Here is a 72,089-nt window from a genome sequence, read left to right as displayed (position 1 = left end):
GTTCAAGAGAAAAAAAGTAAATATAATTAAATTTTGGCAAAAACAATTTGTATCAAATACCGGGTGTGTATTTAAAAACTAGACATTTTGAATCTAGAATTTTGACGAGTTTAATTTTTGAGAACTAGACGAGCTATATTAATTAAATTAAAATTTGTACAGATGTTTCCACATGTATTGCCATTTCTAATCTTCAATGTATCCACAATCGACTTTAACAATGTCCTTGATACACCGCTGATACTTGGTAATAATGTAATTGGGTCTCATTGATTTCGAATGCTCATCAATGGAAACCTTAAGTGATTCGAGATTCGGTGCCCTTGTCTAGAAAGCCCCTTAACTCTACATGCAGTCAGAAGGAATAACGGAGAAAGTTGTCATGTGTGATGGCCACATCATTTCAGGTAATTTGGAAGGTTGTTCCTATAAAAGGAATGTTTGTGTAACCTATACTGTGTGTACCGGAGCACCATCTTGTTGAATATGACCTTGTTCTCAATGCCGTCATTAATGGCATTCTTGATGTTCTAAATAGTCTGCCTGCTTCCCTAAGTCAAGCTTCAGATTTTTGTTTGTCTGTGTTCCGCGCAAAGTAGAGCAGCAATCTTGATTATTTTGTCCCTTAGTGAAGCCATTTTTCGATTGATTGTGTTAACTTTTTTAAGAGGGGGTACCAATACAATCGGCCTGTCAGCTGATGGAAGGAATGATCCATTTATATGATGTTTTTTTCTTATTCCTCTCTTTTACAATTGTTTAGATTTCAATTACGCACCCGATAAATTGAAGCTAGAAGATGATATACATTCCCAAGGGAAGATACTTCTTACCTTCTAATAAATATAATTCATTTACCGTCTTTTTTTTATAGTAATAATGGTTCTGATCCATCAAAATAAGTTTTATAATGAAGCAGACGAAGATGGCATTACAATGTCTATTTAATTAAAAAAAATCCTAAGGGCAAAACTTTGTAAATATTTTTTAAAGATTTGAGTTTCTCGAGTGGATTGTAGAAGATTTTTGATAACGTTTTCACTCTGCAGAGAGTTTTATAATTGTTTTTTTTTTTGACCGATCACGTGATCGACTTAGACCGATAATGGACCGACCCAACACTATTTGTCATAGCATAACCTTTATGGTAAGTATCATTGAAAAATAATTGTTAGCAATGCTCCAAAGCTAACCAAGAACTAATTCGAATTCAACCAATCAACGTTCAAAACACAGGGAAAAGTAGCAGAAAGATTGACAGCTGACAACCACATACTGTGTAAATTTTTTGTAATAGTAAGGTATTGAGCTGCTGTATAGGGACTGTTTGATGTAAAAGAATAGCCACTAGGGCACTCTCTATCCAATCAAAACCTGAACGGATCTCAAGTTTTATTCACTAAGATAAAGTTGAATTTCTGTTGAAAAATTTCAAATTACTAAGTGGTATCATTTTTTTTTTTTTTTTTTTTTTGTGGTATAAACTTTGCAGTGAGCTTGGATTTTTCACATTTCATAATGTTTTCATTCATAGTTATCATTCAAAGTCCTATTGAGTTTTACCGAAATTCTATCACCGTGCATCTGTTAATATAAATTGTACTTTCTCTTAGTGTTTAAAATCAGGTTTGGACTAGATAGAGGCCGCCCTAGTATGTATTATTATACATCAAATAGTGCCTCTAGTCCAAAGGGAGAAAAAATTGAAAATATTAAGTTTTTTTGGTAGGAACTATAAGTTTTAACCTAGAAATAAAATGAAATAACCATGAATCTGATAACTTCAAGTAAGATGTCGTTCAAAAGATGAGGGAAAGGCTTGTGAGTCTCCTAAAGAAACATTTATAAAAATGGAACGTTTTGAAGAAGTTGATGGGTTTGATGATGTCTTAGAGGAGGTGATATAAGAGGTGATGTAATCGTATCACATAAATGGTGGATCGAAGTCCTCAAGGCTAAGAAATCCAACTTCTTTCACCATGGTATGTAGTTATGGTCGAACGTAGAGGATATGTGTAAAACAAAAAGACAAATATTCTCCAAAAATTCATATCTATTTTATATTATAAATGTTATTTTTTAGAATTTGTTTCCCCAAGAAATTGACATGTATGTATTGGAAAAAAAGATCAATCCGTAAAGGGGTTAACCCCTTGATTTCACAAAGTATATTAGTTAATTTATTATAAATTATATATTTATAGACGTAGAATATTTGGTTAATATTCTGTGATAAAAAAAAGTCATAAAAAATATTTGGACAAAATTTAATCACCTACACCTAAGACTACCATCATCACAAATCAATCCGTGAGTTCTTCAAAATTTGAAGGAGTAGCAAATATCAACTTGTAGGGAAAAAAATTAAAAAATAGTTTTTCGGCATTTCCTCAGCAGCTATTTCTGAAGTAATTAGAAGAGAGAAACTGTAAACCCCAACTTAGATGAGACAAGAAATAACACTACTCAAAAAATGAGTTAATAGAGAGAGGAAATTAGAACGATCATTTTGTGAGAAAGTCAAATTTCAGTTTTTTTTACCGGTAGGAACATATTATGAACATATGTATATTCCTCAAGACATAAAAAGAGGAGTCTTGGAAACGTCAATTTGCGTAACTACTTATCCCATTTTTACTTTTCTTTTATATGTCTAACATGATGAAAAAGAAAAACATTCCTGTTGTTACTCTTTTTTCTTCATCTCTCCTCTTTTGATACCTTAATAATATATAATTTTGATACAAATATTTTTGACCGTTGAAATAACATTACATTACCAGTAGCTTTATAATATGTACAACCTTTTTCTTATACTTGTTTTTTTTATTTCTTTTTCTCTTATGCCCGGTAGCTGATGGGCTTAAAAACCTTCCTTTGTTGTTATTGTAGTATGTAGAGATAGAGAGAAAATTAGTGGGTTGCTTGAAACTACACTTGTTCCTACATATACATACATGGCTATATAGTTAATCAAGAATAACAAATAACAAAATCCCTCTGACAAATGAATCTTGATCAAGGCCAACTTAAAGTCATCATTATAGAAATACCAAAAAATTATTAATGATAAAAACTTGTCTATTTATTCTATATAGGTGTGTGTAACTAATAGGCTTTCTATAATATTTATGCTACATAGGGAATTAGTCCTAAAATTCAAACGTCGTGGTCTAATATCTTATGGACGCATCTGAATCGGACACATCAGCCATCTTATAGAATAATCTTTGGTAAAAGACATAATCAGTAGTGTAACCAGCCATGTCTGCTTTTAGAGTAATCCCACATGGAATCCAAAATAGTCGACCAAATAAGTCTGAAAGATAGCAAGTAGGCATATAAAATAACCAAGCATGTTCCCATGATTTTTCTTTGCTTCTGAGGTCATTCAGAGGCTCTTTTTGACTGAAATAAAACCTCCTTTCCCTTTTTTCTTCTTATATCTTTCTCACCCTCTCTGTTTCTTCCATTTTCCTTTAACCTTCATTCTTTGTTTCTATTCCCCTCTATTCAGTCCTCCAACGCGGGCACCCTCTGCTAGTATATATATAAAATAAAACTATTGATATAAGGAATTATCTAACGGTGTGGATCATTTTGGGGCTAAGCCCTACCTCCTCCTAATGATAAAAGCTAGCAACGCCCCCTGGACATCATCAATCAATTTCTTATAAGAATAACAAATACTTTACTTAGGCCTAAATTATGAAAAAAACTATTATCGTGCATAAAAGATTCTTAAAGTTCTACTAAACTAATTCGATTGTTAAACTGAAGTAAGTTACAACTATTTAGATATACTACAAAAGAGGGAGTGCTCTAATCTTTTTTATCCCCCACGTATTAAGTTGCTAGATATAGGATCGAATGAACTGCAGATTTGTGTGGCAAATTGGAGTAAAAAATTATCCCTTTCAGTTGACAAATAAAATTTTTTTAAATACCTAAGGAAGCTTGAATATTTTCCTATTTATTAGCGAAAAAAATATAAAACTTGATTCACAGAATCATTTTTTTAGGAGATGAAGAAGTTTGTAGACCCTAATAAATTATGAAATGATTGTCATGTTTGGGTTATGCTCATTCTTTTCCAGTCACGGAACCTCATACAATTCCCATCTATGAAAGTGTATATTCGGGGATTACGACAGTCTTAAATGTAGAAGTCCACAATTTAAGTGAGATAATAATAACAAACTCCGTACGTCATATTTAATACACTAGTCTTAAGAAACCAGTTCTTAGTACGTGTAATTCAAGGAGAAGAAGAATTAAATTTTCGACCACGAATCTCCGGATTTCTCAGTGAATAACCAATAGATTTTAATAAATGAGGTATTTATGGAAACAAACACTCCATACACAACGTAAGAGTCCCTTTTCAAATTCATATTTTGACTTTGTTACATACCTATACTATTTATATTATTGAAAATGATACCCTTGCAGAAGGCGCTCTAAAATTTAAGAGAATGAAGCACCGATATTAAATACTTTCTGACTTTAATCCTTAAATCCTTTTTTTTTTTTGGAAAAAAATAATTTTATCAGTTAAAAAACGTTTCATAGAAGTAATTTAACGTGAAAAAAAAAGAATTTCCCGTGATTGCTAATTAACAATTACCTACTTAGCGTGTTAGGTGATGAAAAAATCATATTAATACCTACTCAAACTCACCAGCAGGATTGTTCTGATATTAAAAAAAAGATGCAGTTTGACACATTCTTGTTGAATATTATATGTTTAAAAAGGCGTTTTTTATTACGCTGCATATTTTCAACAAAAAGTATTTAAGGGTAGAGTATTTTATTAAGGGCCATTTAAGTTTTCAAACTGGGAGGAAGATACCTACTCAAAATTCAGATACTACCTATAAACCAAGGTGAAAAAAGAAAACGTTATTACAATTTGATTCTCAAGTCTTTTCTCTGATGTTTGAATATTTTCATCGAGTCCTTAGATAAGTTTTTAGGTCATTTCAAGTTCATAATTATAATATAGGGTCCATAGTGTCTTGAATTAAGTATAAAAGTTAAGTTTTGAGTCAAAGTCAAGTTTTGGGTTATAATATGGAATTATTCACAGGTTAACGATAAATAGTTCAAGTCTAACCAATTAGCGTTTAGAACATTAATAAATTAGCTACGTGCAAGAGTAGTAGAGAAATCAAACGCTGACAAAAAAAAAGGTGTAAGCTTTCATGTTTCCGATAAATGCAGGGTTTCTATGTTTTTTAGAGACTTTAAAGCCTCCAACTCTATCTCTCAAATGTGTATCTACTTTCCAATTAATAGACAACTGTATTAGGTTTTTTAATTTTAACCAACACCTACAAAACAAAATATTAGTGAAAAAATTATTCAAACCATATAAAAATGTATAATTTCACGTTATAAAATTTGGCTTTGTATGTAAATACTTAATTAAGGACTATTTAGGTTTGCTCAAGTTGTAGAACTATATCAATAGATATTTAATTAGTAGTAATCAACTTATATTGAAATTATTTTGCTCCATTGAAATCTAAAGTCTGGAGATTTGCTATACTATTACTTTGCTCCGTTGAAATCTAAAGTCTGGAGATTCGATATACCATATCTTCCGTTTAAAATCCTAGAATGATGTCCTCCTCCCTTTTTGTATCTATTTTTGACATTTTTGTAAGGAAAAAAGCAAAGTTTAAAAATAAAATAAGGAGAAACAGATGTTGTTTGTGCTTTTTCTTTTTTTTTGCTCATTATTTAATAGGTCGTTGGGGTCATAACTTCTTCCTCTGAACTAACCATTCTTGCCTATTTTTTGTATACTTTGTTTAAAAATGTATAATAAAATTAATATATATGAATTTAAATATAGTTATAGTATTTTCCCTAGACTAATCTAATGTAAAAGGTTCTCCTGTTTATAGTGATTCATTTTATCCCCTCCCCCCTACAAAAATCATAAATCATATAGCAGACAGCTGATATTAAAAAGGGTCTTAATTCAGTACTACCATATATCTTGCGCTCGCATTCTTCTCTCTCTCCTTTTTTCCTTAATCTGAAATATTAATAATTTTTATATTTGTAAATTTTGAATCATGAAAAAAAATATATTTCCTTATTTTTCATTTGACTTTTATTTTTAGTCAAATGACATCGAAAAATTTGAGATATTATACATACATAAAAAGTCGCCGTATGATCCTAAAAAGATATAAATAGAGAACATGCCCGGGGAAAAGAAAACGGTTGGTCACTCTATATTAAGCCTTTATTTAAGTTGTTTTATAACCTTTATATATGCATATTTATAAATAATATATGTAGAATAGATGAAGGGCGTGACAACACATCCCCTGATCTCCGTTGCATGATTCTAAAATATCTCTTTTTATCGGGATGATTACATTTTAATTAAAGTCTATTCTATTTATACTCTCCAAGATTTTAATTTTATTTATTTAAGACAATGATGTTAATTCCTCTGGAATGTCATGTCATGCTCCTTCTACCAAAAAATGCACACATGATAGGGGGCTATTGCAGTTTGCGTGATCTTAACGATTAAGTATAACACACACACACACATATATATACATATATATATAACCAAAAAAGGTTTGTTAAAGAAGTAGTTATGAAAAACAGTAAACAAATTCGGGAAACAGGGTTCGTTGAGATAGAAAGAATACAGGTTAAATATGTTGACAGTTTGTCCCAATCTATGAACAATGTAACTAGATAAATGGTGTTAATTTTACTTATAAAAAGGATCTGATTGAGTATTGTTGATCAACAAGTTTATTAAGGATAATCCATCATTTAATGATTCAAAGAGCTTTACAAAATACACTACATATGATTGAATTGAACATAAACAAATAATAAACTAATTGTATATGTATGTGTTGGGCTTCAGTTTAAAAATCCTAGACCGGTTTGAGACTATTATTGCTATAACTAATTTGTTCCAACTTCGGTCTGGACCGATTTTGTAGTAGAAAGTAAGTCTTGATCTGGTCCAACATTATTTTTTTAAAGAATAATCTATAAAAATAAAAATGTTCATTTATTTTTTTGAATACGAAATTTTGGTCTAAAAATTAGTTTTAGACCGAGTTTTAAAATTATTCGATATCCAGTATTTGAATATATATAATCAGGAATGTATCAGTCCAAAAAAAAAATGTCCAATCTAGAGATGTTAAATTATCAGAAAAAAATGCAATATGGTAAATTTTTAAATTTTGTCGAACGATAATCCAATAATTTTTTTTATTTTTTATTTTTAAATAACTAAAACACATTATTTTGGTCGCCTTTTCCTATTTTTAAATTCATATATATATTACTAATGACTTCTTTTTTTCAGAAATTCACATTTACTATTTGTATCTTCGATTATTCAAAATATTGAATTCCATATCTGTATATCGAAGTCTTAAGGACGCATAATAATTAGACACAAAAGATGGAAAAAATCTTGCTAAATCACGTCATCACTTATATAAGCCAGTGATGTCATCAAAAATATCGGCTATCTTGGATTTATTATCTTCCAATGCTTAAATATAATTTGTTGATAGAAATTGATTAAAATTTGGCGATGAAAACAGATGTTTTTAATAGAATCAATGTAGTTTTCAAGTTTTCTTTGATATTTTATCCTTTAATAATGTATTTTTTGTGCAAATAAATTATTCCTAAATATACTTAACTTCACTAAAAAAATAAAAGTTTTTTATAAAATATACACGTGTTATATTATAATACTATTATTCATGAATGCATAATTTTTTTTTTTTTTGCAAAAATATGTCCTTGTCTACATTTTTTTCTAATAAAGAAGACAAATTAGCTTTCAAAATATCCCCTGGCGTCGAAAAAATTATTTCGCTTGATACAGATGTACCTCTAGTTGTGAGGTATCGTGAAGCTAAATTGAAAATATTCAGAAATTTGTTAAAATTATCCGTTCGCCCTACCACTCGTCAACTCGGTTTTCGTCAACTGGAATGTATTTTATCATTTTGTATGTCATAATCTCGTTTTTGTATACATGAATTATTTCTTATATATAAGGATGCTTATGGATTTAAGTCTTACGTCACTATCTAAATCTATTAATTAAAAAATAATAACCATAATTTTATAATATCAAAATATTTAATATTAAATATATGCATACCGCACCGAGCATAAAAATGTACCAACCCGAACCAAGGTACAATCACATACTTTAGCAGCCCTAATACATGCTGTTAAATATCTTATAGATATAATTATCCACTTTTAGGCTTTGTATTCAAATTTCTGGAATGAATTGAGATACCCAATTAATTGGACTTTAATTGGACTATTCCCACCAAGAAAAAGGATTATATGTGCTTAATATGTGCTTTCCAATCAAATTTTAATTTATTACATTGTTGGATGAATATTTTATAATTTAACTGCAATTGTTAGCACCTCAAAGGAATTTTCAGGATAGTTTGTTTATGGAACTCGAAAATAATTCCTCGCTTAGTACAAATGTATTACATACTTAATTTTGAAGAAAAAACATTCTTGCTTACTTTGTGTTAATGGGCCACAAATCTTAAAGAATATGTCAAATGGCAATTACATTTATATATCTATAAATTATTATCTCACAATAATATGCAAAAATCAATTACAACTATAAATTAGATGTTTGTTATGAGCATAGTATCAAAGTAAAACTTTAACTTTTATTTTAGACTTTATTTTTATTCTTCTTCGATAAAAGCATTAAAGTAATCGTTACAATTCACATTTTATGACCTCGTTTAGTTTTCAAGGCACTATATTTTACTTACAATAAAATATATATCTAGATATTGTGCCAATCCTCCATTGTCTGGTTATGAATCACTGATAATAATTTATGAGCTAAAAGGAATAAGGTTTTTGTCCACTCTTGCAGATGATGAGATTACTCAGTGTACTTTGACGTAATTTGCAGAAATTGTAATTTGGAAGGAAATGCCATATCGTTCCAATCAAATTGTAGAATGACGTAAATATGACGAATATGTAAAAAACACACAAAATGAACATTGTAATTCTGAAGGGTGTTTTGCAGGAGAGAAGCTTACCCGTTGTGGATGTTTTATTAGATTAATAGGTACAAGAAGCTATGATAAGAAATAAATAAACACAAATACCATTCTGGTTCTAGAAATGAGATGTGCAGGAATTACTCAGTTGTTGCTCTTCAATTTCACAAAAGCTGGGCAGTGTACCATTTTTTATTCAGTATCCGTACCTCCGTTGTAAGAGTTCGCGTGGTTCCGTATCCATACCTCCGTATCATTTTTTCTAATAGTGGTTCTGTGTCGCGTGTATCTGCAGATCCGTATCATTTTTTAGATAGTAAGTCCTATTTATCATTGATGTATCGCGAGATAACTGCAGTGATTGAGCAACTCGACGAGATTTACTGAATAAATCATATACTAAAGCTCTATAAAACTGATGACACATCAATACTTTTAATTATTGGAGCTTCTGAGAGATTAAACTAATACATACAGATATAAAGAGGTTCAATTTGATACAGACTTAATTTCACTTTAGTCTGTTCCACTTTTTCAGATGGTTCAGTATCGATACTTAGCGACGGAGGAGCGCTTTTAATACTGAAATTGGATATGAATTTTACACAGAGTTCAACAAGACTTACTCTTATAATCCCCCTACAAATCATCAATGTTACTTTCCAGCATTCACGAAAACACAACTAGACTCTTTCTCAAGAATAGTAATAACAGCCTTGTAGAATAAAAAACACTGTTCTGATTGCCAACAGTCGAAAAGTTCACAGGCAAAAAAATGAGAAGACTTTACAACTCAGATATGGGAGTCACAAAGTCTTTTTATTTTCTAAACTCCCCCCCCCCCTTTGTTATTATAACATCTATGGTTGATATAGGTAAGAAATAATATTTATAGATTTTCAAGAGGTATCCAAACCCATTTCAAGAAAATAAAGTAGCATAGAAAGAGATAATCCTTCGATAAGGAATAAGAAGCCTACTACTACTACGACTGAGATAGGAGGAAAGGTATTTTTTCAAAAGATATATACAGACGTAATAAAAATTTGCCAGGTTTGAGGTTGTAAACAAGGTAATAGGAATATATAGTTTTGCTTCTTTTATTTCGTTTTGTGTTCTGTTAAAATTTGGTGTTAAAAAAGTCTCTGATAAAACAGGAGCCAAAATCATAAAAGTATTCTTTTTTGTATTTGTAGATATAGGTAGGTACATTAAAAAAGTTCACACAGTCCAACTAAACGCTTTCTTATAATATAGGTTTAGTATACCATATATCAAGAAGGGGAAAAAATCGTAATTCAGTGGCTGGACAAAATTATTAAAATATAAAGCCTTGTAATTTAAAAAATAAAGGAGAATAATGGGGGAAGGCTCTATAGGGGGCTTTATGAAGGAAAAGGAAAATAATAAAAAAACCTATTGGTTTGACACAATTTTCTTAGATTTTTTCCCACCAAGAAAAAGGATTAAATTTTAATTATAGTACACTGATGGAAGAAGAATACCCCTACGTACATATTAAGCATATATCATGGAAACGTTTTGCTATACGAACTTAACTTTTATATCATGTTTAATCCATATATGTATATACATCATATTGATGACCCCTTAAAGGGGTATATTGCCTTATAATTTGAAAGAAATTGACCTATAAATATCCAAGTTATATACATACACACACATTTATATATTTAATACGGGGTGAGGACTGTAAATCTGGAAATTTAAGGATAGTGTATATTACAATTTATTTCACAAAATTAATTCACAAAACTTTTTCTCTTACATGAAGGGGGTAAACAGTAAATTCAATCACTAAAACTAACCAGATTTGGATTCAACCCCTTCCCCAAACCTGGTCTTGAACCTTGCACAAGCCTTGTCCACGCTGGGCCTGCTTCGAGAATGGAAGCCCACAATGAGTCAACAGTGTTATATGTACGTTTATTGGACTCTCATATAGACACCCCTGTACATGGTAGTCCAAGGGGTCCAGATCCAAGTACCGAGGAGGCCACATTTCCTTTACACGAAGCATAAAAGTCTTTAAAATGTTGGTTTTTTCGGAATAAATCAAGTTCCAATTACCTGATTTTTGACAAAACTCATCAATTTAATATTTCTAGCATGTGACCAGTTATGCAATTATCAATTTAAGCTCTGAAATATCCTTCTCTATAGAGTTATTCGGAACCTTGTGCGTGCAACCAGTAAGGAGGCACACAATAATGGTGGTATAGCGATCATATTCGGAGACTTCTCAATGATTTTGTAGTTTAACTTGTACAATTTTGTTATTTAAATCGGATCAACACATGCTTATAAATATAGATCTTAGGGTTGCCAAGATATTGAGTTCTAAACTTGTTCCAGATTCAATATCCCATCCTGTATAAAAATGTGAATCCTTAAAAGTAGAGTTGATAATGTTTTTGAGACTCCCTTGAAGACTACATACTCGTACATATGTAGATGCATGGCTAAGAATGAAATATGTGACGAATCCTTCTTCTTTCCCACCCTCCACTGACATTGTTTGTCTGTATGTATATTATGAGAAAAGTCCCTAATGTCAAACTATCATCTTTGAAATTTTAATTTCTTGAATTGTCTAAATAACTATATATATTATGTTCTACTAGTTTTGGAATTCGGTCTGGAATTCCTAGACCGGTTGTTAATTTTTTTTTTTTTTTTTTTTTTTTTGGATCGATCAAAGTCCGTATTTTAAAGAAGTTTCCTCTGGATCTGTAATATACAAACAATTAGATATAGGACTTGAGCTCGAGACTTGTGACTCAAAAATTGACGTGGACTTTAAGGCTAAGGCTCATCACCAAGTCTCAACACTAATATTTATAAATATAAATATTTTGGTTTTTGTGTCCATATCATTATAATCATAGGTAAGATATTGACAAAAGTGAAATATAGTTGTGTCATTTATGTATACAAAATTTTTAAGGTAATAACAGTTTGTTATATCTTGCAAAACCCATAACAAAATCGTTAAAGAACCAGTCAAATTTATTTTAAGGACCCGTAATTTAAAAATAAAATGATTGGAGAAGGCAGTTATTGATGATGCAATTGATTAGAAAATGGGTTCAAAATGATTTCATAAGATTAATAAATACATAGTTGGTCGTATATATAGTTATCACATAAAAGAAAACCTCTCGTTCAAATATGGACACAAAACATATTTAAAATGTCGATATTTCTATTGAGCCTCACAAAAAGAAGTTTATTTCTTTGGTTTACATCTGTACACGTGTCAACCATAACATCAAAGTCATGATGCAATAACCTGTAAAAATAAATGTAAGTGCCTATCTGTATAACAAAAATTAGTGAGATTACTGTGCTCATACATTCCAAGACTGGGAAATTGAAAGAAAGTTTATAATTCCAGAGTCACTTTTAGTAGTTTTTTAGTTTTAAGGCCTTTTCATTATATGTAGAATAGGTATGGATTGTTCTTTACAATGTACGAGAAGAACGTGTTACTTTTCATTGGTCGTTATTTTCAATTCATTTTGTTCGACTATAGTGTTGTGATCAAGACCACCTTACACAATACCAATACTATATGGAGCCAAGAACAAGAGACAAGTATCATTCTAATCTAGTTTATTTTGTCCTGATCATTACACTGGACGTGTAATTAAGGGCTAAGATCTTCAAAATATGGTTTTCAGATTGGTCTTGAGAATCTTATCAATAGTATTGATCATATTTAGTTAAATGAGTGTCAGTGAATAAGTTTTTTTATTAGAAGAACAAAAAAAAAAAAAAAATAGACACTTAAATATTAAAGATGCAAAGTTCTTTGTGGCATTGTCAGGATACCAATATTATAATAACGGTTAAGTAAAAAAATCAGTATTGATATTTTTTATAACTTTTAAACTATTAGTATAAAACAAAAATGTCAGGGAGTGTTTCTGGATTTTTTTTTTTTTTTGTTAGGGCTACCTAATAAATTTTATAATTTTTTTATATTAATGCCCACTAGGTTTTATGGTTAAAAAAATGGAATTCTTGTCCTTTTCTAAAATCAAAAATGTTTTGTTAGTTTCAAATCGATCAAAATCCATATTTTTTAGTTTTTAATAAGAAATATAGATTTGTTTTATTCAAAATCTATTTAAGAAATGTATGATTTTATAAATTTAATATCTCTAAAATTAGATTAGTAATTTAAAAAAAATGGTTATAGCACTTTTTGAAGTTATTGCAATGATTTTGTAACACCGTAAAGCCATAAATAGAAAACTTTTTTATTTTCCTATTTAAAGGTCAATTTATTATAAATTTGCTATTCCATCCATGATGTTTTTGAAGTAAAAAATTGTCAAACTACTCAAATCGAGAATTCCAAAAAGCATGTTTCAAATATGACAAGTTTTTTTATGTGGTAAAATATGTATCTAAAAAATATGATGAACATTTTTCTATGGATCATTATTTGAATGGGTCTTGAGTATGATTACAGAACCAAGGGTTCAGTCATTTAACATATCTTTCTTTCCAGCTTTTTTTTTGTAAATTTCAGCCTTACAATAATTTGATTTTCATTCTTGCTTCCATTTTAAAAGAGCCTACATCATCCATTGGCCAATTTTTGATGGCATCTAATACAAATTTAGTATAGGAGTGTTTAAAATGTATTAGTACCTCCATATGTAGTTCCGGTCTACCAAACAACACTAGTTTTCTAATGAATTTGATCGAAGAACAACTAATGCAAAGATGATTTTTCAAACAAAATTCATATAAAGAAGAGTCTAACAAAATTCCACGAAAATAAAAACTCTCTTTAAAAAAAACATATAAATGATATTTTTATGATTGTTATGTATAATAAATCTTATCGGATGGTTTTTAGAACACAATTACATTAAAATTATGATGATGATTATTTTATAACCATTCCATGAGATTATAATTCATTTGTAATATTACACTTTACATCCATTTATAAACCACAGACAGAGCTAATTGATTATCCCATCAATTTTAATTATTTTCAAATTTATGACTGTACGTATTACTGTATAAAAATTCAGATGTACATAAATGTAGTATATATATATATACATTATACATACAAGAGGTTTTGAAAGAACTGAATTTAATATAAATGAGCTATTTTATTAGTAAAACGGTTCAAGGTAGGTAAGCATACAGGATGTCTCAAAATCGGTTACGACACTTTTATATTTGAAAAAATAGGTTAATAAATTTTTAAATACTAACTTAAGTAAATTTATTAATAAAAAATTAAAATACATCTGAAGATGGGTTATTCTTCAAAAATTCCGTCTCTGGAAAAATACGTTTCTCCACTTTGTTCCTAAGCTTTTGCCACACTAATTTAAGGGTAGACGATGAGATGCTGTCCATGCTCTTCTGCAGAGACCTTTAAGCTGGTCATAGTTTGGTGGTAGGGGACATGGGATTTACTCCCAATGGTGCTACATGGAGCATGGAAGATTTTGAGACACAGAAACTCAATCTAGAGCTGTACTTGGACTTTATGCCCAGATCATTCATGACAGTCTGGGAAACAGCAACCTTATGAATGTCCAACTCCTTCGTAATGCCACTGATGTTTTTTCTAGGGTTGTCATTAATTTTGGCTTTCGCATTAGCCATTGTGTGTGTACGCTGTAACAGTCAACGGTCTCATCCAATTTTGCTACTTGGTCATACTTTGTAGAAATATTACTAAAATTTATAAAATTATAAAGGATTTGAATCCCTTAATGGTTATCCTGCTAAAAAAATAGAAACACATTTAGCAAAATGGAACCGCTTTTACTTACTTTTTCCTTAAAAATTGATATTATTTTTAGTGATTACTTGAGAAAAGTTCATTTTAAATTACTGTTTAGTGATATCAACAATTTGGTCAATAACATAAATTAGTAACCGTTGATCGATGTTACCCTTAACAATGAACAAACCTAAAAAGTAAAAAAAACTCTTCAAGTGATAATTAATTACAATAATTATTTATGAGGCTTAAGAAAATATAGGATATAATTAATTTCTAGGATTTGAATCTCATTAGACTGGATCAGCAAAAATATATTTTTTTTCCTTTTTGATAAGAATAAACTCATCACCTACAAATTTAGGGAAGTGTTTTATTTATAGGAACACAAACCATAACGTTAGATATTTTATAATGGGGTAAACATCATTTTATTTATATTTTTTTCCCCTCCACCTTTTTCAGAGGTCAAAATATTTATGTTGAGTAAATTATTATTATTTGAGTGTGTGAGTTGAAAACCGCAAAGGGCTCACGTGCTAGGGTTATGTCAAAAAAAAAAAAAGTATAGGATATTTATAAAAATATTATTTTAACTAATGATTAATGTGATTTGGAGTTAGATATTCACATTTTTCCCATAATAAGTGTGGATTAGACTGTCCCGTTTTTGGATCAATACATGTATTTTCTGTTGGGAAATATAAAATCTACAGTCTGAAAAAAAATTCTATTTATATTTCTTAGTAATTACTTTTTCTAGAGTAAAACATTGTGGACCTTGTTTTCAAATTTTTTCATGAGGTCAATGATTTGCTGCTTCCATATTTCATAAAAGATAGCATATCAAAATTTAACCCTAGTTCAAGTGACTTTGTTCAACAAAATAAAGGGAACATTATCTTAAATAAAATAGGGAAACCGCAAATCATTCAGCACATCTTAGACCCCTTCAATTATTTACCAAATGATTAATGTGTCATCTATTTGTAGTGAGATCTTCATATTTTTTAGAATAGTAATTGTGGATGCCGTAGAATTCTTTTCTTTTCTTATCAAATATCTACATTTTTGTGGAAGATGAAAAAAGTGGATAAATATGTAATTACAAATTATATTCTTATTATTATAGAAAAATAATTGTATTATTTTTCATCTGGTACCTATCCATCCACCCACCACCCACCTGTAAAATTTTGATACACAACATACAATACATATTTACCTATGTACTAAGTTGTAGTTACTCAATAGCATGAGAGGTTGAACTCAAAAGTTATGATTATTTTGGAGGGTTTTTTTTTTTTTTTTGAAGACTATGATTAGATTTTTTGTTCTTCTGCGTCTTTAGCTTCTTTTTCTATATAATACATAAAAAGGTTTCCCACGGTCAACTCAAGAATTTTTCATATTTTCTTCTTTAAACGCATGCCATGCCATCAACAGACGGTTTTTATATATAAGTATTATAGATTGGAAAGAAGGAGAGAACATGAGGAGATATATTCAAATCATAAGAATTTGTAGACTAATGCAATGACATAAGGACCACTGGGCCCAAGGCGGTGCTCGGATCCAAGTATCTTCCCTAATCAAAAATGGGTGTTATTTTCAATGAATTTTTTGTTTCACCATAGGCTATTATTTTATCATAATCAAAATCTGAAGATAAGTATGTTAATGCAGGCTCCCCTCACCGTTTTTGAAAGTGAAGGAACCAATAACTGTCATTTAAAAAAATCCTGCTACATGTCGTATTACCAACGTCCCCATTTACCCGGACAAGTCCTCTTTTTACATGATTTCCATTGGTCCGGCCGACTTTTTTTATAAACTCATGAAAATCCTATTTTTTTATGGGTTAAGTTGATTTTCAAAATAAAAAAAGAGACCGTTTGCTTAGTGGTCTCTCAAATTTAATATAAAATCAGGATTTTTTGTAATAAAAATATTAACAAATAAAAGACAATTAATAAATTAATAAAAAATATACATAACATACTTTTTCTCAAAAAGATCTATGATAATATACAATAATCAAAATTTTACTTTAAATTTTGGTTAATTTCAAAATGTTTACTGTCTCTCCCGTAAAAACGACACTAATTAACCCAGACGTCCTTTTTTTAAATCAAAGTATGGACACTCTATTTATATGATAATTGTAAATTCTAATTAAGTGGAGGACCCTGGCCCCCTGTTGTGCAGCGTAGTCATATAATTTCTACATTTAATTCGAAAAAAAAAAAGATATTACAATTGCAAATTTGGGGGGGGGATCAACGTAATATACAATAATTGTCAATAAGATTGTATTGCAATATGCGATCTAAACACAAAAAGCGATGAAAGTTACTTTTAATTGATTAAAAAATAGATTTTCTTTTCATGGATTTTTACGAAATTTTCATTGACCTATAATTTAGAAAAGCAATTTCATTTTTCAGACAGTTCTAACATGATTTGACGCAATTTTAGTTATTCAATACAAAGGAGAAAATATCTATATAGATCTAGGCCTCCCCCAATATGAAAACACTTCCTACGATTCTGCAAATTGATGTAAGTGATATATTTTTGGATAATATGATCACAGAAACGTCGATGTCTGTGCTCCTTAGACCTGGTTAAGCTATGTAAATCATCTCCTTAAACCATCGATGAAATGGTTAACGTATTGAGTTTTTGAGAGGAAGACTGGAGGTATCAGGATACCTATTAGATAATCCTAATGGTTATTATGTAATTCAGAAAGAGAGAAACCTTGTGATGGAGTGTCCAGTGCCCTATCTACTCCGCACTTGGAGAACTGGTAAAGGAACGCTTCGGAGTCTTAGTGAACAGAAAGGTTTTTTCACTCTAGCTTCCAATGACAAAATATATCATAACGCAGTGATCTGAAAATTTATTTCTTCATCTTCGCCATCAAAGCATCCAGCTCCAATACGAGAGTGTGAAAATATTTTTTTAAAGTATACTGACATTTTAAATACAATTAGACTTATATTTTTAAAATTTTTATATCATATTTTTTAAATATCCTATTGTAACAGGTTTCCAGCATTTCAAAATATTTGAAATAAATACTGCTCATTATTATTATTTTGATAATATGCATAGTTTAAAAATATTATTATATCGTTGTAATATTGAGTATATTTAAGTATTTCTTATTTTTTCCTTTTCCAAAACACACTTTTAAGTTATATTAGGGTATAACGTTTTCTATTCTCTGCTCTTACTTAGTTTCTTGGTTTCTTCTTTTTCTTTATCATTATCGTACTTATCGTCATCACCCGCGTTACGCTTTCCCCCTTGATTCTCCTATTATTAAACTTGTTATTATTTTTATTTTATATGAAAGGTATTTTTATCCACTCACACGTTTATGTTTCAAATTATAAGTACCTACATACACACAGAGAGAGGTACTATATATAGAGCAAATTCCGATCTAATTTTCATGTTTTGAAATAATAATCAAAAGTACAAAGAGAAGAGATAGCGCAAAATCCATAATATACATAAATATTGTACATTACATTCTAAATATACCTATGTACAAAATAAATCCTATACTATGATTTAGATTGGTTATAATGAAATCGAAATTCTAACCTTATTCCAATAATTCAAAATTTATTTATTTATATGAAACTGAAGTTCATATTAATATTTATGTCAATACTCCTCTAGAGCCTTGTACATATTTACGAAATTTGGGTAATCTTACATTTTTTTAACTTGTTTTTTATAAATTGCACTGTATAAAGGCTGTCAGTAGTGTTGCTTTGGTATTAAAAAACTCAAAAAAGATTAATCATATCTGTTCAGTTCTAATAAAATTTGTCTGTCCGAAGACCGATCCTTATCAGTCTTTTATGGTGAATACAACCGCTGAAATGGCGTAGTTACTAAGATTATCACTTCAACTGTTCACCATAGAGACAAGATAACTTTAGTTTAAAGTAGAAAGTGTTTACACACACCTTTGTATTTTGTCTACTTCACTATTACCTAAGATTGAAGAAAATATAAAGATAATAAAATTTAAGTTTGAAATTTCCTGTAAAAAAATTTAAAGGTTGTAAGAAATTCAAAAAGTGTCATAGTTTTAAACTTAAAATTTTAAATATTCTTAAAAAAAAATCCCTCAATTCTGGTGATTTTTTTTTAAATAGAACTTTAGGACTGAAGGACCGATTAGGACTGTCGAAATGATAAAAAAAGATCGTACCGATTAATAACTGATTAGAAAATCAGTCCTAGGACCGATCCGACACTAGTTGTCATAGATTTCTTTTTAAAGTGATATGGCATAACAGGTCGTGAAAAAGTTTTGAGACAATTTTTGGAACTTAATAAATCATTGTCCACTACAACAATTTCTTCCCATTTCCTTTTACATGTAGCCCGGACTTGCTTTTTGTTTCTACTACATTTAAAACATTAGAGTTTATTACACGTGCAAGAACGACATAGGCGAAAGATTGCAACCTTGCTTGCTGCCGAAATGTTGCCAAAAGCTGTTATAGGGCACAAATATGCCTCAAAGACTACCTTGTCAAGGTGTGCCTGGATAAGGAGAAGCTCCCAGAAGTGGTTGTCCAAGAAAGTTGACTTTAAAGAGCAGCCGGATCACTCCCATGGTCGTCAATGTCTCAAGGCCCATCGTGTTAAGGTGCATCAAAAAAGGTCAAAAAAGTACGACTCCTGACAACAGAAATAGTAAAAAAGCGACTAAATTGCCCCAAATTCCTCCTCAATCAAACTCTTGGCCTCACCAATAACCAGATCTGAATCCTCTTGATCACACGTAGACCTCGAGGCCTGCAGAATCAAACATCTATATTTTGAAGTATTGAAGCACTCTGTCATTGAGTAGTGAGCTGCCATGTCAGAGGCCTATATTAAAAGTACTTTCAGCTAATTGTGTCACCGCCTAGAAGCTATTGTTATTGCCTACGCTAATCATATTTAATATTAATTAACTTTAGTATCATTGTGTATACAATGTTTAGTTCGTTCATTTTAGTCTTAAAAGTTTTGCACGACCCTGTATACGAGTATGTATATATTTTTATATAAAATATTGTTTATATTAACCCTTATGTAATGGTATTTATGTTGCAACTACGAAGGGGCACAGGCAAGACTTGCACCATCCAAGCGATGTGTGTATCCCCAAATTGAAATATAAATATTATCTTAATATAAAATTTTTAGTCTACTAAAACTGCAGAATTTGATGGCACAATGCTTAACAATCGTTTAATTTTTTAATGTGCTTCCAGACCTGTGACTACTGAGGGACGTGATAATTACATAAATGATAAATAAAACAAAAAATATTTTGTCTTTTATAAAAAAGTTCATTAAGAAACTTTAAGAATAAAATAATAAAAAAGTCATCTCAACCTAGTCAATCCACAGATAGCTATCCTAGCCACGGCTCTGGTCCCTCCTTGAATATAAGTTTGGTCAAAGGAAAGTTCTCTTGAGCCTAGAAGCTATTTTCTGTCATCTACTAAACTTTCTAATCCATTTTTGTACTCAATTTTCTTAAATTATTTTCTATAATTAATACAAAGGATTTCGGAAGTAAAAGTAACTCTCCGATTTTATCCTGGGATCCTTCATCAGTGATATGTCAAGAAACATTGTCTTGTTCTTAAAATGTAAAAAGGTTTTTGAATACAATCGGACACTATTGCCAAAACATTTTCTTCAGTTTATTTTATAATAAAGAGACCCTTGTGGCATTATAGTTAGAGGGCATATGTATGACCCATCTTTTTGCTATTTACTATTTTAGAACTTCTAATAATCAAGTCAAAAAACGTCGTCTCTTCCATTTTAGCTTTTGAATAGCGTTTATTTACACATTTTTTTGTTGCAACTTGTACAATGAACTTGTTCATGTTTCAACTTATACACAACATACATAAGTAATTAAAAAGTAAAAATATTTGCAAAAAGTATTGGCTTTGTTATGAAAACAAAATACAACTAGAATGGGCACTTTGTAGAGTGCAAAACATCAACCTAGAATCAAATTGAGTTATTCATCTAAATTTGTTGCAAAGTTATGGTCGATTATACATTTTATGTTTCCTTGACCTTGGCCTCTCAAAATTTAATGACTCTTACTCTGACCATATATAATCTATCTACCAAGTTTGATCAAAATCAATCCTTAATGTTTGTTGTAATCCTTGTGACTAACAAACAGGGACAAAAACATAACCTCCGTTCAACTTCGTTGGCGTAGGTAAAGAATGATCAATTTGAAAGTCTTCAAGTAATAATTTCATTTCAATATATGAATTGTAATTCCATAATACAAATTTATGAAAATGTTACGTATTTAGAAATGATTTACGACAATCCTCTTGTCTAGACAATGTATCTCCTGAGCTCTTTTTTCTTCTGTTCCGTATGGATTTACTCATTTAAGATACTCCCTCATTAGCATAAGATGTATCCTCCTGTGTCTCTAAAAGCTCATCATTGATTATTCATATGACAATATTCAACTAATAATGGATGACTTCCCCAACTTCCCCAGTCCCCCACCTCTCTCTACTTCTCCTCTCCGTAAATGGAAATGTTTTGAAAGTTGGCGTTGACTTTTACTTTTGGTTTTCATGATTTGTTCAAGAAGGAAAAAAAGAAAAAAGCAAGATTATAATCTTTCTTTCTCTATTTTTCTCTAATCCTAAAAGTTTGTCAACACATTGTCAGTATTAATGTTGTCAACGACTACCTTGTGCTTATTTCGTATTGCCTAAATAATTATGTGTTCCTCATTTCAAAAATTATAATTATTGGCTACAGCATTTGTCTTTATTTTAATTAAAACTCAGACTTTTAGCTATCATATGAGATATTTTTACACTTTGTTAATTTATTCTTCTTGGATCCTCTTAAGAAAAAAACCTAAGTATGAAACTTTAAATAAAGATTACTCAATTTATAAGCATGATAAAAAATTATGATTATGAATTTAACGTTAGGCATTGAAATACCATTGATATCTATCTTCAATACTAAGACCTTTAGAAATCTTTGAATTTTTAAAATATAGCAAAACATGGCAAACAATTTATGTGTTTTTTCCAAAGACTTTAAGGCTTATAGAAAAAAACGAAGGCCATATTTGGAATCAGATTTTAATCTTGCTATCTCTTTTTCTCCTACTTCAGTTTGTCAACACCATGTCAGTAATAGGTTTTTTACTACACTAGCGTAAATTCGAGGTTTTCAAAGTGGAGAAGAGTAAACCTTCGTATAATAAATGAACCTCTATAGATTCTAAAACAGGAAGCTATTGTACTCAATGTGCGTAGGTTCGATTCAAAGTTGCTCCTAGAGAAGGTAATGTACATCCTGTATGTGGACTTCAAAGAAAATTCCTAGGTCAGATGCAAATACATCTTTATGGGTATAAATCTTGTTTATTTTTGAGCAGGTCCGTGTCTTTGGTAATCAGAATAATGATATTTTCTCTTGTCATCAGTTGCCGCCATTATTATTTTATTCCTGAGTAGTGAAAATCCTTTTCTACTGCATTCAATGATATTCAAAACCTAATTGAATATTTGTGTGTGCTCTTAAAAGAAAGAAAGTAACTTTTAGGATTTGCTCCGGAGTTGTAATTGTAAGTCCTTATTTTACTTAGAGTAGAAATGAGGATCAGTATCGGAGTCATTCTTGTCAATGTCGTTGTTTATTTTCTTCTCTCCTTATGATAACTGATTGCAGCTGATCTCTTTAAACGTCATGACTATTTTCCACCAAGCTCTTCTACAAATTGCTAGGATTACCATGTTGACCATGTTGATTTTCGGTTTCTCTTATTTAACATGTAGTTTTATTTAATAAAAGTACGTACAAAATAAACGTAAAAGACGTCTTTGGGTAAGATAAAGTAGTTGAATATAATTTATATTTACTTTTAATAAATAGTTGTATTAATCCGACCAATTAATGGAACATTAAAAAAAAAAAACACTATAATATCCCTCAATGCACTTGTTTCGAGAATTTTTGTTATCCTCGTTCCACTCTCAAATGGGCATTATTTGTTCATTACCCATCGACAAATAAGTAACTTTCTCTAAAGCCCATAATCAACGTGCCTGAACCATGTAATAATAATTATTATTTTTGGTTATGATTTGAGAAGGAACATCATCAGTGCTGCACCAAATATTTATTTTTTCTCGTTGATCATCTTATAACCCCTATTATTAGGAAAATAATTAATCAAATTCCATAGAAGGAAGAAATAGATAGGTACATGGAAAGATGTATAATGGAGAATTGAAGAACAAAAAAAAATATGTACTTATATAGACGCACAAAAAAACCCAATATTTGAATATATGTATGTTCAAAAAAGTGTTGTTTATCTTCTTCTAAATCTATGATATTTAGTTTTCTAATGAGTGTCTTATGAGGCATGTTGATTCAAGTATTCGGGAAACATTTAGGTAATTAATTATCCAAACACAATGGGAAATAAATTTTCATCTGCCTTCAAAAAAGTTTGAACATATTGTAAATTAATTGAAGTATCGAACCAAAACCAATTTCTTTCCGTTCATACTTTATGTATTTTTTGATTGACGTTTGCCTTTTTCTTTTCTTTATTTATTAAAGAGAAGGAAAGATGTGGGTCAGACCACCTATGTTATTTTATAAAGACTTGTAGTATCATCAATATCGCACTTTCTCTGTAAAACAAAAACAATAAGCCAATAGAAATTCCTTAAGGAATAATCATAAACTAACGCCTCTTTTGGTGAATCTCTTGCGTTTATAACACGAGAGAATGAAGATATTCAGAGATGAGCGTGAGAAATGATACTGTTTTCTTTCTTTCTTATTTTCATCTGATGATTGTTTACAAGAGTCATACCTTTTAAAGAGAGAATCTTTATTATTATTATTTCTTTTTCATAAACATTAATTCCTAAATACTTGGTGGATACAGAGTACACAGACACACACACACTCACAAAAAAGTAATAACAAGAATATATTAAAGATTATTTTCTTTGCCTCAAGATAAGTTGGTTTTTTTAGCTATAAATAATCAGATACATCCATACCAACTACGTAAGGTCTATAACGAAGAAGAAGAAAAAAATTATATATATATATATAATTTTTAATCGTGGGAACGTGTAAAAAGTTATGTTCGAATTTTTTCCGTTGGAATAAAAAATGGTTAATATATTGGTATATAGGTATATATACATATACCTATATCTATAAGAAAAGGAGGAGAAAAAGAAATGAAAAACGGTCAAAATATTAACTTTCCGTCTTCCCAAATGAACAGTATGAAAAGTTGTGAGAAACAAAAAAAAATATAAAGATGATTTGAATAACAATGATGCCTAAGAATGTTGATGAACGATGCTGCTGCTGAGTAATACAATATTAAAAATAGAATATTAACTATTTATTTTATGAGGAATGAAGTCAAGGGAGAATAAACCGTGCTGTACTATGAGTAAGAAAGTGGTTCTCAAACTACATGCTTTGCAAACTGTATTTGAATAGGGGGGGGGGATAATTAAGTGTTACAAAATAAATATGAACTTAACTTACTACTACATATATGAAACGTCGTTACCCTTATTGTTTCTTGCAGCCTCACCTCTTAAAAGAAACATAAAAGGCACAAAATCAATTAGTAATTAATCCATCTAATTCTTCCAAACTATGAAAATATTATTGAATAATTGTTGGCAGCGTTTTGCAGCTTAACAAGAGCTAATTCAAAATTGAACCAATTAACCTTCACAAAATTGATTAGAGGAAAAGAAGAAAAAAAATTGACAGCTGACAACAAAATATAGTGTACATTTTTGTTTAAAGGGGTACCGACTTGAAGAAAATGGTCAAATCCCTAAAAAGAAGGACATGCTCCTCTTCCTGGCCCCGTCGTTGCACAGCACCTGAACTATGAAACGCGAACTACTTTTAATGTGGTTATGGAGTTGGAGGAATGTAATAAATAGGTTTTTTTTTTTTTTTTTTTTTTTTTTAATGTTCCTTTAATTGGAGTTGCACTGATTAAGTATAAGTAAACATTATAGTATTACAATTACTCCATCTAACCTAGGAACTTTTTGGTGAAATCCATATAAATAAAGTATATTTCTTCCTCTAGGAATCACCGGGTGCGAACGTACACACATCAAGTTCAAGAGAATAACTCCCGAGCGTGCTGCCATGAGCTATGGCGGATTTGACCTTTTTGCTATATATGCTTATATATCAATCAGTTTGGTCATAATGACGAAACTTTTAATTCTATAACTGGCGGAGGTAAACTTTGTAAAAAAGTTTGAGAACCACAGTATCAAGATTTAATCAAAAATTATATTAATAATTATTTAAAAATTTTACACGAAAAAAATCATATCTGTTATTAAAAAAAATATTTTTTTACATTTTATGCAAAGTGGGCTCTCAAAACTTGAGGAAGCAATAAATTACAATTTAATTCTCATTATTTTTAACTTCCAGGTTTCATTACTCTACCAAACGACAGATGAAACAAAAATCAACAAGTTTTGTCTTATCCCATGTCTCTAAATGAAAAAATGTTTGAGTAAGAACAAAAAAGGCAACGATTTTTTATCTCCTCCGTAGTAGTCCTCCGTTGGTATCAAAAAAACTCAATTACACTCCTCATATAACCAAGAGGAATCAAAACTTTTGCAGCAACAATATGGTTTTTTTTATGGGCTTTATTTCAAAAAATATTTATCACACATACATAACATCATAAAAAAAATAATTAAGGGGGAATTCTTAAAATAAAAAATAATAACTAAACATTCTAGCTCAAAATTATAATCAACTATAGGCCACCATCTCATTTTTATCCATTTGAAACATAAAACACCAAAAAACTAATTTAAGAATAAATATGCAAATATTGAGAGATCTAAAACAAACAAGTATTGAATGAAATTACTTTACATAATCAAAAATACACATACAACCAAGTATATTACAGTCACAACTTCAAAAAAAAAAAAAAAAAAAAAGATCAAAGAATGTTCATAATATCGAAAGACCCAAAAGATGTTGCTGATCTCATTATTTACTTTTTCAGAATCTATCTAGTATAGACTTTAGTTTATAATAATATCTAATGTACCAAGAAGGCAAATATCGAACCAAACCCGAGGTGAATTCCCAATCCAAGGAATTTCCCCTTGGAATATGTAAGGACTTCTAGCCTTACTCCGTGTGGCACTCCTACAGACCTGATCTCCACCCCACACCCCCGGACTTTGCCGTTTGGGGTGTCTTGGACAAGAATGTTTGCAGCCATTTTATTCAAATTTAGATTCACTCTAAGCTGCCACCATGACAGCGTGGAACGCCAGGGATACGGCCTTTGTTGTCAAGACCTGTCAATCTGTTCGTTGGCATGTCGAGGCAGTTATTGCTTGTGAATGAGAACATAAATAATAAAAAATATAGTATTTAAACATATCGCAGATTGGTGTTAGGTTGTCCTTTCTTTATTCGATAAAAATCACAGTTTTTTAAATTTAATGATTGCAAGTTTTGGGTCCCCACTATTTTTGCTTAAAAAAATGCCAAAATGTGTTTTTTCCATATGAGATTATATCAAAAATTGTTAAATTTCAATATAGATGTTATTTTAAGATTTTGATATTTTCTCAGGTGTTAAAGTATCCACTCTATACTTAGAGATATGATTTAATCCAAAATTGTAATAATAATGATAACCATTTGAACATCTTGGAAATGACCTTGTAAATCTGTTCTATATCTTACTAGATCATTAATGGGTTTTTTTTAAGTTATATTTTAAAGTAAAGTTATACTTACATCCAACCATATTGACTATGGATTCACATCATGCTAAGACTGATATTGGTACCTATATATTCAATGTGAATGTATGTGTGTATGTATGTTCTTCAATAATAGCCAAGCTAATGGACTGATTATCCTTTAAATTTTTCATGTAGGTTCTTCAGGCTCCGGAAACAGTTCTAGTAACATTTTTCCCCTTTTGGGCTATGGTGGCATTTAAATAACATTTTTTAGTACTTTACCTCTACAACTTAAGGGCCTGGGGTGTATTTCGGATATTATAAGGTTATTTGATGCTCAGGAAGTGGAAGTGGAAGAATTTAAACTGACTCATGAACCAGCAGCCCACAATCTGTGAGCAGGGTTATATTAGAGGAGATTCTTGGTCCTTAGAAATGCACAGGTGGTGCAGTTTAGACTGACTAGAGGTCCAGTGCTTCACCTAAACTACCCAAGAGTCGGGATGTATCTTGGGATATTAGGAGGGTTCCTAGATGCTCAAGAAGGGTCAACGGAGAAATTAAACTTGCCTTAGTCCCAGCAGTTCGCCTATACAACCCGTGAGCGGGGGCGTTTTAAAGCATATTAGAAGGGGTTCTTCGTACTTAGAAATGCGGCGGCAGCTTAAACTGTATTTTGGCCCAGTGCTTCACACGTACTATACAATATACTAAAGACAGGACAGTAGACCCTGTAACCTTTTGTCTTATATTCATACGTTCAGAGAGAGAGAAAGACAAAATTTGCTTTCTTAAAATTCACGTTAACTGAATAGTGTTTTTTTAAGTATCAGTATCAATGTTAAGATAATAAGACGTATATTTCGTTACTACTGTTGTTCCGTATATCGGTACTATAGTAGTTCCGCATATTGATGCATTTTAAATTAAATTTGTTTTCGAATATTGTACTATCAGCGTCATTTGTCATAAAAAGGATGTACTGCCGATGGCAATAGCCCTGAATCCCCCCTTCTACATCATACATAAATCCCAGAGACCTCTTTACACATTGTATGTGTAAGTTAGTTGCCCTTAACAATCATTTTATTTACATCTTTAGTCAAAAAGTATTCAAATACCTAAACCAGTGCCGATATCGTACAACATTAATTGATACCATTTTTTTAACATCCCTACATCAGGATTGTCAACATAAAGAGTCATAATTTTCGTTCTGTAATAAATTCCCCACACTATTTTATATCATTTTCTGATTCGACAAAACTATTTCCTAGAATGAAATTTAATAGCCAATAGTAAAAAGAAGAATATATAAAGGAACATTGATATAAATTCCAAGAAACCAATGACAAAATAATATTCAACATGAAACAAAAGCAACGCCACTATAGAATGTGTCTTATCTCCAATCAAAATCACTACATATATAGGTACCTGCTTTCCGTGAGAAAAACTTACACAAACTGTATCAAATTATGAAGGTCCCAGAAAAAAATTGAATACAAGAAGTGAGTAGTAATGTTTTATTTCGGTCAAGTCCTAAATTACTTCTCCATAGGGAGTAAGTCTACTTCTTTTTTTTTTAAACTTTACTTACACATATGTAATCTTAAATAAACTTAATTTGTATGAAAGAGACGAAAAAATCCTTGATTTTTGTTGTTATACACATAGAATCCCCCCCCCTCCCCTTCTTCTTTGTGAAAAAGGATCCAAATGGATTTTGTTGTTAAGACTAACCATGAGAAAACCAATCAAGAGGACAAATCTATATATGTATAGCCAGTAAAAGGTTAATTGAAATTATTATTATTTCAATTTTATTTATTTATTTTTGGAGGAAATAGGTTCTTTTTATGACCGATGCTTAGCAAACTGTATTTGTTGTTAATGAACGCCTAAAAAATATATGTATGTAACTTGCAACACACGACTCCATTTTACATAAATCATCTTGATCACTGATTGAAAAAAAAAATAATAATAATAATGTGTAGCACATAAAAAACCCACCAAAATATGTGTGTACAACATATTCCCAATGTCAGAGTTCAAATACCAATCCCTCCATGGGATCTATTTCTTTGACTTCATTCGTCATAAAGTCCCATGAAAAACTTATAATATATGAATATACCTACATATATATATATATTGTCACACAGGAACCATTGAATAAAAAATGATAAATCTTAGTGAGAGAGAGAGAAAAGTAAGGGGCACCACATGAGTTCTACAAGAAACCAATAATGGTACATATTTTACAATTTGGAAATAAAGAAAAGACATATTTATAGTATTAAAAAAGAAATAGAGAGAATACGTTTATAAATGTGTGACATTCAGACCAACTATGATAATATATATATAGGTATGTCTATAATACTAAGAAGGAGAAATGAAAAAAAATCTTTTTGACATTTTTTTTATTCTAAATTAAATTCAAGTATGTGACTTGTATAGTTTTATAATGAATCTCATGGTTAGAATGGTATGTACAAATGAACGTAGGCAAAAGAAGGGTGGACAACGGAGAGTTTGTCATTAATTCAATTTCGATACGACTGTTCTAGGTACATTTAGTTACATATACTAGTGTTGCGTAGTGTTATTTCAGTCATAATTTCTTCCATCCAGTCTAGTCTAAGGACCGTTCCTATCAGTCCCTAAGACCGTCTGACTGTTAGTACAAGAATTAATTAAAATAAGAAGAAAAACAGTTGAGTGACATCCTCAGAAACATAACTTTATAAGTTTTAAAACTAATATGCAGGACTGAACTTGACTGGACTGAGACTGAGCTGGGTGAGAGCGCAGTCTTCCATCCAAAATAAGGATTGTAACAACACCAGTGTTGCATTTCGATCTGAAAATTCTATACTAGTAAGAGAACCTGCTAATTTTTGTTTGACCCAACTAGTTCGGTCTGCGTTTGCTCTAAACGTAAATCTAAAATAAGGATTTATTATTTTGTTTCTGGTCCATGGTTCTAACCCTTAGTCTGGACTAAAATATCGGTCCAGAAAGGTTTTTGTAAAAATAATTTAAAATCGAATCAATTTAAAAATTCGATCTTAGACCGATTCTCAACACTAACATACGAGCATGGCCGGGAAAGTTTCCGACCTTACGTGAAGATGGCAGCACTAGTAAATAAAAGCTAATAACTATCTGTTGACAGTTACTCACCAAAGTTTCAGACATTTTAGACACACAGTTGTTATGTAACAGTCGTTTGGGTGAGTTGATGTAAGAGTTTTCTTGTGAAAATGGGCAAGATTGATTATCAAGCTGCATTAATATTATTTCTTAAATAGATTCAAACAATGGCAGACATATAAGTATAAAGACTTGTGTTAAAATTTGAACCGTCAAAGTCAACCCAACTATGAGTAATTGAGCCAAAAACAAAAAGTGTCTCTTGAACTATTATTTTGCTGAGAAAAATGCCGACTACTATTTTGATAGGTTACAGAGATTGGAGCATTGCTGGGAGATGTGTGTAGAATTAAAAGAAGACTATGTTGAAAAATGAAAAAATAAATTGCGAAAAAATATTATGTATCTTTGTTAGATTGGAAACTTTTCAGACCATACTTGTATACCTAGATAGGTCAGATCCTTGGTGTGCGTGTAGATACTTATACATTGTATCCCATAGATATCAACAATGAATATATCGATACCCTGAGGCTCTACCATCTTCCTCCTAAGAAGTCGTCCCCACTTTTCAAACATTCCACTGAGGCCATAATTGAATTAAAAAAGATATATATGTATAAGAAAAGGGCATGGAGGCTACCCTCAGCACGAATCAAAATATGTAGGTATAAAAAATTCCTTTGCGTGTACTAATATTGTATGTAAATGGAAAAGCAATAGAGAGGCTCTTAATCACCATGGCCATATTTCATGCTGTTCGGCGTGAGTGTCAAAACTATTTTTATATTCTGCTGCTTTATTATGTACATATACATATATAAGCTCATAGATTTATTCAAAATCAAAATATAGAGGCGAGTGGTGGGAGATCAATTCAAACTACTCTAATTAAAATCTCTCTTGAGATCAAGACCACCGAGGGTCGAATTCGTCATCCTCGAGGGCAGTAGTTTTAAGAGGTAATAAGAATGATGTAGATGAATCCTAATATGTGTAACTAGTTAGGTATAATAATAATAAACCACAAGTTGGAGAGAAAAGAGCATCATGAGAAAGTGAAATTTAAATGGCTCTCAGTACTTATCTAACTATGAGTGTATGTACTTTTGAGTCAGGATTTACTCAGTTTTTTAATAAAGCGAAATGTACATTTGAAGTTTGTTTAAAAGAAAGTCCTTGCCTCTATTTGATACGATAATGTATAATTAACATCCAGATTGTACAAAATAAAAAAATGGCATTTAAAACATCTTCAATGCCACTTTCAAAAAGAACAGGGGTTTAACAGTCTATTTTGACTATGTAGAATTTATATATAATATTTAAATATTATTTCGAGAGTTACAAATGGGGGGAAAGAGTTGAAATGCCCCTAATTATAGTTCCTAACCAGATAGTGTTTTATGATATGTTTTTTTTATATAATTATTACCATTATTATGATTATTTGGGGTACATATATGTATATATTATTTGAAGTTTGTAAATTAGGACATTAAAATAACATGCATTTCAAGCCGTGAGAAAAGAACACACCATTTCTTTAAAGACAAAAGTATATTTTACAAAACAAAACAAAAAAACTCACAATAAATTCATGTACGACTCGACTCTAATAGGGTTTCTTCTATTCTTTTCCTTAGAGCCATAATATCCTTTTTCTAAAGCCCTTTATGTGGCTACACACATATTATTATTTATGTATCTACATTAAGTCACTTCTCCATATTAAGTATATAAGTATTATTTAGAACATAATTGTATGTGGATATTTTTATTTTGTTAAATACATACTATCTTAAATATTTGTGTTAAGTCTTTTTACTACCAGACTCAGGTCTTTGCTCACAAGTTCCAAAACTTCAAAAACATTTCAACGATTAATGTTCGAGTTCTTAGATTTACTTTGAGCACGTTTTAAGTCCATAATTATAATATCTGTAGAATCCATAGTATGTCGGCTTTTCCTGCGTTCACGATCAAGTAGGTTTCGAGTCGAACTCGTGTTGCGAGTCTTTGTTACTGAGATCAAGTCTAGTTGGAAGTCTTGAGTCCAACTACACACCTCTGTAAAGCACTTGTGAAGCAAAAAACTTTGTAAAATATTTAAATTTTAAATTTACGCATATGCAGGAATTAAGTATGTTTACTGAAATATTAGAGATAAATGTACTGCAAAAATTTTGACATCCCTTCCCAAACCATTAGGCTACGTTTGTATCAGATGCAAAGAAAAATTATTTTTTAAAAGGTGTCATCATGGATATCAACCATTCATGCAGTTTATTCCTATGGAGCTATAAACAACCAATACTTATAAGATACTTTAATTACGCCTTAGATATGTAAGAATATTGACTAAGTACATATATATACAAGGTTGGAATTTTAAATCTGGAGCTAGTTTATACCTCAATATCTTGACCTCCCTGAGATCTAGGTTTATAAAAGTGTACTCATCAGATTCAGCTGACAAAATTGTATAAGGTAAAATACGAAATCCTTGTTATGTGAACGCTGTACGGCCGTTATTGTGTGCCTCCGTACTAGATGTACCCCTAAAAGAGTTTACAAAGCTCCCAAATCAACTGTTTATAATGTTCAAGGCATATGAGATGTTAGGGAACACCTGCAAAGAATATTCATGATCGCTTTGAGCTAATAACTGATAATAAATTAATGGAATATGCGATTAAAATGAATGTACATGTTTCCTCCTAGCTCATCAGATCTGAACCACTTATACTACTACGTCTTGGAGAGAGAGTCCAATAAGTGTGCACATAATACATTGGCTCCTTACAGGCTTCCATTCTAAAGACAGTAGCCAACACGGGCAAGGAGTTCCTCATCAACATTTGCCATAGGATGGGGATTTAAAATCTGGAAAATTTAAGGATAATGTATAATATAATTTACTTCCCAAAATTAGCTCACCAGTTCACAAATATTTGGCTCTTCCGTTGCATTCTCTCCAAGACGTTCCACACATAGTAGTCCAATGGGCTCAGATCGGGGGAGTTTGGAGGTCATATTTCCTTTGCCTAAAGCATAAAGGTCTTTCAAACGTGAGCTTTCCTGAATACATCCGATTCCAATTACCAAATTTGGACAAATTGTACAAATTTAAAATATTAACATGTTCAGTTAACATCAATTTAGGTTCCCTAACTTCATTCTCCACGGAGTTATTTATATCCTTGAGCGTTCAACCAGCTTGGAGGTACACAATAATAGCCCCATGGTTTTTGTATTGGAAGGACTTCCCAGGATTTTGTATTTTTTCTTAAACAATTTTGTCAGCTAAATCTGATGAGCACACCTTCATAAACATAAGTCTCAGGGTTCCTAAGATATTGAGATAGTTCAAGATTAAAATCCCCACCCTGTATGTAAATTCTTAATTTTTCATATATTTTCTGTATACTGGTGTGTTCTTATTTTTGGGGAGGGGGCTGGAGGGAATAGTATTTCATTATATTCTGAGATTTTAACAAATTCTGAAATTATTTATTTAGTTTTCAAAGAATGTTTGTTATTTATCCACTCCAACGATGAATATGGAAATGGGATATCTTTTATTTTGTAGATACATACTTTATTTAATAGTATTCCAGTAATTTAGGAATAATCTATTCTCAACAATCTACAATATTTAATACAATGAATTCACGAGTATAGCCTAAAAAGTATTCCATTTGTTCACAAATGCTTATTTTACGAATTATCAACTGTAAAGGGCAAATATTTACTTATTTTTCTAAAATATTAATTTTAATGTTGAGTGTCTGAACACTCCAGTGAAGTACTCAAATTAGGATTTGAAAGGAAATAACAGAGATTGGTGTTTAAAAACTATTTTATTTCAACAAAAAAATATAGAAATTTGTCAAATCTTTAATTCTTCTATTGAAGACCAATTGGAAGCATCGTTTTTACAAATGACTGTCTTATAGGTGATTCATTGTTCGATATTGTTCAACAAATTTTAGAATGGAAATAAATAAGACATGAAGATAATTATTATTCACATATACCTATACAGTGCTAACCAATAACGAACCAATTACATACATATATACATAGAGTTTTAAAAAAATACAGAAGGTCAAATTCCATGTTGGAGAAAAAGTGAAATACCATTATTTTCTGTGTATGTGCGTATTGATTAGTTAAAATAATAAGAAAAACAAGAATAATAATATTAGTTTTTTTTTTTTTTTGATGTTTTACTAATACATTAAATGGTATTTTTCTCTTCTTCTTCTTGTTTGAGTGGAAAATTAAATATCGAAATGACCAAAGAAGTTAGAAGTAGAAAAATCACTCCCGCTGTGCCTCGGTCAGTCAAGGAAAGAAAAAAATTTAGATTAACTTTTGCATACCAATATTTTTTCTTATTTTTTTTTCTTTCGTTCCTTTCTTTGGACTCTTCTTTTCTTTATTCCTTGTCAACGGATCTTTTGTAGTCAGTCTCCTACTACGACTACTACTACAGAAATAACAGCCTCACATAGAAGAAATAAACTGTACTACTGCAAATAATTCACACTCTCAAGGTTAGAAAATGACGTAGTGAATAAATACAATAGGGATTTTTAGAGGTGTGAAAGGGCCCTAAGAATGTTAATTAGGGTTTTGAGTTTTCTTCTTTTTTGTGCTTTTCAACGAATATTCAATAGAGATTCAGTTCATTAATGCTTAAGATCGAAAAACATATGTATGTATGAGTGTTGTGTCGGTATTTATTTGAGACTGAGGAAAACAGTTCCGTCCAGTTCCTGATGGAATGTTCGTGTATCTCGTAAAAATGGAGATAAACCTTGAGGATTTATGGCTGATTTATAATTTTAAGTCGTCATTGAACTCAGATTAGAACTGATGATCGACATCGGAGTAATTCTTCCCAATGTTCTTATTTATTTCCTTCTATCCTTCATCCCTCTTCATGGCTTATTGTAGCGGATCTAATAAAACGTCATGACTCTTAAGCTACTCTCCTCTAAAACATTTTTCAAATTATTAGAGTTACCATGTTGATTTTTGGGTTTCTTTTTTTCCAATATGCCCAAAATACAGAGGATTTTCATCACTAAATATGTATTATATAGAGTTCATTTGAAGATGGTACAATGTACGCATTATATATTAATTGTTCTGCGTCTTTGGACAAATTATAAATTATTTTGAATTGCTCACTGCTCTATCTAGTACATAGAGTAGAATCTGGGACTCAACGCTAAGGCGTTCCAAAAGGAGCCACGAAAAGCGTCGCTGCAGTCGAGTTCCGAATTGATTTTTACCGTAAGATATAACAAAAAACAGAGGAATTCTTTGTAAGTTTGCCGTTTTTCCATACTCCATGTCTAAACAGGGAGTGCCTTAACATTATTGTATTTTCCAACTCTATTGATTTTCTGAACGTTTTCCCCTACTGTTTTTCTGCTATGTCTCTATGATGGATTTTTTTATGTATACAAAACCATAATTGCTTAAAACCTGCTAAACCACAGCACCAACTAGTGTGGCAAGTACAAAAGCGTATTTCCTCATATGAAAGTTACAGAGTACGAAGATTTGATCGAGCTCAGACACAAAGTTTTCCCCACTTTTGTGTCAAAATCCTAATATATTTTTAAAATATATAGTAGGACTTCCAAAAATTTGACGTCCATCCTATATCTCAATAAGTCATCCAAATGAGGCGTAAAGGTAATCTCATTGAACAATCCTTGCTAAATGACTTCATCGTAGATATCAGTTAGTGACGTCATCATCAACTAATCTTGACCATATTGGACCTAACATAAATAACAATGACAAATATTTTAATTTGGCCTAAATACACAATAATGGCAAACTTTTCTCGTTCTTTAAAGATACTCAAAAGAATTTATAAACTAATTCTATTGAAATGCCGAGGTACTTTACTATAATAATAGAATGTCTTGTATAGGGTATTTTCAATTACGGACGTTTTTGCGTCTACCAATATGAAGGACTCCTTGATTTTAAGTTCACTATGAAGGAACAATACAACCCTATCGAAAATATCAATGTTTCATAGAGTCAATTATCTAAGGTGCCGATTGAAAGTATAGGCCACCAAATCAAAAACGATTTCGATGCTGATTTTTGGTTATAGAAAACATTTATAATGTACATTAGTTTTGCCGCGGTACAAACAATTTCTTATCGTTTCCGGTACCAAACTTGATATTAGTATTTTTTTTAATTTTTACTAAACATGGATAACAAGCAAGAAGCATTCACATTCAATTACAAGGGGGTTTTCTGTAGGGGTTTTTTTTTTTTTTTGGGGGGCGGTAGTATAAGGGTTTGTCTTGTCCCAGAAATTTGTAGAATTAATTAACAGAATACTATTTCCATGTTCTTATTTTTTATTAGGACATTTCTGGGGTGGAGTGGGATGAAAGAGTCGAAAATGAAAACATGGAAATAACATCATCGGCAGTCAAATTTTTCTATAGCATTAACGGCAAGCACCATTTCCTTTTAAACGTATCAGCTCAAATTTTGTGCTACAGGAGGATCTATTAGTCTGTCACTCAACTGTACTCTACACAAAGAAGTCCATGGGATGAGGTCCAGTGAGCTTGGTAGCCAAACACTGGGTGCAATTTATGATACACAAAAACCTTTAAATTTATAGAGAATTTACATCCCATATGAAGGACCAATGTGAATTAATCATTTCCCTGATATGTTCACTACTCTACCTATTTTGTATATGGTTCTTTATTAATGACGATAATTATCATACGTACCTATTTGTGTATACATATTGTTAATTTTTTATTGTTTAGAAACAAAGGAAAAACTAATAAACCCACATACCTATAAAGATTTTTTTTTCTTATCATTCAAAAAGGTGAAGAATTTCTAGCCACAAAATTAATTGTTGGCCCTTGATTGTTTTATGGATATATAACTTATATATCTACTAGATATAAGATAACAAGGAAACGTTAGAGGGGGAAGGAAGGAAAGAAAAAAGGATTGATTGGCCAATAAAAAAGAACTAAATCACAAGAAGAAGGGGGGGGGGGGAATAATCATTAAAAGCATGTAATGGACAACTCCTGGACATACAGCGTTGTTATTTTTTTAATTTATTTAAGATTTTTTTTGTGAAATAAAATAATTAAACAATTTGAATGTATTATATTAGTATTTCCTTCGCATTCCAATGGTTATAGACAATTGACTATGGAATGTTGTTAAGGGTATGGAAAAGACCAGAGGCAAAAAATAACTGCTTGATGGGTTGGTTTGATGTTGTTATGCCCATCGTTCTTATATTTAAAGAAAGAGAGATAAAACCATAAATTCTCATTCTACTCATCTCTTTATTCTACATAGATACATGTAAATTTTTTTTGTTTTAATTCAATGAGAGGTCATCCTTCAGGGGTCTGTGGGAAAAAGAACCTGGATCATTCTCCAACATCATAATTGTTATAAATATTCATCTTCTCTAATAAAGTATGGTACATATTGTACTGTGCGCTCAAGCAAATCAGAATATTTTTTAATAATATGAAAAACTTATTTTCTACTCAAAATATGGGTTACTTAATATTCCACTCCTTTTAAAATGGTATTTTCTTTTCCCACCTTTCCTATGACGACTTTAATAATCTTACTTTTCTTAACACAGGGTCCAGAAATTCGCTCATTAAGCACTCGAGGGGAGCCATAACCTCAGCGTGAATCCTTTCTTATAAGCTTTTATTATTATTCAAAGCCACATATAACCTTACTTATAGCATTTGCTAACTCTGTATAGGTTTATATATATATATTCTGACCTCGTGCGAACTGCAACCGTCTTTGAATAATATTCGGAATTATTTTATTATAGAATTATCATTTGAATTCTTTGTCGTTTCGAGAGTATCAAAAACTAATGTAAGCTCTTTTTTCCAGATAAAATGTTAATAAAGAGGTCAAAATTAGTAGTTTTAACCTACAAATGTATTGCTTTGAAGAAAAAAATTATGGAAGGAACAGATCATATTGTATTTAGACCACTGGACTTTTGTCAGTCATGTATGTATCTTAGTGTTGAGATTAGGTACAAGAAAAATTAAATACGGGTTTGAGTAATTTTTTTCGGACTGATATTTGACTCTGGAACCGTCTACTGAAAAATAATAATATATTTTTTAAAAGGACATATGTAACACATTATTATTATTATTTTTTCCTTTAAAGAATCCTTATTATAAATTTGTAAATGAAATTATAAATTCTGAACTTTTGTTTTTACCAGCATTTTACTATGCCATAGGTCCAGACCAAATTGGTTCGACCTAACGAAAACTATAAAGGTATCAGAGCAATCAAGGATTTATAGATGAAAGCCAAATACTTATATTTATACGTTGGGTACAAGTTGCTACTTGTAGAAGCAGATTGTACAAGTTACAATTTTTGCATTTCATAATGCAACATTGGATTACAACCTCTGTCTTTTTAATTACACTCTACTAATTAAAACTATCATTTTATTTTTATCTATTAAAATTAATCATTTATCATATAAATATTATGTGAATATTTGAACTTTACAATGTGTCACACATTACTAATAATTTTTTTTTAAGTCAGCAATTACATCATTAATATATTGACCATTTATGGAATATTATGATATTGGATTATCTTTGTCCCAAGTATCGATGCACTACTTTCAAATTTTAAATATACTTAAATATTTTTTTGAAATATTTATATGTATACAGTTGTATCGAGGCTTTTGGAGAAGGTAGGTATTATAAGAAATAGGTATAGGTACACCCATGCAACAAGTCATATTTAACATTCCAAGTAGGTATATACGTAATTATGGAGTTACGCCCTCTTATGACTTAAAAATATAATTGTCAATAAGACAATCAAGTCTGCATACAATTTGTTTGGTTATACATATTTTGCACACCTACAGGTTAAATATCCCAGTGGCTTATTGTCAAGATCATTTATAAATTATAAGTCAATGTTTTATGAGATTATTTATGGTAGGAAATTCCTTTAAAATTTGAAAAAGTTGAAATTATGCATTAATTCTGCCCTGTTTATGCAAAACACGCTAACTTCCATTTTAACAAATGATGAAAAGTTTGGTCTTAAGTGTTATGTTCTGTCCAACGAATAACATATATTGGGATCCATGAAGGCTAAATATTTTAAATTTTAGTTCTGTGAGAGTCATACGATATGTCTAACACTAAATGTAAGTAAATGTGTGCATTTTATGTAAGACCAACACTTTTAAAGTACAATAAGTCTATGAATTTTTATTGATAAAGTATAACCTTCATACTGTATTCACGCAATAGGAAATCAGAACTATAACCAGCGGCGTCCTCAGGATAATAGATGTATACTTTTTTTGGGCGGGGATTGGAATTTTAGAATCTTTAAATCAAAAAAATTAAAATTTTTGATTACTATATAATTTGCCCGAATGGCCTTTTTTAGAAAAAAAAAAAACCTTGAAAAATTCAGGGGGCTAGAACCCCTAGATCCCCACTGATCATAAGCTATCAGCAGGGTTGTTAGAATATTTTTATTTATTAAAGATTTGACAGTGAGCCAGATGCAGTCGTCAAAAGATCCACATCTGGCTTGCGAGCCATAGGTTTTTGATCCCTGTTCTAAAAAGGATGATTTTTTTTTTAAATTTACAAAAGACATTTTGAATATCAGGGAGTCGCATAAACATCACAAAGTAACTTTTCAAAAAAAAAATCAGTTAATGTGTTTTGCCTAAGCCCGACATAATTTACAAATCTTTTTCAGAGATGTAATGCATTGGTCATTGATGATAAGTATGATCTCTTGATATAGGTACTCGTACATAACATTGTAAGTACTACCATATCAGACCAACACGAAATTATTTCGTTTTGATATATTTCCTCATGAGAACAAATTATCTGTATCTTGGAATGCGCTCTTCTGCATGCGATCTCTATGGCTTATCAAATGCCCCTAGGCTTGGAGATAAAGAAAGAAAAATTAGATGTATGTACATACCTATACGAGTACACAGCAGACACATATAACATCATGGAATAAATAGAACTATAAAATTCCCCGAAAGGCTTTTTAAAGAAAGATAAAAAAAATGTGAAGACGGTTAAATGTTATTTTTTGACCTCTTTAACCCGTCGTCTCTTGAGATTGAGATCCTTCACAACAAAAAATCTATCAATTTGATCCATAGTTTGATCAATGAGTAACCTATTCGATTATCATTCCTGAAAAATTATCTCACTTAAAAGGATTGTCAAATGACCTTGAAATCAAATTTTTCATCAAAGATTCGTAAAACTAAGATTTTATATCAAAGATCTTGAAATATTTACATACTTATGTCAGTTTCTAGCTTAGGATTTTCTCGACAAAATAGCAGGGCCGTAATCATGGTGCAACTAAGATTTTCCATCAAATACTTACTTGTATCACATTCTTGCTCATGATTTTCTTGACAAAATGGAAAGGTAGTAACCAGGGTGTTTTATTGAGGGTCCTGATTGAAGTTACTCATAATTTATAGGCAGATTTATACCATGACTTAAAATTATATTAGAGGCCAAAACCCTCCTTCCCCTGAAATAGTAAACCACAATAGGTTTATCACCTCTTAGTTGATGACAACCAAGAAGGGAAGGTTTTTTTACTTTAAGGGGATTTTCTCTAAGGGCAAAACTCTAATCAACTGATTACGCAATAAACTAATTTTGGAATTTGAACTATGCGAGTAGTATACAAAGATATTTGGCTACTTTATTATGGTCAAATTTGTATGTTCAATATATATATATAGAGAGAGAGAGAGAGAATTGGCAAGTTGGAACACATTTTCTGTAACCTACCTGAGAAGTAACCTAATTGGGGACGGACGGTAGTAAATAATATGTCATCTTCTTTTTCTTAAAAGAAGACAAAGAAGGCAATATAGTAATAATTTTAACTTCCATAATGATTGTGATGTAGTGATGGATGAACTACCCATGAGTGGCTCAAATACTTTTTTGAATAATTTTTTTCAAAATTCGTAGAGGAAATATTATATTTATTTATTTTTACTCCTTATAATGTGAAAATCAGTAACAGTTATTTAACAAAAAAAATTGTGATCTATTTCATAACGCATCCCCAATCCACATATTTCTTCTTCTTTCAAGGCTCTACTTAGGTGGAGAGTAAAAGAAAGGTAGTTGTAATCATAATTTTTATTACTCTTGGACCTCCCAAGATCCAAGAACATGCCTTTAAAAGTAAAAGGACTCTCTCAATGACCAACGGCTCAAAGTTAGGAAATTGATATTTAATCAATAACCCAAGGAATTTAATTGCCTTTAAGGGCAAGCAATTAGCAAGATAAATGATAAGTCAATATATGTATAGGTAGATGCATATATATTTTATTGTATGGCACAGCTTTTAGAACTCAAAGGGTGGCTCATAATGTTTTTATATAATATTATTATTAGAATAAGTATTGATTTTTATTACTTTTTTATATTTTAAAGCTATATGAAGTAACATTACATAAATACTAAGAAGGGAAAACAATTTGTATTTCTATACTAAAAGATAGATAAAAAACGAGACAGAGTAAAGAAAGGTTTACAGATGTATTGAAGGAAGTGAGTGAGGGATGATGACGAAGTTACTTATTTTTTTATAAGCTCCGCAATGGAGAATCCACTTTTGGTTTCGGTTTTCACTGGTAACTTTGAACTGGGAAAAGACAAGGTATTGCTGTTATGGCTGGATGAACCGCCACCACTTTTAACACAGGTTTTTTTACTCTGAGACCTCTCTGCAATTTCAAGGAGCTGCCTTGGCTTAATATCTGTATGTGTAAGGAGATGCGTTTTAAGATTAGATCTCTGATTAAAATGCCGATGACAAATGGGGCATTTGTGAGGGGACTCCTCCATGTGAAGGATTTTATGCACCGCAAGTGTCCGAGATTGGCAAAATCCTTTTCCACACTCGTTGCATTTAAAGGGTTTCTCCTTGGAATGAATGTAACGATGATCACGGAGATGATCCTGCCGACGAAAAGCTTTTCCGCAAATGTCACAAGAGTATGGCCGTTCATCTGTATGCGTGCGTTCATGGATGAGAAGATTGTAAGATTTTGTGAACTCGCGGTTACAGTATTTGCAGATGAATCTCTTTTTTGGTCTGGAGGCTCTTCCTGTAGAGGTGCGAAGGAGTCTTGAGTCGTAGGATGGAGGAGGTGGTTGTGATGCTGAAGGGTTGTTGTAAATGGGTGAGGCTGAACTGGAATTGGGAGTTGGAGGAGTTTGCGATGGAGCTGAAGCAGCTGCTGCCGCGACAGCAGATCCTAGCCATTGGCGCATAAGAAATGGAAGTCCGTATGTGTGTGGGAGTCCAAGGCGGGGAATAAAGGGAGGTGTAGGGGGTAGAGGTGGGGAGTTTGAGGCAGCACTTGCAAGATTTGAGTAGTCAAATCGAGAGGAGCTCTTTGGTGGTTTCAGAGAAGAAGAATTGTCTTCAGGACTCCTGGGTGGTGAGGAGGAAAGAACTTGAGAGAATGCGGATCTCTCCATTTCATGATGGTAAGATCTTGCGAAATGAGGATGTGATGAGAATAGAGCGTTGTATGTGGGTGGAAGAATCATATTTGGAGAGGATGTAGTTGACGGAGGTGAAAACTTGGATTGTTCCATAGAAGAAAAAGATGACTCAAAACCGAATGCTTTTAATTGTTCAGTGGGCGTTCTTGGTGGAGTTATTATACCATGATCAGATTCAGGAACTAAAATGTTTAAACAAAAAATTTCAAGTTATTAATTATGTTTCATTTACTATGGTAGGTGTAATTGTCTGTTTGAGCATTATTACCTTTGTGTTTAATGTCCATGGAGGATCTTATATAAAAATTGTCGTTTGGTAGGTGTATTGTTAGGATTCAATGAGGAGATTGGGAGTAGTAGTACTGGTAGTCGTAAGTAGTAGGAGTAATAATGAATACGCTCTAGGTGGATGGAAGTTCTACTTGAAACTGAAATGAGCGGTAGTTGAAACTTTGCTACTAATGAAAGGAACAGAGAGAGAGGACCCCCAACTCTTGGTTCCTTTTCTTTAGGTAGTTAGCTACTTCTTACGGGCGCTCCCTTTATTTCGGAAGGCGCTCTGACTACCCGTAGAATAACTACCATTCTACTTTTTAAAAAATAGAGAAGGAGAAGAAGTAACCACACAAGTGCCTACCATTGGTTCACCGTTTTTCGCTACCACGATTACCTCCTCATTGGAGAAAAGACCTACTTCAAGAACCGCCCGTTTTTATTCTTTTTATTTTCCCTCTTTCTGAGAGTTGGTACATGCCTAATACAACTACTGTATGGCTGTTTGCTGCAGTTAGAGAGAGAGAAAAAAAGTCACTACTTCTCGTCGTCTGCGGAAGCCCTTTCGCTACTTAGCGGAAGACATTAAATATTATACAAATAACAATATATGCATATGATTATACTTACCTACAACTATTTTTATATAGGTACAAAAATATCTATTTGCATAGATATTGAAGGTGAGGCAGGCAGGCTACTATTTATGCAAATATCGATGGTTATTATTTATTCGTGTTTTTTCTACAGACATGAAGTCATTATGGATTCCATTTATTTATGTTATGTTTTTATGTACCTTATAGATATATCTTTGAAGGTAACATAGAGTAAAAGAAGAAGCAGTTGCAGTCTCTCTAGAAAGGCACACAAACCCCCTCATAAAATAATAAAACAAAATATATATACCACGTCAAACTTTTTTTCCCCTCTCCAAATATACATGGAGGATGACTTTTTCATCCTTGAGATCCAAAATATATTTATCATAATATAATTTAAGAGAAAAAAAAACCAAAAATTAGAAGAACCCTTCTTGATTGATTTATCTTTTCAGTATATATTTACATCAATGAGTATCTTTTTTTGCTGTGTACAAGTTGTAACTTGCATAAACCAAATTTGTACAAGTTGCATTCCCCAAAATGAAATTTATGACTTTCAGTACTTGTAATAAGTATAATAAAATGGCAGTAGATAAATAAATGCTGTATTTTTTTAATTATTTGAATTCAATAACTAATTGATAAGCATTATGTGGTATACAGTGCCTTAACTACGGGGAGTAGCATTCGGGAACCGTACCATCCCAACAGTAATATAAACATAAACATAATTTAAATACACTAAAACTTGCTAATAGTGACCTTTAACAAAAATTATTGAGCTTAATATAAATCTTTAATAAATTGTTCCTTCTAATATTATAAAACATCCAAAAATGTCAATAATTTTTTTTATTGTTAAATGTAACTAGTCAAAACTAAAAAAAAAAAAATCACGGCCCCCTTAGAATTTGGAGTGCCCCCCACTCCTCCTTAGATATAGATCTGGCTACAATTCTGCTGATACGTAAAATATGTAGTCATCCACTAGTCCGTAGTACATCCAGGGTGTTGATAGCTTTCATTATTTGTTGGGGGGTGGTTAAAATTATCAGCATCGTAATATAATTATTTGTATAAATAGGTTTACATATATAGGTATGATTTCATGGTGGGAGGGTTAATGACGTCACTGGCTACATCACCTGTAAAAACAATCGTATATGATATACTAAATAATACTGTTGATAATTGAATATTTTAATGGATCTTATGTTGTCATTAAATGCTTGGCGTTATGAGACATATTTATATTTGGGATTTTTTTTTAAATTGGATTTTATGAACCACTCTTTTGATAAATTGATATTATATTATATCTTGTTCAATATTTTTTATTCATCAAATAGCTATTCATTATAAATTGCTTTATTTTGTCATATTTTATGTTGACTATTTTTTAATGAAGTTTAAAAATTTTAAGGTTGATGCGGAATCATTGATCAGTATACCATAAACATTATATTTATTCATTATATGTACATCAAAAAGAACATGTTTGAACTATGCTCTCCCAACATTTTGAGAAAAAAGAACCAAATTTAAGAACCAGACTGTATGTTGAAATTGAATTAATTTACATTGGAGCTTTCTTGACTTCCTTGTTTTTCTTTTTAGAAATAGAGCTTTTAAACTTGTTGATTATAGGTAGTCACATAATTATTCTCATTATTACTAATGATAATAATTACATGTTATTATTTCCTGGAAGGGATAAGAATCTTAACACTGCGGAAACTCTTTGATTTAATTAAGGGAGAGAAGCGCATCATCTTTTTGGTTGATTTGTTTCATTTTCTTGTTTTCTATTCGGCTCATCAACCAAGAGTTTCTTTCTCTCTTTCTTTCTTATTTTATTGTTCTTTATTCTTTTGAAGGATGAATAGAAGTGCCGTGAATGGTTGTTCCAAAGTATACATATATACATTTGGTATGATGTGCAATGATTGTATACATCAGGAAGGTTTGTTTACCAACTTTTTTTCGAATTTCGATTACGGCCAGTGCAGAAAGGTTGTCAAGTGGTATGAAAATAATCACTGCAAAATGTCATTGATCTACAATAAAGGTAAATCATTATTCATTATCTTTATTAATAAAGCAAATGTTATATGTATAAATGTATGAAAAACATACATCCGGTGTACTGTTTTTAATGATCCCTGATCATATACTAGTACAGTATAAGGAAAAAAGAGCTAAAGTACTCCCTGCCTCCTCAAATCATATTAAATCTTTTGTTTCAAGCTGTTTTTTTATTCTTCAGGAGAGTAACATCAAGAATTTGTTGGAGAATTATCCTCTATATTATTAAAACAAAATTTGTATTTTCGTCGACGCTTAATAACTCTGGGCATTGCTGGATACTACCTCTAGTTTGACTAAAATCATATTGATTTACATTTTTCTAAACTATAAAAATTATTAATGATATTACGAAGTTTCGAGTATTTTTTTACATTTTCATGTAAAGTTATTCTCTAGTTTTGCTCTATAAAATGGCTCTAGGGAAAAACTTTATAATTTCTTTATATATAAACAGCTTTATATTAGTGTAATATTGTATATGTTGTGTACAAGTTGGGATGTTTGTACAAGTTGTAACTTGTATAAGCAAATTGACCCGTTTTAATTTCTTAGTCTTAAATGTATTACTTGATTACAAAATTGGTCATTCTAATTATCAAATATTAACTGATATTATCATTTCATTTTGATTAAAAGTACACGGTTAAAAATTTTATTTATGAGTTATATAACTATGGGAATTTGAACTTGAATGTGTGCCACATTAACCTTATATTTTAGTATTTCTTATCAAAATAGTCCAAAATTACAGCATTAACATATGCATCATCAATGGAATATTCAATAATTGCATAATCCTCATCCTATGTAGTTTAAATCCTTTATTTAAAATTATTCATCTCATTTTTGGATTGCAACTTTTACAATTTGCTTGTACAAGTTACAACTTGTACAAAATTTAGGTATGTCTATTGAAACTGCTTAATGCAAAATATAAGAAGGAATCTTGTTTTGAATCTTTATGGACTAAATAAAGGCCCTTTAGTCAAATTTTGATCAAGATGTGCAATCTATGGATGACACCGTTAATAAAATATGGCATATGTTATAATCCTACAAATTGACAACTCTTCCGCACTACCCATATTCCAAATTTGAAAGAAGCCGACAAACAAACCAGCCTATTTATTGCAATCCTATTTGTTACCAAATCATGGGGATTTTAGAATTTGACCACTGTCTGTTCAATATGTATTTTTACAGCTATAAGTAATGATTGTACGTATGGATCCTCATAATGGGCTCCATATAGACAAATAATAATCATAATCATAAAAAGAGAGATGAGATGAAGAAAAGAGAAAGTTTTAAAGTATTATTAATGTACGCATATACCTATTCACAGACGGAAAAGAGAGAGAGAACACTAATAAAATAACAAAATAAATAAAAGTCCATAATCCACCCAAATATGGTTAAGCATATAGGTATATATATTTATATATATACATACCAATGAATGGTTGTATCTATGAGTACAATGAGTATTTTCTTTCTTTAGTTTTTTAGTCACGAAACCTTTCAACTTTTTCTTAGAATGTCATTTTGTTATTAATAACCTACCTATATATAATAGGGTGACCCATGGAATACTAGAGAAGACATATGGCACACCTGAATGAAGACTTTGTTAATACCAGCTGTCTGTTATATGATTTTGTGGAATATAAAATGAATTATTACTATAAAGAGGAGACCTTCTACATTTGAAATAGTATTACTGTAGGAAAGTTATTATAATTATATTTGAATTCATATTTATTTCTTTTATTATGTATTTTTAAATTAATTAACTCACCAAAATTGACAAAAATTCTTTTTTAGAGGGAGATGCTAACACTCACACAACTCATAACATAAGGAATAAAAAAGAAGAAAAAGCACACGCGTCAACCGTTTTTCCTTTTCTAATTGCTATTCTTTGTTCTTTTCTTTACACAGATAACTTCTTTACACATGAAATAATCACAAATGCAACTTAGGTTTTCAAAAAAATGACCCAATCAATGTTAGTTATAGGTTTAATATTTTGAAATTAACATATCATTTTTACGAATAAAATATATGTCTACTTTTTCTATACTGTGATTTAGTTATTTTTAATTTCGCTTTACCGGCCATTTCATGAACTATTTGAAAAAGTCATTGAACACCCCGGACAGAATGTAAAAAATGGACGGTTAGTCTTCTTAGTCTATATGTATAGTTGTGGACAGAACAACCTTACTCGGGATCAAGAGTAGGGCAAGATTTTGAAGGGCCCTACTAAGACAAGGCCAGTGATATATGGGGGATCTTCGAGGGAGATATTTGCTCCATTACCAAAGCCATTTTTTTATGAAGGAAATTTCGAGTCTTTTTTTTAATCCTCCTTATTTTTGATAAATATTTATATTTTGAAAATATTTATTAATTTATGAAAAATATAATCCTTGCAGGTCCTATTTGTATAATCCAGGCCAAATGATCCCAATGATCTCGCCCACTCTAAAAACAACCCCCCTATCTCTCACTTATACCTGTGTGCCCCCTTAACATATATCTATACTTATGTAGAAAATATGTTAAATTATCCCGTCTCACCATTAACGACACTGATTTGCCCCTTTGTGCATGGAATGCATGCGTCAGCCCTGTCTCAAGAACCACATCCCTACCTATAAGTACATATATGGTGCGTCAACATAAAAAAAAACTAGAGAAGGACCAATTCCCAATTTATTGTTTACTTCACATATATGTACAGCCCAATATTTCATACACATATTTTAGTTCATTATAGGGCTCGTATGAAATTTTGTGGGATGAATCAAGATACTCAAGAATTTTAGTTATAGTTAAGTAAGTACCTTCATTTCATTTAAGAGACTCAAATTGGCCCCAATATTGGCTTTCAATAAAATTCTGTCAGTTTCCCATTTATTTGTTCTGACGATCAATTTTGACTACTCCAACTGCAATTTGCTGCACCTCCAAATGTTTAAATATAATAGTTGGTAAAGTTCAAGTTTTTTTTAAAGAAAAACTATTCCAGATTGTTTTTGCCTTGATGGACTACAAATATATTGCTTACATTAATTATAGTTCAAACTTGTTAGGGGAGCGACTTTAAAGCATATATACGTCAAAATATATTTTATCTTCAAAATCTTTCTTTTTCAAATATTATTGTTTTGTTTTTATTTGACTCAAATGCCAAATTATAATCTTTGATACATCTTACATATAAATAAAGCCCAGATGAAAAAATGTTCATATCAAAGAAAATGGAAAATTTGCCTCAGGTGAAGATGTCTTTCCATTTACAAAATAAATATAAAATTATTATCCATTAATTGAATAGAGCTTTTTCTTTATTATGAATAAACTTATATACAGACATCGTTTAATTTAATTAATAAACTATGAATATGATTGAAAATGTAAAATAAAAGGCGGCGTATAAAAATAAAATTTGCTCATGACGTTATAAAAAATAATTATGTAAATATGAGAGACAGCATATCTGCTGATGATATATTTATGTATTTAAAAGGAAATGCAAATATATAAAATGTATTTTGTTGAAGGCTGTCAATGTTTATACATCGTCCTCCCCCTAATCAGTTATCTCTTGTAAAGCTGTGAAGAGTTTATTACAATTATTAAATAAAGTTTCCATAAATGCAAAGAATTGGGTAATTAGGGAATAAAAAAGCAGTAATTAATTTACAATCTTGATCTTTTAGGAAATATTATTTAACTCATTCAAGTGGATCACCATGAAAACGAAATATAGAGATGTTCTATCATGTGCCTTTTTTTTCATTGTAGAAGATATAATTTAGAAACTTTTTCACCTATTTGAAATGTAACAACATAACATTAATATTCCTAGATACTTCCTTCAAGAGAACAAATAAATAAAGTATGTATAATAAATAATCAGTGAGGCATAATATGTGTCCCGCCAGTATGTAGATATAAAATACCACAGAAAATGAATGTGGTAACCCTAAAATGTAGAAGAATGTTTGGGAGGAGATCGGCTTTATAGTTGTCATGACGTTTTATTAGATCAGCAACAAATAGCTTTGAGAGTATGGAAATAAACACAAATAAAAACACGGGCTAGAATTACTCCGATGTCGATCTTCAATTCTACTCCAAGTCCAACAAAGACTTAAATTTATAACTCCCATTATTGTTACTCTTAGTCTTTCTTGAGCAGACGTACTATTAATTACTCTATACTTAGATGTTCTTTCTTCAAGAATTAAATAATAATGACAAAAGCATTGGAAAATAAAAAATCTTGTTCAGATTGCCAGCTGGAAAAAGCCGCTCCCATTTTTTAGAACATGTTTTATACACCTCTACAAATAATGCTGCTCGTCAACTAACATGATTTTGAAGTGATCAAGCCATTCTGGGGATTTTTTTTTAGATGGCTGCAAATATCACTTCAAATTATCTAGGGGGGGAGGGGGCATTGTACTTTTTTTGAAAGACAATATCTGGAAAAAGTCACATGATTCTTTTTTATCATTATGTGACATCATTTCACCCAACTTATGAATTGATTCTGGTGCTCTATTAAATAACATATCATTTGATTTCCCAAGAGTTACTTGATGCCCAGGGACGTCTGCAGAGAGTTGGTTGTAAGAACTTACAGGAACCAACAATTTTTTGGTCATTAATATTTGAATATTATAACTTTGTATGAAAAATTTCACTGGAAAAACGGGTAATTTTCACTTTTCTTTTCTAATAAATATTTATTTGTCAATATTGAGGCCCTACTCAAAAAATTTAAAGCCAATACTTTCCCAAAAGAAAAAATCTTTTCTATAAAATTAAGCCCTTCCCGGAAAAAAATCTTGCAAAAGGCCCTGTCACGCCCTTATTGAGTTTTTCCAAGAGTTTGAAAGTACGGGTCTAAAACATGGAATGAAATCGTTGATTTGGCAATTGGTTTGATTAAATTGTTTAAAAAGTTTATTTTGCTCTAAAGAATTGAGACAAAACAAAAAGTGTTGCAACTGCCCTTGATGGGATCCCAAGGGTACTTAAGTTGAACAAGATTTATTACTCTTTGTGTTCAATGATCATTAATACTTGTGTATTTTGTACATTTTTTTAATAATACTGTGAAACCTATATTTAGCGGTCAGGCAAGGGACACAGAAAAAGTGACCTCTTTGTGTAAGTGACTTTTTAAACTAGGTTTCCTATTTTGTAATAATTCTAAAATGGAAAACTAGATATGGAGGCTTAGAGTAGGGATTAGCTTAAAAAAAGTGGCTGTTATACCAGGTTTGACTGTATTATAAATTTCATAATACCCAAAATAAAATAAACTGAGTTTAAGATTATAAACAGCCAAATTTTTATTTAAAAACAAGAATTTATGACTTTAAAATTAATTCATACTTTATACATTAGATATATTTCTACATATAAACAAAATTTAATAAATTTTATCCTCTAAAATAAATATTTGTGGTTGAAATTTGGATAATTTTTGTTGTTGTACATACCTATGTTCTGTTTATGCATGTCATAAACCGGTAAAAAATCTTAATAGCTTACCTGGAAATGCTTTTTTTTGATATATACAGATGCAAAGTTTAAAGGTTTAAATTTATGGGATTTCTTTAATAAAAACCTATTTATTTGAATGCATGAATTTTTATCTAGCCAACCTATAACCCATAATGAGGGTAGTAGTACAACCATTGTAAATATAAATGATTGCAAGTTAGACAAACAATAATATGTTGAGCACAAAGTTATTAACCAATCTATTTAGTTTTGTACTGATTTAAAAACTTTTTACAAAGATAGAAATAGATTATGGTCTATCAAATATATTTCATAGACCAGGATTTGTGCTGGTAAAAAATAAATAGTTTATAAAACTCTGGCTTAGGTAATATTTAAATCTCGATAGCTTATTCTATTAATACACTCCAGAAATAAACAATTCAAACCACTGAAAATCCCAGAGATTAAGATCAGGGGATTGGGGAGGCCAAAAATCATTGGGTCAGAAATTTATGTTTTTTTGGTTCCAATTTTATTGGTCTACCACTTCTAGGCCGATCCCTGAGGCTTTTCGATCATCCACAAGCTTTCTGATCTTGTACACTGTGTCACGCTTAACCTTAAGCCTCTTATCTATGATAGAGTTGCTATGGCCGGTTGATATCTCCAACTTTTTCCCTTCCATTTTTATTAATAGTTAACATATAACAATGATACAACACTTTTTCATTAGCTAAGAAATCAAGCTTCGGCTTATATAAATGGAAAAAATTGATTGGAACTTTATAAAATCTCGTAAATTACTGTCAAATGTGGTCAAAGACTTTTCAAATGCCCGGTATATGATAGATATTAGAATAAAAATATTAGAAAGAATAAATATCAAAAATATGCTAAAAAATGAAAATAAGGATTAATTTGTTATTATGGTGCAAAAAATAATATAAAACTATGTTCATTATTTACTCAAGTCTTTTAGAATTCATTATTTTGCTTCATACTGTTACATAGGTTTGTATTTGACCTTTAATATTGGAGGTAAAACCTACCTGTTATCGATCCACGAAAAAACGTCCAATATTTTAAAATTATCTCAAATACCCAATTACACTATCCAACAAATATTTGCCTTTGGATTCAAATGGTTCAGATTACTATTATTTTAAGAAACATGTAAATTACCTTTGTAGTACAAAATTTATGTTTTTGTGGTCTACAGAGAAGCACCAGTTTATATAAGTTATTATAAAATCTTGATAGCGTAATAATTACAGAAGAATATTTCTTTCAAACAACAAATCTTAAATAATTTTTCAAATATAATTTTTTTAATATGCTCTTTTTCTATGATAAAGCTGTATACAAACTATATTTGTTTTTATTATGATCATGAGTGAGGAATTTATTAGACTTTTATAGAAAGGATCAATTCTTTTTTTTTTTTTTTTGTATTTGCAAGGCATTTTCTATGATTAAAAAAGTACATATAAATGGTTAAAATATTTTTTGAATCTGGAAACCTGTATCTTCGAAAATCATTTATGCTCTTTTCTCTTATTAAGAACTTTCGAAGCTAAAAATAATGCTATATTTTGTAAATCTTGGGAAAGATATTTTTTTTTAAACAAACCATTGCCACTTCATCAAATAGTCTGTGGCTTAAGATACAAGCTTTTATTTTCTCAACCTACTTACGAGTATATACAGTGATTCAATTTGGGAGCATTTAGTTAAAGAAAGAAACCAAAAATTAACATGCCCAATTGAATTTTTTTGAGGGAGAGCAGCTTAGCTGTCATGACGCTTCATTAGATCAGCTACAAGCAGCTGTGACGAGGAGATAAGGAGAGATGGAAATAAATATGTTCATAGGCATTTGATATACGAAATAATAATAGAGTCCTATTAATGAAATATTACAAGCGTGTGTGTGTTTTGTAGGAGAACTGTTTGTTTTTGTTATTGGTCCCTCATGTATGTATATTATAATTAATGTGCATTTTCAGTATATGTTAAGATATGAATAAAATATGAAAGTTGGTGTGTTAAAATGAATTTTGTTTGTTTTATTAGTGAGCGCTCTTAAGACTAAATTAGTAATCATAAAATATTAATTTTTTTTCTCAAACTCATTATTATTCTTTTATTCTTGAGGAGAGAACATGAATTGATATAAGTATTGAGTAGTTAGATGTGAATGTGCTTATGAAAAACGCAGAGTAATACTGAGGATTTCTTGGGGAGTTATCTTATATTAAATTAAAGAAAAATTTGTCTTTAAACCGATACCTTATTATTCTGGAAAATGCGGGTCACTACTATTAGTTGTCTATAAAAGAGATACAAAAAGAGATTATCCAGAGAATACTTTATACATGGAATGCATACTTTTTTCCCCGTAAACTTTTTTCCCTCTTAATCATTAGTAAACAGGTTATAGAATGAAATAGATAATTGAAATAAAACAATTACATAATTAATATCTCAGGAAATTAAAAAGTTATTTTTACTATTAATTTCATTAATATTATCACAATAATTATTATTGAACAAAATTCTTCTAATTCCTTAAGACAACATTCATTAAGCAGGAAAAATAATGTGCATTTCATTAATACAGAGTATTTCTTGGATTAGCTTACAAATGAGCAAGTTAATTTCATAATCCTCCATTGTATATATAATTGTGTCTTTGGCTCTCTGTTTTATACCCTCAAACCCGTGCCTGTTTTATTGGGCACTTGTTCTAGGTCTAAAAAAAGGGAACCCCACATTGTAGATAGTTTTAATCAAATGATAAAAAATACATGGTCCAAATAAATTTTACAAATCCCTTTTATAAAAGTAGGTCATACTAAAAATTACATTGACCATAAAAAAGAGCTCCTCTTTTAGTGAAATAACGGGCCCTCTCTAAGTTTAACAGTTCAATAATTTTTTTTAAATAACTCGATAATTTCCTCTTACAAAATAGATTCCAAATTAAATTCAAACTTAAAAGTTATGGTAATGAGCCCTGCATATGCCCCTTTGCAGTAGGCCCCACTCACGGTTCAACCGACCTTCCCAGTTTCAATTATTTGTTTAAGATATGATGTCTTTAAATTAATGTATTTTATTAGTTTTTAGTATTAATTCTTTACAATCTCTTTTCATCAATGCACAAGCTTTTATTTTCTTATACTTCACCGAAAGAAACTTTAGAATGCTTAATTTTTGCTAATCTTATAATTATGATAAGCGTATTTTGTTAATTGCTCAAAGGCGTGCGATTTATATTATCCATTTTAATTTTTTTATCATTTTAGCGACTAAGCGATGAATAAAACATCTTGGGTGTCTCTGAGTTAGAGTATGGGCATTGCACTTTTTTTAGGATTTCTTCTTCTGTTGGTAATTTATATCAATATCCCTTCCCTCATACATAATTACTCATTAAATGGTCGGTATAAATGCACAATATATATAATTAGCTCTATTTTACAGTTTGATTTACATATTATATACTTATGTATAATAATAATCATTACTAAACGACCTTCTATTGCCTTAGAGTCGTAACTTTTTTTTTTCTTTTTTTTTTGAACTACCTTGACCGCCCTCTTTTTTTTCTACAAACTTTTTTATATTGTTATTGACAAATCTATCTTTTTTAGCATCACATTGTTTTATTTATTACTAGCAATTTATGTATTTATGGCTGTAAATATAAAGTTATTAATACTTACATGGAGGTCGCTACTAACGGATTTAATAGTTTTAGAAGATCATACGACCTTAAAAGAATAGACAATCCTTTTTAATAGAATTGGCGATTTAACTCCAGCTCCGTATTATTAATTAAGTCATTTATGTAAAGAGACGATGGAAGAAATATGCCCTCAATAATTCATGCCAACACTACATAACTGGGGCCGCAATAATGGTTCCAAGATAAAATTGCAACCTCTCCCCTATATCCGAACAAATCACACAAATAATATTTTCTCTGCTTTTTTTGCTAGACATAAGTAGAAACATCATTTTATCTTCTCTACTCTTTTTATAAAGTGAACCTGATTATATATAATGGTTGTTATCCTCATCTAAGAAAAGTATGGAGAGAAGCTCTCGCCCAAAGACTGGCTTGTCGCTCCCTCTAATGGAGGAAAAGTCGAATACAATGTGAAGGCAATAATTGATCGAATTCTTGGGCTAATTTACACCAACAGATCTATCACCATTCCAGTTTGACTGGAGGAGATGATTGTGCGTTTCCTGAACACTATAAACTAATGAATTTGATTTTTATTCTATTTTACTTGCGTCTTTTAGTAAGATAGGAAAATCAAAATTTCTCCAATTTTATTTTCTACTGTAGCTAATTGCGAGCAAATGTTTGTCCATTTTATTAAATGGATAGCTCCTAGTTTTTTATCTTATTTTAAATTATGTTTTCTCCTGTACTATGCTGTCAGACCGTTATTTTTATTTACTGAATAAAAAGTAATTTGAAAAAATAAAGTCATTTCTGTAATATTGAAATAATTTAAAAGAAAAAAATCTTTGTTTAAATGACAAACCGTTACCTTTATTGCATCTCACAACTTTCAGTAAAAAAGATACAAAAAATGTCAAAATCAGTCAATTCTTCCCGGGTTGGTAATTATAATCTAATAGTTATTGTGGATTGAACAACCAAATGTTGTGTATTTTGAGATATCTGAATAAGTAGGTGATAAATACATTACAGAATCGTCTATAAAATTGTTAGGAGGGACAAGAGATACGGGGAAGCATTAAGAAAATTAGGCAAAAATACTTTTTGAAGCAGATTTATTCAAACTGATTTCATTGGTCAAAACAAAAATATCTAATCATTCAAAAACTTACTTTTGCTATTCAGAATCCGTTTTTACCCAATATCTCAAAGAAAAATTGACAAAAATGATGGATTTTTTTCAAGAAAAATTGTTATCATATTATCCAATTGCAATATAAACTTTGTTGTATTCTTTGACTTTTGAAAAAAGGCCCATTTTGCAACTTTCTGCACTGAATGACTTCCATATGATAATAAAATTATAGAATTGTTACATTTGCAAAAAATATGTTGCTCGCCAAAATTAATCATCTCCTACAGTTAGACAAGTACACTATAAATGTTATAAATCACTAACAAAGGGTTACCCGTCGTTGTTCAGGTCAAGGAGGGAGCAGGAAATCACACTGACAATGGTGAATGCAATTTTCCTAATGTTACGGCCTCTACGTCGTGGGTGAGCGTTAGGATATTCTATTATGCAATATAATATAGCGCCTGTATAAGAAATGAATTATTATGAATTAAAAAAAAGTTTTGTAAAATTCAAATAATATACCAACATATATGCATGAAAAAAAATTCTAGATGAGAAATCCATATTTTGTTTTTTTTTTTAAATTGCCCAGTCGAAATTCCCGAAAAAAATTGTAAAATTTTGCACTAATTTATCTAAAAAAAGTAGTTAATAGCATTTATTGAAATTCTAAAGAGAAAGTCGAACCTACTAAAAAAATTATACTTATAAAACCAAAAAAAAATATGGAGAATAATATCGTCGAAAAAATAATCCTGAATAACTGGTTCATTTTTGAAAATATTGCAAAGATTATGAGCTAAAATGTTTTGGAAATTGAAAATACCTGAATTAATAACCTTTAGATTTTTATTTCAAAAATGCATATAATTTAGGCATTTCTTGTTAAAAAATGAAAATTTACGTTTGATGAAAAAATAAGAAAAGGATTGAAAAAATATTCAGAAAATGACTAATATTTTAGTTAAACTTTAATTTTCATGTGTCATATTTATATGCAAACAAATCTCCTGACAAATTTCTACATGCTTTATATTATATACAAATCCAAAATTTAATTCTCTCCTTGCATTTTCTTGCACTTAAAAAAAAATGAAAGTGCTATTTTCTTATTTTGCTCATAACTTTTTGATTTTTAATAAATTTAGAAAACATGATGATTTGTATAGTAGTTTTTTGAGACCAAAGTCACTTTTTTATTCATAACTTAACCCCTTATTAACTAGTCTCCTTGATCTATTTTTTTTTGGTGTGTGTGTGTTTGGTTTGGGTATAAAATAAACTCCCGCCCCTTATATGACCCCCCCCCACACTCTGTCGACATCCCCGTTTTAGGTTGTCCAGGTTCAAAAGAAACACCCATCCTAAGTTTCAGCCTCCTAGACTCAACGGTGTGAGCACCATAAAAGAGAAGCCCACAAAATCTATTATGTATATACAGATGGTATAGAACAAGACAAATTATCTAGTGTCCTGCGGTCCGAACCCATTATCTAGCGTCCTGCGGTCCGAACACAAGTGTTGGTAAGTCTATTAAGAAGTTTTAAAGGTATCGTTATTTTATTAAAAAAGGTGGCAATTTAATTGACATTATATTGTATTCAATAATTTTGTGTTATTAGTTGATTAAGTAATTATTTATGGGTGACTCTGCAAAGGTCTTAAAGATATTTGTTTCCCGAATACCCGTTTCCAATCGACCAATTTGAACAAACCACACCAATTTATAATTCTAGCATATCGTTACATCTGATAGTACTATTTTTAGTTTTAGAACGACATTTTTTTCCACATTCCATAGGCGCTCAGTTCCAAATAAAATTGACAAATTGTGGATATGCCCGATACTCAGTGTACCAAAGTTTGGGATCATTTTATACAAAATAGAAAACCAAACAGGGGAAATGAAAATATTGCGGCAAAATTATAATAATAGATTCGGTGAAGACATGAAGAGAAAACATGAAATTAGCATAGATGAAGACGAAACATCTCAGAAGAAAACAAAAGCTAATGGAAAATATTTCAACCAAATAACAAACCCTAAAAAATATCTTCATGAAAAAATGGATTTTATGTGTGCACATGATAACATGTAATTCAATTGTATTGCTTCTAGTGAAACTTTACAATTTTTTATTAAATAAATCTGGTTATATTCTACACAAGTGCCACTCTGAAATTAGAAAAAAATGTTATTGAGCAGGCCAAAGATGTGACCAATTCTATCAAACAAGACATTAGAATTAATAAAATTATAAAAGAACTGTTCAATATCACTGGACGAATACACAAGTATCCGAAATGGGTAAGTCACTACATTGAATTAAAATTAATGGAAAATTGTGATTTTCCATTAATTTTCGATTGGCATTGACACTAATTTTTATGAAGCTAAGAAAAATTAATATAATAACATTTTTTTTCTACAGACTTTAGATGAATATACATCTTCATATGGAAGAAAGAAAACACTTCAATCTAGGAATTGGGCACAATTATGGTACACTGGTAGTTACTAAAGCAGTTGTTGCTCTGACAAAACATTTAATGAAGTTTCCAATTGATTAGGATCATAATATCATTGATTCAACGAAGGTGGAGCCCGCGTTATGAATAAATTTGGATACTTAATTAAACCCATTTTATTAGCATAAAATGTATTAAGCATGGAACTCATTTGACTGTTACCAAAGTCTTTTTTGAAAAAAAAAAATATATATATATTGTAGAAACATTTTATTTTTAATTGAAAGTATTACGACTATTCAGTAACTGTAATTATTCCCATTCTGCAATTATTCTTCAAATTAATAGAATAAAATTATTCATTTTTAAAAATTAAGCAAATTCGAGTTCACCTAATATACGTTTATAACAATACTGACAACTAATATGGTGCATATGTAGTACAATAATCCACAACTGACAAAAAAAGATATTTGATAAAAATATAGGAGTGACCCAAAAAGTTTTGCTGTAGGTTTGGCGGCCCATTATATTTTTTTCCACCATAATACTACCAATATATGTAGTCAATAGAAAAGTTGGCTAAAATTAATTTGCTATTTTTATAAATGAACACCCCATAACATTCCATAGAGAAAGAAAATGTTGTCCAAATTGAGCCTGATTCATTATACTATGATAAAATGTTTGTAGTACCACAGCTGTGGTAGTATCCAAATTCATAGCAATATATGGAGACGAATTTTATCACTTTACACACATAAATGTATGACATTAGTCTTGGCATCGCAGTAGTACAGACATCCTCAAATGACCATAACAATAACTTTATCTGATTCCATGTGCGAGATTAGTCCAAGTAATGATGCCTGTGAACCAAGTCTTCATGCTCCGAGACAAGTCCATAAAAAATTAATTGAAAGACACATGGAGATCTATCGCTTATATGTCACCTCACTCACAAATACATAGTTTTGCCTACATAGATTATCATAATCCCATCAAGGGATCGAATAACTACTTTATTCTTCATGGTCCTCTATCATCATTTAACTAAATGACTTAGTTGTTATTTTTTCTGGTAGACATTATATGGAAACAAAGTATTATCTATCGACGAAACACGTAGAGACGATAACGGAGACCACTACAAAATTCACTCAGACTATGGATCCATCAGTGATAAAACAATGAGAAACCCACAATATATATATATTTTTTTCAATTGAAACAAAATATTTAAAATATTACAAGAATCAACAGTTGAGCCTCACCTTGCAGATGATGATACACTTCTTTTCGTGAACAGCTGATACTTATTTTAAGATATTTCCCAACATGTCGACTCTAAATATTTATTTATATATGGAGTGATTCATTAAGATAATTAACCTAACATATTAAAAGACGACTTCGTGAATAACACGTCTTCTTTTTTAATCGACATTTTACAACAGGGTTTTGCTATGTAGCTCTTTTTGTCATATACATGTAGCCGAATCAATTCAAATCAAATTGATTCAGCTCTTATTTATGTGTACCATGTTTCATATCTACTTCATTATATCTCATAATTAGCTGTATTTGCCCAATTACATGACTTGTTATGCAGGTTTTCATTTATTTTTGTTTAAATTGACTCATTGTGTGTAAAATGCGGATGTTAATTACTAATAACCAAGGTCACTAATTAAAATTGAATTTATTTTATATAACTACTTAGGAATATATTTATTATTTTTTCAAATAACATATGAAGTAGGTCTACAAGGACATCTTAACTAATTTTAAGCCGTATATTTCTATATGGGTCTGATATGTATTGTTTCAACTTGTATGCTCAATTTGTACAAGTTGCAATTTATTTATGTTAAAACGCCTTATTTAATTATTACACCAACCATTTAAATAACCAAGCACTATTGACACTATTGTTCCATTTGGATCTATTTTATTAACTTTTGTAGTTTGTAGAGTAATATCTATATCAGTCTGCACTACTGGAACTTTATAATACGTTACATATTTTCGTCAATTAGTATTTTCCATTCAAAAAAGTCTAATAATACTCCTCTACATTACTCCTGCTCATTTTTGTGCGATTTCTTTCCAATCTTGCTCTCTAAAATGCTCCACACACTGAAGTCGAGGGGATTGAGATCAGGACTGGAAGAGGGCCAGAATTCAACAAAGTGCTCCTTGCAGAAGTTCTGTGTCTCCAATTCCGTACGGCTGGGGGCATAATCTTGGGTCCTCTCATAGTTGTTCTCAGGATAGTTAGTCCTTAGCCAGGGCAAGATTTTCCACCTCAGGACTTTATAGTATTATTTGTCACAAGTACTGAAAATCTTTATTTAAAATGCTTCATCTCATTTTTTTATTGCAATTTGTACAATCTGCTTGTGAAACCTAGAAATCTTAGAAAATTACAACTCGTATACGGCATATATACTATACAGATCTGTACAGCAAATATCAGTGCTGTATATAATTCACGTTTCTAAACTAGGAAAACACGTCTAAAATTATTTAAGGATTTATTTATATCACAAAAACCAATCACAAAAAATGTGATTGTTTCAAATTTGTAAAAAATTATCAAATTTTGCAATAAAAATGAGTCATTCAAAATTCATCCTAAATGTCTCATCGAAAACTATTTTGAGCTATTCCCCCCTCTCTCCCCCACAAAAACTCCTAATTATGGTCCTGTTGTTATTTCCCCCTAACTAATTACAGTCCTGATTGTAGAAATAGAGTTCAAAATATGTCAGCAATATATAGCAACTTTTTCTGTAGTTTTCAATCCGAATATTATTTGCTATTTTCTAAAGCTTTTATAATTATTCTTTAAGTCTTGAATAGAAGACATCTAAATACCCAGTAAATATGAGTGTGTGTGCTTTTAAAATACAGAGAGTGACACTGATGATTTGTTGGGGAGTCCATAAGTGTAAGTCCTTATGGACTACTCAGAGTAGAATTGAGGATAGACATCGAACTAATTCCTTTTGCCCCAAAAATATTTATCATCTTCTACCCCTATACCTAGAGTTTACAGCAAGTTCTGCATTAAAAATGCTTCAAATAATAAATTGTGCAAGACAACTATAAAAACCCTTTAATAAATATTTTCAATTGTTGTAACTTGTTACTAATTACTAGTGTTGGATTCGAGTATTACACAAACTACACCAAAATATCATTTTAAAAAATTCGAATGATCCAAGCTGAAAATATTCAAATATTGATTAATCTCAACTCCAGTTGTGTTTAAGTTTCAAATTTTTATTATCAATTTCGTTTTTAGATATTTTTCTTTAGTCTTATTAGTTTTTCTACTTTGTTCAATTTACAAAAAGAAAAACAACTTTTTTTTATTATAATTAGTATTGAGGTTATCATTTTATATACACAAATGACAAAATTAATAAATGAAGGAGTAAGGACCACGTAGAAAATATAACATAAATAAATCGTTTGATTTATAATTATCCTTACTTTAAACCAAAAACAACTAAATAAAATCAATTTATGTACAGAACTTAAAAGATACATTCAACCGTACGACAAGGACAGAAACACGAGGGAATAAGAATATAATACAATATGTAATTAACCATTAAAAGTACCAGTGGTCCACATGATAAGAGTATATCTTTTTTAAATATTTGGAAAACCTTATACCTTCAACTTTCAAGAGTCCAAATATTATGCTGACATGGAGGAGTAATACCTGATAACATCAAAGCCATATTTCCATGCAGATCCAGAGGTGCCAGAATAATCAAAGGGAAGGTAGTATTTCTTCCAATAGCTGAGATTAATGTCGTGTCAGTCCTTATTCATTCGGTCCAGACCAGTCTTAGGGCGGGTTCTTAAGATCATATACCTTTTGGACTGTCAGCAATGAACTGATTATTAAAAGAATAAATAAAGATAATGACGTCATGGAGCGAACTTTATAAGTTTTAGGATATGTAGAAGTGAACGGGATCTCACCGAGACTGAACTGGGGGGGGGACTGCAGTCTTTAGTGCTAAATAAGGATAGACACAGCAATTGCTGAGAGGATGACAACTCTTATTTTATCAACAGCTAAGGGTTCACAATGGTAATTTTGCTGGCAATAAGAGATTTGGAATTTAACAATGTTAATTCCAAAGCCTTCATCTTTCCTTTTGTCAAAGTAAACACAGAGTTTTCGTGAATATGGATTCTGGGGCATCCTGTCCTTTTACGTTTGTAGCAATAAATTATTTTAAAATTCAAAGATTGGGGAAATCCAACATCACCCTTATTCTTAATTTCATAATATACTGTTGAAAAACAGGCGTTTCCAAACTACGGCCCAGCAAAAAACTAATTACAGATTCGTGATCCACTGGTCAAGTGCTATTAGAATTGAATATGGCATTTAAAAGATATTTTTTGTGTTATGACTGCCTTAGTTAGGCTGTCAAAATAACTTCATTGTTGAACATCAACATTATGTTTTACAAGATCTCAAACTCAACTTGTTACAATATTCAATTACACAAAATTAGATAGTTATAATTCGAATCTAACACTACTTATTTATAATATTGAATGAACTTATGGAGTATATTTCTCTGTTCATAAAGCCATGATGGACCTAAGTCCCGACATGTAACTTTTAAAGTGTATTACAAATTATTTATTCTATAAAAATATGTACTAATGTAATCATCATTTATCGAGAAGAGGAAAGAAATAAGACAGCAATGATTTTTTCAAATTAAATTTTGCAAATCGGGACTCCACGATTAAAATCAAGCCATGAAAAAGTTATCTATGCAGGCTCCAATTACTATAAATCAAAAACAGTTTCCCCATTTAATTTTGTATAGTATGTATATCTAGAGAGCATTGCTATTATAACAAATGGCTAAGAATATTTATACACTCATTACATGAAATGATGAAGGAATAAGAAATAATAAGGGGAAAAAAACATTAAAAATTATGAGTTTCTATAAATGAAGAATGAGTAATTTTTTTTTTTTTTTTCATAATTTGAATATTATTGTGCGCCTGCCTTGTGCTGTTGGAATGTCAAGAGCCCTAATAAGAGAGAAAAAAATACGGCTGCAGGGACTACTACTGCACACATTATATTATAATACAGACACTCTACCTTCCTAATAATAACATGAAGCATTCCATGTGAGGCGTTCAAATGAAAAAAAAAAAAAAAAACCTTTGGCTTCAAATGAAAAATAAACAGAGCACAATTGAATATTGAATACAAAAAATGAATCCATATTATATTATATTTCATGAGTATTGCAATACTTTTTAAACACTATGTGTGTACGTACTGACTACTGTGAAACCATGTCGTAAAATTCCTATATTTCATAAGAATAGATCACAGGGCAATGGTTTGCTACTGGGCAAACTCAGTAGCTATTCAATTCATTGCCTACGGCAATCAAGTAGCTCGTATTTTTATTATTTCTCTGCTTATTATTATTATTTTGAAAGGCTGGCCTACAAAAATAAGCGGTAGTTAAGCAGCTACCGTGCAATGAAATTTATTTCTTTCTTTCAAAAGTATGGCCAGTAGTTCTTTGCTGTCTGCTTAGTGGCATTTCCAAACTCCTAGATCCAACTGAGTCTGAAGCTATTCTCCAGGATTATTACTTTGGTACCCCCCAACAGAAGAAGAAAGGATTCCTATTACCTAGCAAGCATCCTCTCACAAGGATTATAATTTGGTATGTTACTTTAACTTGTTAGTCGTGATTATTCATTCATATTGGTTTGTTTTTATATGTTGTTTGAAGAACATCACTTTCTGCATGATTCAATATGTGCTTAAAATCATTTTTGTTTATGCCTACATATTTCTTTTTATGGCTTTCCATATTTGCATTGATTATTATTATGGTATAGCCAAATAAATAATGTAGATATTATATGTATGTATAGAGAGTAATGTTGGTAGCCATGTTGAATTCCAATCATCAGGTCAAAAACCAGTTTTATCTTTTCCTTACTTAGATGATTCTTAGTTACTTATATACATATAAGTATTATATAGGTAAGATGCTCTAAGAAAGAAAAAAATATGTGAGGATTCTTGTGGTTGCTTTTGAGCGCACTCCCAATCTAAAAAAAAAAAATCACCTGACTGCCCAAAAAAATGTACTTGCCTTCTCTCTCTCTTGCTCTTTTGTGTAAAAAGAGTACAACCACCAAGTATTTATTTCTTCATGAATAGGTAGAATCTATCGAAGAAATACCCTAATTAAGAACCTCTTTTAATTTGACTCTTAAGATAATAAAAAATAAGACGTGGGCATTTAACAACAAACGATCTAATAAGCAGGCTATTATAATAATGAATATTCTTTTGAAGCAAATGTTTCTTATGTTTATAACATACTACATACATTCATGTTTTGTTGCCTTTTTAAAAACTAAAAACTAATGCAAATTTTATTTTATAGGCTTAAGAGAGATAGGAATTCATGTCTGAGACATGCTTCCTAATCATCAATCATATATCAAAAACTCCATGTCGGATGATGATCTTGACGTGGATGTGGTAGGGAACAACATTATCCCGAATCCATGTCTCATTTCTCAGCCCATGTTTGGCAACGAATACTCGTCTGCTTTTTCTCCAGTCGTTCCTCAAAGAACTCGCGATGACTCAGCATCTCCAGAGGACACTGACACAAAGAGTCGATCAAATTCCAAAACAAGAATGAAGAAACAATTTATTTGTAAGTTTTGTAACCGCGAGTTCACAAAATCATACAACCTTCTCATCCATGAACGCACACACACGGATGAGCGGCCGTACTCATGTGATATTTGTGGAAAAGCCTTTCGCCGACAAGATCATCTCCGTGATCATCGCTACATTCATTCGAAGGAGAAACCTTTTAAATGTACCGAGTGCGGAAAAGGATTCTGCCAGTCTCGGACACTTGCAGTTCACAAAATCCTTCACATGGAGGAGTCCCCTCACAAATGCCCCATATGCCAAAGGAGCTTCAATCAAAGATCAAATTTAAAAACTCATCTTCTCACACATACGGATCATAAACCCTACGAATGCAATCAATGTAAAAAAGTTTTTAGACGTAATTGTGACCTTAGGAGGCACAAGTTGACTCATTCTATCTGTGATGTGCTTCCTATGAAAACCGAGCTTAACACCTCCACGGGCTCACAACCTAATTCCTCTACTGATGAAGAGGAGGGTAAAGACTCTGATGTGGACGTTACGACAGTTGGTGTACCTCATGATCAAAAGTTATCCTATTATCTCAAACCAGAGAGCTTTTCAGACTACCTGATGAAAGACAAAGTTGGTGTCATTCAAGAGGCTGCTGCGGCTGTAAGGCCGTCCAATGGATTCACCATTGATGAAATCATGCGCAGATAATCATGGAAAAGATCTTATCATCCTTCCTCCCTACTTCTTCTTATGTATACTTCCTTCCTCTATCTCATTTGTTATAATATTATGTGAACCTTGTTGATTGTTACATATGTCTGTGTATCTTAGAAATATTTATAAAACAAGAATATATATAAAAATTACGGATATTTTTCATCTCTTTGCCTACATAATAAACACATACATTCCTTGAGCTTGCATGGAATGATGTCTATGCTTGATTGCCCTCCCAGATTGGAATTTCCAATCATGCTTCGTCATTGAGAGAGTAACATTTGATCTCAACAACGGAATGTTGAATGTTTTATTCAATCTAAACTTATATGGCATGACAATCAGGTATTTAAATGAAAAAATATTTCTTTAATAATTATACATTATTGTCATTCACTTATTTTTCATTGCGTATTCTATCCAAATATGCATAATAAGTATCGGTTCAAAAACTTTGATGTCCCGTCCTAAATCTGAAGGATGCGTCAAAATGGGACGCAAAAGCCGTCCCTTATAAGAATCTTTGCTATATGACATCATCTTAGATATCTGCAAGTGATGGGTTGTATGTACATAGGGCAGGTACGTAATCAATATCATTTATGACTATGAGTGTGAAATTTTTCCAAATACTAGTGAGTGTAAATCAAAAGAAAAGTATATTTTGGCAACTTTGATACACAACATGTCTGGTTATAGATCACTATAAAAATTTTTTGTTCACTAATACTTTTTTTAATATATATGCTGACAAGGATTTCGACAGTTTTCCCACCCTTTCTTATGACTTACTGGAAATTTCTGGTACACGGAGAATATCTGCAAACCCCAATCCCTAGCACGAAGGAGGATCAAAGGTTTATCTGAATTTCTTGGTCAGGTAAAACATGCTGATCCCTTCAAGGTATCTCGTGTGCAGCTAAAACATTTATGGACATCACGAACCTGTTATACTCAATCTTGTGCGGCTAGACGCACGAGAGTCCCTCTAAGGGACTTTATCAATAATGTATCTTCACACACTATTATTCTATAAAAATGATATGGTATATATTTAAATTTTTACTTAATTAATTCATTTAGTAAACTGAGATATTTTAGTATAATATTAATGAAAATGATGTCTCATAGAGAGGGTTTTAATATTTGGGATATCCTTCAAGGACCGATAAGAAATAAGGTGCCGATTTGAAGTTCCATATAAAAAACAGATACAACCCTAATAAAAATTAAGGTTACTTATTTATTACACTTTTCATTTTGAAACATTCAAAGACTATTAATAATAAAATAAGGAGAGCAAATGCAGTTTTAAAGCAAGATAACTCCCGCTTATTACCATTAATTAAGAATCATTTCAAATTACTATTAACTCGAAACACAATATGCATAGCTTCAAAGAATATAATATCTAAATTACCTATAACGTAGTACATTTACATTGACCGTGACTCTAGTATATGTACATCCTAAAGCCAAACCTATAAAAATCCTACAATAAAAATAATACTTATTTTGTTCCACCTCTTGACAAAGAAAAAAAAGAAAAAACCAATTAAGTGTCAACCATTCATTCGAGAAAAAAAATATATAAATTCCAAGATAACTAAATGCTAATACTCTTTAAATTAAAGAATTGAGAGAGAAGGATTTTTTTTGTCTTCGGAAAGATCAAATGATGGTTCAACAAAACGAGCACTAATCTTTTTCTTCTTTTGGGCTCGGCAAAAGGTAATATCATAAACTTAAATACAATTTATACATTTATTTAGATAGAATGTTTCTTTTTACCCTTTTTTCGATATGAATAAACGTTGACATTAAATAAAATATATAAAAAAGAGAAGTTTATTTTATTCCATCTTAGTTATAGGTGTTTTATGAAACTGATGATGTTCAAGATGAATGACATAGATAAGAAAAAGTAGCTGGGTCAACTTCTTTGAAGACTTTGGCAATCAATTGAACATAAATCAAGACTTGTTGATGGAATTTTCCTTTTTTTATGTAGAACGTCGTTACCTTTATTATATCTTGAAACCTTTCTATTAAAGAGAAACAGAATAAAGGCCCAAAATCCACTGGTTGTTAGCCAATTCTTCCATCCAATAGAACATCATTCAATAATACATGGATTTTGTTAACAAAAGTTAATTCAAATTTATTCAATCATCAATAATCAAAACACTGATAGGGAGGGGGGAGGAGCAGAAAAATGGAAACTTATGCAAACATAATGTAATATTGTGAGTGAGTGAGGCATGGGTATAAAGATTGTGCAAAAGTTTTTAGCATGTTTGATACATCTTTCTTTAACTCCATTTTCTTTAAGTACGCAATTTTAATGCCCCTGCGTATTTACTTTGTAAATATCTCCAAACGCCGTGATAGATAGATTGAAAAATAATAATTTATATCTATAGATAGTCTCAACTCTTCCTTAATTTACATTCTGCCTAATACAATTTATAATTACATTCTAAATCTTGCCATCAATAAAATCGATTAATATGTATACATATATTCACTATGCTATGGATAAGCTGATTAAGGTATATTATATAGGGATGAATGAGCTATGTAAACATTCATAGCCACGATGTGGCGCAGATAACCTGAGCCTGGTTAAAAAACAATACAAATCCACAATCTTTAGTGAGAAATTGAATCTGCTGAGCAATAGCAAGAAATATAAATATACAAGAAACAAGATGGTACAACTTAAAGAGTCTCTTAGAGTGTCTTTAATACATAGAAAAATCGTCTATTTGTTAGTTCATATTGATTATTTTCTTTCATCTAGATATAACTTTTTAGCTGTCGTTTTTCGCTTATAGTCTCTCTTCTTATATTGTTGTGTCTCTAACCCTGTGGCTATCTACCCCAGATCTATGATATGATTTAGGAAAAAAGAGATCTGGGACTTCCACAGAAACGGATTCGTAGCTCTCTCTTCCCTCTCTTCTTTCCAAGCGAAGTCCTGTCGGTGCCCCTAGTGATACCATTGAGATCTCTGAATGGAAGCTTTCACTTAACATTATACTGTGAAAATTATGTATATATTTGACACACTTACAATAATCATTTCGAAATTTCTTTTTATACTAGGTTGACCACATTTTTATTTGTGGGGTCTTATCAGTGTCGATTTTAAAGAGGGTGGGATATATTATGAAATGAATAATATAAAAAGATTTTTGTTTTTCTTATGAAAATACAAGCAGTAGTACCCGGCGTTGGTCAGAGTTATAAGACGTCGTCAAACAGACAAAATTTGCCCAAAAATATTGAAGATTACTACACAAATAAATCCTCAGTGTTGCACACTTGGTTTCCATAAGCACACTAATATGTACTTACTCAATACATAGATGTTCTCTCCTTAATAATGAAAGAATAATAATTACAGCTGGAGAAAAAAATTAATGTAACATTATGACTAGTGTTTTGTCAGTTCTTATTTGTTTGGTCCAGTCCAGTCTTAGAACGTGTCATATTAGTCCTTGGGACCAGTTTTTCAGACTGTCTGTACTAGAGCTAATTTAAAAAAAAAGAAATAAAGTTGAGTGTCCTCATCAAAGACCGAACTTTATTATTTTTAGGACTGATATGCAGAACTGAACTAGACGGGATTGTAGTTCAGTCCTAAATAAGGATCGACACAACACTAATTATGACTGATGGGCCAATGAGTACTTAGTACTTAAGTCTCTAGAGCACTACTTGGCTGAGCCTTAGCTACACACACTCAATCATACATGCAAAACACCTGCAATGTAGAATTAATATGACTACTTTGTTATTCCTTAGATCAAAACAGACTGTTATTCATTCAAATATACAAATATATTATTAGTATTATTTCAATATTAATATTATTTTTCATTCAAACATATTATTAATATGGACAATATTTTTTTGATTTCTCCTTTAAGGTGATTTTCAATGGATTCTACAATAAAACCAGACATTTCATGATTATATAAAAAGTTTCGAACATAATATAAAAAGAGGACATGTCCCTGGAAATGAAACCAGTTGGGTATACTCTACATAGATGTCATGATTGCGTTAATATATAATTATTTACATAAGGCCTAATTCATGTGTTCAAAGGGAAAGGCGGAACAAGTGAAACAACAATCAACAATGGTATCACGCTCAATAATAATAAATTGTATGTCACGGGGATACCCTTAACGGATTTTTTTGAAGTTTTTCTTTTTCTTTTTTTGATTCAAAAGACTTTTTTTCTTATTATATTTCGTTCATAAAAGGAGTTTATCCACCTACAAAAGAGCCGTAAAAGAATTATATTATTATAACAACCATTATCACCCACAATATATGTACATACATATAGAGGTACAATATCTGAGTAATTTCTCTATACAAAAGACTACGACAAATCTTCATATTCTATTCTAAATAACTATGTAGTACATTATTAATAACAAACTACACATATGTACACAATAGTGTTGTTCGGTATACCGGCAATTTAGTGGAACCGGGAGAGAGGCACATTTAAAAAGTTACTATATTGCATTAGCATTGAAACCGATGCTTGCAGTACCATTTTGTCATAAAACTAGTGACTTGTTTGATGAAATATAGAGTGAGGAACCAAAAAACTTGCAGTAACATTTAATTACAATTTTATCCCAGTTAGTTTAAATTACAAGGTTTCAATATGTAACCAAACGAGAGCCAAAACAAAAATAAGCAAGTTTTGTTTTAGTTCCATGTCTCTAAGTGTAAACATGTCGGAGGAAAAATAAAAAAGGATGTGCGATCTCCTCTGCACCTGGGTTGAAGAGACCGTTGGTATCTCCATCCGGACTGCCTACAGTATCAATAAGTTCATTTAGATGCAGCTCCCTCCCATAGACCCAAGAAGTACCAAAACTTATCCAGCAACAATATCCCTGACTTCTGGCCTACATCCATGTGGTTCTCATCAGGTCCTGACTTGAATCCCTGGACTTTTAAGTTTAAAGCATCTTGATTTAGTATGCCCAAATTAGAATTCCCTCTAAGCTCATGACATTGTGGTACACCAAGGAAAAGCCACGTTTTTCGCCATTTAGTCATACTACTGCAAGTGTTGGGTCTCCACTCTGTAACCTCCCATACTTCTGCGCTAGCCCCTCTAAGTGCATTTGAAGTGGCATTACCAACATGTTTCGAATATATTTTTAGTCAAAAAATTTAAAGAACTATCGATAGGAACTTTGGGACCGGAATGGGTATTAAAATATTGGTATCGTGACAACACTTTACACATAATAATCAACACAATAAGAGACAAACTTGTTTACGTACGTTCTTCTTTCTTCCATAACGAATAAAGGAGTTTCTGATTGGAGTAAACAATGTTGACCATTAAAGAAGGGGTCCATCTCACGTGCACAGCATGTGCTCACTACTCGAATCATGTATAATAATAATGTGTGACCCTATATATAGGTATTATTATACGCTCACAAGAAAAGCTAGTAACCGCAACCTTTGCTACTCTCTTGCCATAAAAATACATACATACATAGGTAGATATCCCTGTTGAGTTCCTTTATTCCTTCGGACCTCCCGATGATATCTTTTATTTCGTCTCTTTCTTTCTTTCTCATTTCATTTCGCGACTTTTGTGAACTAAAAGAGAAAAATAAAACCTAGTATATTAATAATAGAACTCGATTAGTTGAAAAAGAAAGAAAAAGAATGACAAACACAACAATGGGGCTCGTAATACGGACCGCTTAAGAAATAGAAAAGATACCGACGTCGCAAAAGTCAACATCTTCAAAAGAAAAATGAAGGAGGCGAAGAGGACTTCAAGAAAACCATTATCTAAATTATTTATTAATAGTGTTCCTTCCTTCCTCTCCTTGACGTTTGGATAGACTTAATTGGGGCCTCTTTCCCTTGCCAACAAAATAGTATTAATATGAATGTAATAACATCTTGTCTTCAGGAAAATTTATGCAGTTCTCATAATTAGGCTTTCATCATCTATATTTTTCTCTGATGGATTATATAGCCATAAAATATGTTCATTATTAGACTGTCTCATTAATATATTTTCATTTGCGTAATGACATTTTTTGCTGGAGATAATCAAAAAGCTTATTTTAGCAAATTTTGAGGCCTTTCATGCCATTTTTAGGTAAATATATTGTGCATGTTATTTTTGATGAAACAGGGACGACGCTCTGAGAACATTTTTAGAACCCTTAAATTTAAAAAACAAGGTGCAAATTATTTTTTAACTAATAAACCAAATACTAAAAAATATAATCGGTACAACTTTTGACTCATAACATCATATTTGGGACGGTACAAGAGACTTAAAA

General features: G+C 30.9%; 2 protein-coding genes across 2 annotated transcripts; one reads left to right on the top strand and one right to left on the bottom strand.

The window, feature by feature from the left end:
• Positions 1–41,292: 41,292 nt before the first annotated feature.
• LOC121132420 (uncharacterized) lies at positions 41,293–42,974 on the bottom strand. Its single transcript, XM_040727810.2, has 2 exons — positions 42,771–42,974; positions 41,293–42,684 (listed from the first exon to the last, which is right to left on the bottom strand). The coding sequence occupies exons 1-2, from the start codon at positions 42,787–42,789 to the stop codon at positions 41,567–41,569; spliced, it is 1,137 nt and encodes a 378-aa protein (XP_040583744.1). The 5' UTR covers positions 42,790–42,974; the 3' UTR covers positions 41,293–41,566.
• A 20,861-nt stretch (positions 42,975–63,835) lies between these two features.
• Positions 63,836–65,891, top strand: LOC121132419 (uncharacterized). The gene is made up of 2 exons (XM_040727808.2): positions 63,836–64,045; positions 64,781–65,891. The coding sequence occupies exon 2, from the start codon at positions 64,813–64,815 to the stop codon at positions 65,725–65,727; it is 915 nt and encodes a 304-aa protein (XP_040583742.1). The 5' UTR covers positions 63,836–64,045; positions 64,781–64,812; the 3' UTR covers positions 65,728–65,891.
• Positions 65,892–72,089: the final 6,198 nt, after the last annotated feature.

This window comes from Lepeophtheirus salmonis, chromosome 2 (genome assembly GCF_016086655.4).
Source record: "Lepeophtheirus salmonis chromosome 2, UVic_Lsal_1.4, whole genome shotgun sequence".
In the NCBI taxonomy this organism is placed as follows: domain Eukaryota; kingdom Metazoa; phylum Arthropoda; class Copepoda; order Siphonostomatoida; family Caligidae; genus Lepeophtheirus; species Lepeophtheirus salmonis.
Note: the sequence above shows the minus strand (reverse complement) of the source record. Positions and strands in the feature narration are given on the sequence as shown.

Bases quoted from the DNA above. Each gene is read 5' to 3' on its own strand.
- LOC121132419 (XM_040727808.2), top strand. From the start codon at position 64,813: ATGCTTCCTAATCATCAATCATATATCAAAAACTCCATGTCGGATGAT.